A 72,089-nucleotide genomic window follows, 5' to 3' on the forward strand; every position below is an offset into this window, starting at 1 on the left:
ACGTTTGGTATATGTGACTATGCTGGCATGTCATTGTTCACGTAGCATGAACAACGCGCCCATGAGCGGTGTTCACTCACTGGATTGTCTGGTCCAGACCAGTTACTGACGCTCGTGAAATACATTAATGTACTAACATGTGAGTTAGTGAGTTAGCGCCGCTTTTAGCAATATACCTGCAACAAATACGGCGGGGAACACCAGAAATGGGCTCATGCATTGTACCCATATAGGGAATCGAACCCGTGTCTTCAGCTTGACGAGCGAACACTTTAACCACTAGGGCTACCCAGTCGCCCATTTCTACTACCATGAGATAGGAAAGTCATGCCGAATCAGTTACAGATATAACATGATACTACTGAATATTGTGCGTATTGTTTGAATAGCAAAGTAAAAATCACCACTCGCCTGTTTGAAAATAGCTGGTAATGTTGATGTATTTGGTTCAAAATGGATTGCACTCAAGGTCCACGTACAGCCGTGCGTTGTCACTGAGAAGTATTATGTAACCAAGCTGTATAACAATTTAAGATAATAGACAAGAGGGAGGTAAACAAGTATACAGTCGACCTGAAGATAATATACACCTATTTGTATGGTGGCTAAAATTGAAATACAAGAAATGGTCATTTTACATGGATGCATTTATCCTGGTATCATCGCAATGTCTTGGGACCTTACATGCGCAGTGTTTCCGTGACAGTTTCTAGCCCGGTAAAATTTTAATAACGTTTATAATTCGTAATTCTTTGCACCAAACTTTAAAGTGTATACTCTCTTTTGCCCGGCACGTTACTTGTGAGTTGACCTAAGCTCTCGAGCAACGTTGCACAATGTTTCTACATTAAGCGTTGAATGTGAGACGTCTTCAAGACATTTTCAAAGCAAAGGATAACCCCGGTAGAGGTTGTACATTCCCCAAACATGGCGACAGCCTATCTGGGTGTGTGGGACTATGTGGTTTTTGCACTGATGTTGGTACTGTCAGCTGCAATAGGTGTTTACTACGCCATCAAATCAAGGAACCAAAATTCGACCAAAGAATTTCTGTTGGCTTCCGGTGAGATGAGCGTTTTACCTGTGGCGATGTCGCTGCTCCTCTCCTTCATGTCCGCCATCTTCATCCTCGGTTTCCCCGCAGAGATGTACACAGCAGGAACCCAGTTTTATATGCAGGTAGTCGGAAATATGCTGGGCTGTGTGATGGCTGTTCTACTGTTTGTGCCCATGCTGTACCCACTGAAACTGACAAGCACATTCTTGGTAAGTACATCACGTGGATGTTTACAAATGGTTTAGTTTATTGCGTTAAAACTCACCAATTGACTTTAAATGTGTTGTGAATTGATGCCATCATAGCTCGTGTATAACGTCTTGAGATTTCATTACGTTCTTTGATACTTTAAGTTCGTATTCAGTTGTTATATATGTGTTGTATATGGTAGAGTCCTCTACTCACTGTTAACTCATAGTGGCCACTTAGGCAGGAAGCTAGAGTGAGTACCACTGTACAAAAATCCCAGACCATGTTAGCTGAAACAGAAGCGTTAGCTAGAGCGCCTAGCATCTTCAAAACTAAATGCGGAATCTCAGCAAGATTCTCAACGGTGTAACAAACTGAACCAGAGAGGGTTAGGCAGGATGTTCATCCTGTACCAAACAAATGCTGAGAGTGTCAGCTGGAGAGTCCACCCTGTACCAAACAAATGCTGAGAGCGTCAGCTGGGGTGTCCCACCCTGTACCAAACAAATGCTGAGAGGGTAAGCTGGGGTGTCCACCCTGTACCAAACAAATGCTGAGAGTGTAAGCTGGGGTGTCTTCCCTGTACCAAACAAATGCTGAGAGTGTAAGCTGGGGGGTCCACCCTGTACCAAACAAATGCTGAGAGTGTAAGCTGGGGTGTCCACCCTGTACCAAACAAATGCTGAGAGTGTAAGCTGGGGTGTCCACCCTGTAGTACCAAACAAATGCTGAGAGTGTAAGTTGGGGTGTCCATCCTGTACCAATTAAATGCTGAGAGTTTAAGCTGGGGTGTCCACCCTGTACCAAACAAGTGCAGAGAGTGTAAGCTGGGGGTGTCCATCCTGTACCCGACTAATGCAGAGAGCGTTAGTTGGGGCGTCCATCCTGTACAGACGAATGCAGAGAGCGTTAGTTGGGGTGTCCATCCTGTACAGACTAATGCAGAAAGCGTTAGCTGGAGTGTCCATCCTGTACAGACTAATGCAGAGAGCGTTAGTTGTGACGTCCACCCTGTACCAGACTAATGCAGAGAATGTAAGCTGGGGTGTCCACCTGTAGCAGACTAATGCAGAGACCGTTAGTTGTGAAGTCCACCCTGTACCAGACAAATGCAGAGACCGTTAGTTGGGACGTCCACCCTGTACCAGACTAATGCAGAGAACGTTAGTTGGGACGTCCACCCTGTGGGACGTCCAGACTAATGCATGCTGAGAGCGTTAGTTGGGACGTCCACCCTACCAGACTAATGCAGAGAGCGTTAGCTGGTGTCCATCCTGTACCAGACTAATGCAGAGAGAGAGTAGTTGGGGTGTCCACCCTGTACCAGACTAATGCAGAGAGCGTGAGTTGTGACGTCCACCCTGTAACAGACTAATGCAGAGAGCGTTAGTTGGGACGTCCATCCCTGTACAGACTAATGCAGAGAGCGTTAGTTTTGGTGTCCACCCTGTACCAGACTAATGCAGAGAGCGTTAGTTGGGACGTCCACCCTGTACCAGACTAATGCAGAAGAGCGTAAAGTTGGGGTGTCCACCCTGTACCAGACTAATGCAGAGAGCGTTAGTTGGGGTGTCCACCCTGTACCAGACTAATGCAGAGACCGTTAGTTGGGGTGTCCATCCTGTACCAAACTAATGCAGAGAGCGTTAGTTTGGACGTCCACTCTGTACCAGACTAATGCAGAGACCGTTAGCTGGAGTGTCCACCCTGTACAGACTAATGCAGAGAGCGTTAGCTGGGGTCTCCACCCTGTACTAGACTAATGCAGAGAGCGTTAGTTGGGACGTCCACCCTGTACAGACTAATGCAGAGAGCGTTAGCTTGGGGTGTCCACCCTGTACAGACTAATGCAGAGAGCGTTAGTTTGGGGTGTCCATCCTGTAGCAGACTAATGCAGAGAGCGTTAGTTGTGACGTCCACCCTGTACCAGACTAATGCAGAGAGCGTTAGTTGGGACGTCCACCCTGTACAGACTAATGCAGAGAATGTAAGCTGGGGTGTCCCACCCTTTACCCGACTAATGCAGAGAGCGGTAGTTGGGACGTCCACCCTGTACAGACTAATGCAGAGAGCGTTAGTTGGGACGTCCACCCTGTACCAGACAAATGCAGAGAGCGTGAGTTGTGACGTCCACGCAGACCTGTAACAGACTAATGCAGAGAGCGTTAGTTGGGACGTCCACCCTGTACAGACTAATGCAGAGAGCGTTAGTTGTGGTCCACCAGAGGCGTTAGCTGGGACGTCACTGTACCGCAGAGACACCAGCTGTACCAGACTAATGCAGAGACCGTTAGTTGTGAAGTCCACCCTGTACCAGACTAATGCAGAGAGCGTTAGTTGGGACGTCCACCCTGTACCAGACTAATGCAGAGAGCGTTAGTTGTGACGTCCACCCTGTACCAGACTAATGCAGAGAGCGTTAGTTGGGACGTCCACCCTGTACCAGACTAATGCAGAGAGCGTTAGCTGGGATGTCCATCCTGTACCAGACTAATGCAGAGAGAGTTAGTTGGGGTGTCCACCCTGTACCAGACTAATGCAGAGAGCGTTAGTTGGGGTGTCCACCCTGTACCAGACTAATGCAGAGAGCGTTAGTTGGGAAGTCCACCCTGTACCAGACTAATGCAGAGAGCGTTAGTTGGGACGTCCACCCTGTACCAGACTAATGCAGAGAGCGTTAATGTTCTTACATTAGTGCTTTAAACTGTTTTTCACTTTGTACAATTGATGCACTCGAATGCACGTGCAATGATGTTTTGGCACTAATTGCGGGTTGCACGATGTTTGGATTGAACAATGTGCTGTGGTGACTTTTTCTTGAGTCGATACTTGGGGATCACATTATGATGCCCGAAAACTGTTTACTATAACAGTTCATATTTTTATTTAAAAGTATAAATTGTGAAGTTTCTATTTTGACTCAGTATATATCAGGATATATGACTGACAGGATATTGCTGACTTTGTATTGTTGATTAGATGCCTCGCGGTGGTTTCGACAAACGGGACGAAAACTCCCAAGGTACCAGGAGGTGTTCCAAAGCTAACACTTTCTAAATTGGTATAGACCGCTTTCTAAAAAGGCAATGGTGTAGTGATGTTTAGTGTTGAATAAACAAAATCTTGCATGATATGCACATTCATATCCTCGTTTATAGATTGATCCATTCACATAATCTATGGCCAACTAAGTGCTAGTTGACCACGACTGATACATACACATGTAACCGATCTTCACCATAGCATTATGCTTAGTCAACATAATAATTTAATAATAACAATAACATTAATAAGCCCGGACCTCCTCAGCACAGATCCCCAACACCGCTTACTCATCTCCTTTACATGGATGACATCGAGCTCCTTGCTAAAGGAGATACCAATATGAAAGAGCAATTATCTTGGAATGCAAATTTGAGACAAGCTCCAGAATGACCAGATTCAAGACAAACTTTGGGCCGAGTATAGATCTCGCTTAAAGAAAATCGAAACAAGGTCAAAGCCACCACTACTTTTGCTGTGCCAGTCCTTTCCTATTCCTTAGGGGTAGTTGATTGAACAAAACAACACATACAAAGTCTTGACCGCCTGACCAGAAGGATCATGTCTGATAACAGAGCCCACCGGGCTCGTTCCTCTATTAATCGTTTATATACGCCAATCAATTCTGGAGGTGGGGGTTTGATTAATGTGGAGGCTCTTCATGATAGAATTTTATTGTGTACTTTTGCACATATTTATATATCGGATGATCATCTGGTGATGCATGTGAAGACTCTCGATGAAGCAAGGAATTCCAGAGCTATTTAAACGTGCCAAGGGTGTTGGACAAAATCTGAAATTTGAGGTTGATTTTGTTGATGGCGATGTACTGCTGGACGGTACAGCGATGGGAGTAACCCAGGTGAAGTCCTTCTCCAAATCTGCCCAGAGTCGGTCTTTGTGTGGAGAAGCTTTCTGAGAAGCCATTGCATCGTGTGTACATGCAGTGTGTGGAACAGAATAGCAATCCCACTGACTCCTTCGCCTGGATGAAGTCGGCTGGTCTCAAATGTGAAACTGAGGGCTTCAGGACAAGCCACTTCCCACTCGTAATCGCCAAAATGTGATTCTTAAAGAAAAGATTAACATGAAATGTCGACTATGTAATGAATTTACAGAGACTGTCCAACACCTGGTCAGTGGATGCCCTTCTCTGGCACAAACAGCAAATGTTAACCGACATGATGGCATGGCTCGCTGCTTCTATTACCGTCTCCGCCATGTCTGTGGCTTTGACTCCGAGGTCCATCCATGGTATGACCCTGAACATATCCAGGGCGTCATGGAAAAGATGCTTTCCAACTTCTGTGGAATAGGCCCATATACAGCTTCAGAAGAATTCGTGCCAACAAACCTGATCTTGTCCTTTTTGATAAAGCCAATGGATGTATTTATATCATTGAACTTTCTGTCCCTTTTGACAGCAATGAGATTGGCAAGATTCAGGAAAAGCATGACAACTATGCGGACCTCGCCTTTAAATTGTCTCGCTTGCATCCCAAGTACACTGTCGTCAGGTTCCCCATTGTTCTCGGTGCCCTTGGTTTGGTACCTCATGATCTCTTGCCGCAGATCAGAAGAGTGCCCGGGTTCTCCACCGGGAGCACAGCCCTTCTGACAATCTGGGTAATGCAGAAGGCTGCAGTGTTGGGGAGCCTTCATAATCTCAGGAAAGTTCTTGGTGGGTTCGACTAGGCAGTGTTTCCTGGGAGAAGTCCCATTCGCTGTCTGGGCTGCATGTAGAGCGAGCAAGGGCCCTGAGCTGATGATTAGCCTTACCAGCCTGACTGTGCCAGGATCACCCGAACCCTCTCTGCTGCATTTTCATGTTTAATCTGTAATATAATAGAATAGTCACATCACAATATGTCATATCACATCAAAATGTATCACATCATATAACATCGCATTACACATACTTTGTCGTATCACATCATATCATAACACACCATATCATATCATATCATATCACATATCATATCACACCGCACCACATCACACCATATCATATCAAATAACAATATAAGTACATACATTCTATAAATTCTTATGTTTATTTCTTAGAGACAATGCCTGATAGATAAAGGTTGACAACTTACGGATAAGAACATTGTCATCAGTACTCATTAACAAAGAAAATTTCACCCTATCGGGATATACATAATAATATGTTGGGACATTTATTTCTTAACTCACAATAGAATGGGCAAATTAACAGGAAGTGATTTTCATCTTCTACACAATTAAGATCACAAAATGTACAGATTCTATTTTCTCTCTCTATTTTATGATATCTCCCTGTTTTGATTGCCAAGTCATGTGAGAAACACCTAAGCCGAGCAAATACTTTTCGAAATTTCTTGATATTTAGTGAAAACAGATAACTCTCTCTGTATATATGGGATTTAAACATTCTATAATAGAAACATTTACTTGATAATGACAGTGCTACAACCCATTCTTGTGCATGTATATCTTGGAGCCTTTGAGTAACATTATTCACAAAATTTGCATGAAAGTCAACATTTTGCCTTTGCCATACCTCCCCAAAACCTATTGTACGAGGGACAGTCAAAAAGTAGTGAGCCTGACCTAGTAAATGATACAAATGCAGCTGTTTTTATGTTTAATTTTCTACATATTATCTGTCAACCTCAAGCAAATTGGTTTTGCTACGTTCCAGCCTTTACAATCCCATTTTTGTTTGAAATTTTATCTTGGTACCCCCCAAAAGCGCAAAATCTGCAATAAATGCACCACAAACTTCAGGTAACAAAATATGCAAGAAACATTTTGTGTGTTTGAGATAGGTAGACGTCCGCTAGAATCAAACTTAGATATTAAAGTGGATAAAAAAGCAATTTGAAAGTACAATCGCTTGTTAAAGTGATTCCCCTTCATGTTTACTGAAACAGCTTGTTTTGGAGACACTACCCACCCCCGTTCAGACGACGAATTCATAAGGACATAACTTATTCTAATGTTTTCACTTTTTCACACATGATGCTAAAGGTTCAAAGTAAATACTGAATGGTCACACAAGTGTCAACTCTCAGTATATTGTAAACAGGGCCAGCTTGAATATCTGGACACAATGTTTTTGAAAGACTAAAATGGGTGTGTCCTTAAAAAAACAGCCCTGTCTAAACATAAATAAAAGCAATCCAAATCTTTTGAATGTTGATTATGACGGGAAGTCATCCAATACTATACTAACATATTTTATATGACATTATCTGAGGGCATACCATTATCCAAGAGGTACCAAATGACGGATCATTTTTCATTTTCTGCATTGTTTCTAGAAATATTATACCCCAATGTGTTGTGATGACTAATATCTCGTTAATCACATTACCCACATATGTGAAATTTTATATACGACTTTGCTAATGATTCTTACAAACTAAAATGGAAGCTTTACAAACATTGACATCGAGAATATAGTTAGGCTACGTACTTTTTGACCGACCCTCGTATTTAACAATTCTCGAATGTTAGTCACCCAGTTAGTCATCCCGTTGTTATCGTACATTAACATCATATCATAACACTGTCTAAGGTATCTATCAGATTGCATATATAACAGACGTATCCAATATTTTATTATTCTAGCTTTAGCAAAAATGTGTATGGAAACCTTCCACAATCTCCATATACCATGGCATTAGGTGTACTTGCTTTCACTCCTTAAACATTCTTACAAGTATATAAATGTATTTTCTCAATTACGTCAAATGATTGAAACCCCATACCTCTGAACCATACAATAGAATAGGGAGGATTTTTGTATCAAATATTTTGAAAAAGGAATGAAAATCAATATCTACGAGTTTGTGAATGCTTTTGAGAACCCCAAATAAGTACCTTCTTGGCTTTGTGGAAGTTCAATATTTAGCATGTGCTAAATGTCTGAAAATGTCTGCATGTCTGAAAGACGATTTATATGATTGTGCGGGACTTGGAGAGGCTCTCTTTATAATACCATTTTTCCGTTTTAGATAGTTTGCCCCATTTTTAATACAACTGTTCTAGTTTTCTCAATATTAACAGTTAATCCTGCCTCATTGCAATAATGTTCCAACTGAAGTATATGCCTTTGTAATCCAACAACAGTAGTCGCAAACAAAATCATATCATCAGCAAACAACAATAAAAACAAGTGTGTCAAATAGGGATGTAACTGGATACCATGAGTACCATTCTGTTGCATTATCGAAGCAAATTCACTAATGAGCATTGAGAACAGGAATGGACTCAAAATACAGCCTTGCCTAAGCCAACATTGGAATTGAAGGTATCTAATATTTCATGATTATTTCTGATGCAAACTGTCACATTACCACATATCTTCTGTAGCAATCTATTCATCTTAGAGCTAATACCATGTTTTTGCATTAAACCACGGAGTTGCAGGGGCGGTGGGTAGCCTAATGGTTAAAGCGTTAGCTCGTCACGCCGAAGACCCGGGCTCGAATCCCCCACATGGGTACAATGTTTGAAGCCCATTTCTGGTGTCCCCGCCGTGATGTTTGCTGGAATATTGCTAAAAAGCGGCGTAAAACCAAACTCAGTCAGTCAGTCCACGGAGTTGCAAATGAACATATCTCTTAAGCTTATTTACTTGTAATAATAAAGCAACAAAACCCTTCCCACATTCATAAGAAACATTTGCAGAAACCAGAGGCGATTTTACAATTCCGACTATACCGTGAACTTGGTTTTGTGAATCACTATCAAATATTGAGGATACAAGTTGTTAGGGAAAAGGTGTGCGAATCCTGCCACACCTGTGGAGCCCGTCATAAACACATGATAAGCCGACTAGTAGTTAAATTGTTCCCGGAACGTAGGGGTACGAGTTTAAAAAAGGAATACATCAGAAAGGGGTGACCTGCGCTGGTAGTCATGTGAATTTACATTTGTAACTAAGAGTGTGATGTTCATTGTAAAATGCCTCTATATTTTTATTTGGGAAACTATATGTTACTGGTTATAAATCAATATTAGAGTATATTTGCATTGGTTGTCTATTTCAGGAGTTTGTCTTTATTCTTATATAATAGAGGTTTGCGCAAATACTAATCTCACTGAGATCCCAACCATGATAGGAGTAGGAGCTCGTTTTCTGGATTTATTGTAAATGGCGAGGTACGTGTTGAAACATTATGAGCTTTTAAAGTTCATGTGAATGTTTTGAAGACGTTGAGGAGATTCAACAAGGCATGTTAGAAATGAACGATTCGTGTCATCAATGGTATTATATATACATATGGCATATTAAAGGGAAAATTATCAGTGACTTGAGAAGACAGACGTATACTGAGGAAAAATAATAGAAATGACTATCTGACGGTGTTACGAAGATTAGTTCACCCGATATTGACTACAACTGGTATTTTCAAGAGTCTTGTCGACAGTTACATGCCTATCGTAGCATTTGTTTTGAAACCACAGTTTGTCATTGTGCTTTAGAGATGTGGCTATTCAAAATGAGTGGTTGTTAGATGGAGCATCGGCTTAGCAGTTTTGGTATAAAATAAACCCGTCTTAACAACCCAGGTTTAGTTAGTCTTTCCTTGGGAGAACGTATGATCATTACGATCCAGAACATCCGGGATTTTGCTGCCCCTGTTAAATTGTGTGAAGCAGTGAGGATATCTTTATAAAAGGCCACAAGGGCAATTTAGCTTCATTTATCTGTGAACCAGTGTCAGTGACACTTCACCTCAAGCTACCCCCATTTTGGTTTCATGAATCTGGCGATACACACCCCTTCGTACCCAATGCTGATAAATAGACAATGGATATTTACATACTCTGGGCTGAAGGGAAAAAGGAGATCCTTATCATTCAGGTATGCGTGGAGGAGAAAATCTGCCATGGTGTCTGTAGATCGTATTTTGAAAATGTATGACTCCAGAGTGGAAGAAAGACAATAAAAATCGTCAACAACAACAGACATCGTCAGGACAACTCAAGAATCAACACGGACAAGTACAACCACCACCATCACCACCACCACTCCGTCTAAACCAGCTGCAACCACATTCATCAGGAAGGCCTATCCAGTCTCTTTGGAAGAGTTAATGCTACTTCATGTCCTTTCAACTTCACCTCAATCGTCTCCTGTGGAAAACCAAAAGCTTAGTGAAGCAGATTCTAGAAAGGATGGGCATTAAACCTAATCCTGAACATGTACCGTATGGCTCTACAAAGATGGCAGCTACTGTATAGTGTCATTCAAATCTGTGTTTATCTAAATGTTGAATTTCATCAGGGCATTCCTTCCTGACCTCAGAGGGATGAGTTCTCTCGACCCCCAGTTTTGTGAACATTCTTGTTCTTGACGACTTAAATGTTGACAGCAAGCAAAGATCATGCATTACCGATCTGTTTACTGAGGTCATCATAATCTCTCTGTAAGCAGCCTTGAACCAGAATGTATTACAGCAAAGACCCTTCTCCAAGAAGAAACTATCATTTCTCTGATTCAGTTCAATAACCCTATCAATAAACAACCCATCATGACTTTGGCAGAGGCAAATGTATCCAGAAAATTAAAAAATATTTCATGGACCAATTTCAAAGGGCCTACCCAGAAACCTTTGTGGATACACTTGTTGGTAGATTTAAAACCACAAAGCCCAATTGTTACTTTGTCAAAATGAATTCAGTTTAAAAGGAGACTTCAAGCCACAACAATTCAGTCGAGTTAGACAATCAGAGTGAGCAGACGTGGGAAGAAAACCTCCCAACAATGCCATCTTGTGATGACTGTGGACTCATATTCCAAGATATGCACGATTTTGCAAAAAACACAGAAGAAACTGGTGTCTGGAACGGTTCCCATTAGGTCCCACCTGGGATACCCCAAGTGGGACTTATTAGAAGTAAGAAAATTAGAACGTCTCTGCTTTGAAGACACACGCTATCTGGCGGTCTGTGACTTCACAATGGTCAGGTGTTTAGCAATAACCACAATTTACACGATAAACAATGTCCTGAAATGGAAAATGATGACGATGAATCTTTGGGGTGATGTCACAGACATAAAAAAAGAAAAAAGATGGATGAAGTGGAAGAGCAAGGCATAAGACAAACGTATTTATGTACGTGTGAGTTGAATAAAGACTTTTGGATCAGAAACGACAGCTGTACATGAAAAGAGGTTTAAACGAAGACATGATAGAAGACAAACAGGAGAACTTATATATATGGCGCACTTTTAAAGATATGTATGCACGATTTATTGCTTATCTATAGCATATGCAGTTGGGTCCAGAGACACACAAGAAATGTTGAAGACTTGAATAATATGTATCATGACATGTTTTCAAAACTGTACAAAATATATATCTTGGGTGGAAGGCTTGATTTGAAGATGATCATCAGGAAGACATGATATCTGATACAGAGAGTGAAGAATCTGGACAGGAGGAGGAAACGGGAATGTGAGACAATGTAATTCGCAAAAGATGTAAAGGTAGTCTTTGGGAGTGCTCCTATCCTAATGTCTTCTTATTTAAATGGAGCTAATAAAACATATATATGAAATTTCTTTCTTGTTTGTTTATCATATGAAGTATATCTATTGAGGGAGGACTGATATTACACAACTGTTAGTTGCATAATGACTAAAGACAAAGTGGAAAAGCCTGATCAATAGTTCTTTTGTTTTATAACTGATAATTAATCTATTCGTAATTCCTGCCTTAACCATATTTCACTGAGATCCAATGCTTGACAAAATACATTTAACCAGATACGCCCAATTCTTAACACCTCCTCATACAAACTACTCATAAATGCTACTATCTGTCACAGAAGCATACACCAGTATTTAATCATATTATACTGCCTCTGAAATAAAGGGGATAACGACCTAATTCTGCATATACCATCGAATTACATCATCATTTCTAAACCTCAAACAACCTTTTTTTCACAAAAGTCCAAATGTAAACTTTCAATATTTAATCCCTGATCATACCCCCATATCTCAGATGCATAAGATAATATACTGCCGACATAACAATCAAAGACAAGTAAAAAGAGATTCAGAATTGAGAGGGAATGAAATGGGAAAAGGGCTTTCTACCCTGATCAGACAACTGTAACTGAGCCTTGAAAAATCGGCTATAATAATCAAACTGATAAAATTAAAATGTTATTTTAAAGGCTATTCAGTGTTCATACTTCGCCTCACCCTTGATAAAACACTCCATTATTAATTCAGTGACTCTAGGTAATTTCAATAGATGTGAGTTGCCAAGCCCCACAACCAATAAACGTGACGCATGCCTGAACTCTGAAATGAAGTCACACTTCTAGACTGTTCTTTACCAGCATAATGACGGTCAGCCACCTTCTAATGAGGTCACACTTCTAGACTGTTCTTTACCAGCATAATGACGGTCAGCCACCTTCTAATGAGGTCACACTTCCAGATTATTCTTTACCACCGTAATGAGGGTCAGCGACCTCAAAAATGAGAGTCAGACTTCTAGGCTAATCCTTACAATTGTAATGAGGGTTCACTCCCATAATGATAACTCCAAGTTTGACTACCCGTCCAATACACAAGTTCAAGTCGACTGTTTTTAATTACTAGCTTTCTCCCTCCATCAGGTAGACTGATCAACAAACATTTATAAATAACTATAGCTGTACCAAGTTTTTACAACATTTATTCAGCTAATTACATAGGCTCAGATCTAAACACGTCAGAAAAGTCCTCATTCTTTGTGTACTCTGTCACAAGTCCTAGAAGTTTGCGCCCCAAACACTGTGTACTGACAGCCTACCACGGATGTGTTAGGGAACTCAGAGATATAGCCTTGGCTGAGGAACAGGGTACTCAGTGTCTACCTGAATAGTCAATTGATGAAAGAGGTCTGCCAGTTGTTTTAACAGCATCCTTCAGCACACGAAACAGTCTACCGTAAGTTGCTCGCTGACGATCAGACATAAGACAGAAAGCTAAAATGAATCACAGTATTGCCAGTAAGAGAATTAATCACGTTCAACTGATGCCAAAGTCTTTTACGCATCTAGAGAGTTCCATCCACGAAGAGGATATCAGCTTGCCGTAACGCTTAGAGTGTTTCCTCCTTAGAAAACACCAGTTACTTGTCACCGTCTCCATCTTCAACAGCACAAAAGCGATGTCCGTCAGATAAAGTAGTCAATCTTCCTTCTAGGGTGACATCTCTACGATGTTCACGCAATGCATGAGTAGTCTTCCTTCTTTGTCTATTCAATGATGACGTCACACTGTACAGAGGTTGTGCAGCAGCAGCAGCAACAGGCAGTTGGTGGAGCTCTCCATTTGTTGACATGTTGCTTCTACATCTTGGAGCAACACCCTTTCAGTAGTCAGCCACATTATCAGACTTGAGCTTATACCGAAATCCTGCATGCAGCACTTGTCGGCTCCTCTCTATGATACAACAAACTCTACTCTCTGAACACCAGCCATATCTAACACAAAATCTCTGTGACTGGGTCTTATATACTTGTTGATAAATGTGACAGTTAAAAACATTTTCATTTTGTGTGATGATTATCTGTACTTTAATCAGAGTAGAGGGTTATCTTAGCTTAGGTTCTCATTGGATGTCAATTTTTAAAACAAAGAGGCTGTACTTTAAGTAAAAAGGGTTTAATCCCAGTGGAGGAGTTAACTCCAAATATCGAAACAATTATGTCCAGTTTTCAAAACAAATCAGAGTATGATGATTATCTTTACCTGTAATCAGAGTAGAGGGGTTTCTTAGCTTGGCTTCTAATGTGGATGGATTATGTCCAATTTCCAAAACAAACAACCTGTACTATACGTTTACAAAGATTTAATCCGAGAGGAGGAGTTATCTCCAAATACTAAAACAAACAGGGATTGTCACAGGATCCCCGATTCACTTAACTTCTTATCATTATGGGTGGTAGTATGAGTCTAGTATGAGGAAAATTTATGATGTTCTTATTGTTCTTCTGGTAAAACTGAAGACGAACGTGACTTATTATTAGTCTGTTAGGCCTCTTCTGCCTGCCGAACGAAGTTTTAAAATGCCCTAATGAGTGAGTGAGTGAGAGAGCTTTTGTTTCACACCGCACTCAGCAATATTCCAGCTATGTGGCGGCGGAATTATCGTGTCTGGACCAGGCAATCCAGTGATCCACATCATGAGCATCGAACTATGCAGTTGGGATACGATAACATATGTCAACCAAGTCAGCCAGCCCTCACCACCCGATCCCGTTAACCGACAAGCATGGGTTGCTGACGATCAATTCTAACCCAGATCTTCAAAGGGTTGCTCTAATGAAGCCTGAAAACCCAGCAGGCACATCAACGTTGTTTCGGTTGGTCCTCAACGTTAAAATTACATTGAAAATAGGTTATATATGAAAGTTTTTAGACGTAGATATCCGACGTGGAATCAACGTTGAAGTTTGACCTATTATCAACGTTGAAAAAAGGTTGTATATGACAGTTTTTAGACGTAGATATCCGACGTGGAATCAACGTTGAAGTTTTACACATTATTAACGTTGAAAATGGGTTGTTCCATGGTTGTATATGTAAGTTTTTAGACGTAGATATCCGACGTGGAATCAACGTTGAAGTTTTACACATTATTAACGTTGAAAATGGGTTGTTCCATGGTTGTATATGTAAGTTTTTAGACGTAGATATCCGACGTGGAATCAACGTTGAAGTTTGACATATTATTAACGTTGAAAATGGGTTGTTCCGTGGTTGTGTATATGAGGTATTACGCTTTCCTGTAAATAGACTCGCACTTCATCTTTAAACTACACTAAAGTAGCACCAAACTCATGCATCCAGTTAAAATACCCAAAAGCTACCTGCAATAAACAGTGTTCAAACAGAAAATTGCAGTAAAAATATTTACCTGATAAAATACTTTGGTTAAAATTCCACATTCAATATAATGTTCATTTTAAGTTTTATGTCAGTAGGACGTATCATTCCAGTAAGAAGAAAAGAGTATTCCAAATTAAGAAAAACTATTTACTGTTGTATTGTATGAAAAGGTGGAAATTGTCCCGAGAAGACATTTTGTCTGAATTTCAGCTATTAGACAGATCCCTGAATAAACACAATGCAATTACTTTCACCATGAAAGGGATCCAAGATGACCAGGAACTATACCTGAAGACAGCACATAAAACAAGTCACTTTTCATGAAATCTTTATGAACACACACGCACACAAAGAAACGTGGTTTAAAGCATAATGTAAAACATCACACATGACATAGTCTGTAAGTGATCTCTGTTGTGCTAATAACACAATATCATCTGTATGTAGCATTAAACTGACATTTACGCCACCAATTTCAATACCACAATTCAGATTTTTCAACACAATTACAACTCGAAAAACACAATTATCAGCTCCTCTTCTTTCTGCCACTCCTGCCTGGCGGTCAGGCGGATACTTCAGGTGAAATTTGCTTCGGATGCATTCCCATCTCATTCCCATGAGATAGGACACATTCTGAAATTTTATATTTAAATACATGAATAATTTATAAGAACATATATTGTCTTAAATGATTCAAGTATTTGTTTAATCAATCACTTGAAAGGTTCATTTCACTACTGTAACTTGGCATGTGAACATATTTTACATGTATATGAACAGCATCAATATAAAATATGACGAAAAGTGTAAACAATTTATATTTTCAACTAAAGGAATGGAAGTTTTCTTAAACACAAAGAAAATCCTCAATTGCAAGTTGATTATTCAATTAGACTATGAATTAGGATGAATTAGACGATGTTTTATTTTCATATATTATTTGCTACATGGTCATGATGAAAATGCTGCACTTGGTAATTAGCTTACCAGAGATGATTGAATACAACCTTGTATTCTTAAAAGAAAACTTGCCGTTTTGCCCATTAACATTCATTCTTGACATCAAATTGTTTGACATTGTCCTGCAAAACAATGGAATATTGTTGTTATTCTGTCAGATTTAGTTTTCTTTAGAGATTCTCGGAAACGATTATTTCAAATTAAATAGGAGTTGTACTGATGTAGCAATTTTGCTAACAGGAGTCATAAACTGTAACAAAAGCCATTTTACATTAAATGATAAGAAAACAAAATGGAGGGTGGTTCACAGGTCAAAGAACAAGTCTATAGTGGGAGTTCTTCCAACACCATTTATTCCCAAAACACAAGGAAGTAGGGATCATGGAGTTCTGAAAACAATAATGAGCTCTCATAAGTATATAATATATTCTCTATTATCTACTCTCTCTCTTTGTCATTTGTACACTCATAAAACTCAGATAAATAACTTCTTCATAATTCAGAAATTTTTACACTTAATCTCTTATAGGAACGCTTAGAAAATCTCTCATATAATGAATTAAGTGTTCGTATAATATCTGCGACGTCATAACTATGCTTCTCTGAATCATGAACAATAAAATAATGAGATTAAACTCTACACTGCCAGAAATAATCTATCATACCCTGAATATCAAGACATTGAATAACATCTCTTACAACTCCAATCTACACTCAAAAGACTTAACTGTACTCGTAAACAAACATCGCTGTCAGACGCAAATTCTTGGAAACAGTGTATCTCTCTGACTCTCAATTCCAAGAAATGGAAGTCCTACTCTATTTGACCAAACGGGTGACAGGTGGTCAAAACATATTGAAATGTAGGTCATACACTTAAAATAACTCTGATTTAAAACTCTACAAATATACACCTTCTCTCTAATATACTCGATAGATGATCTTGACAAGGAACATGTACATAAAATGCGGATATCTAACAATACCTGTACTCTAAATAATGGACTCTTCCAAATCTCAGCATGTTTCACTGCACACACATTTAAATGCAAAATAATGAAAACCTACACTTTGACAATAATAAAATAAACCAACATATTCACATTCTACAGCTGACCAAATACCTGACGAGTGTCTCCCAGCAATAAACATCTATATATCTCTATAAATTTATAACTTCTGTCCTCTCGCGTGCTATCTCGCATCCAGCTCTTTACGACGAAAACAATATGGCGCCAAGCAAGGGAGTGCTCATTAAACTAAACATCTCCGGGAGAAATCATTGTCAAATTATTCTCTTACATGATCAACCTTAATATATAAATGAAGATAAAGACCAACTATTATCACCAAAAAGACCAAACATTATCACAAATATTCAAAACAGGTGGTAATGAAAGAGCATTATCATCTTTGTGGTGGATATACTGGAAACAAGTGAAATGTTAAAAAATTGTTACCTTAGCATTGCTCCTTTTAGTCCATGGGCTGATATAGGTGACCTCCCCTGGGGAATTTTGAAGACTTTATTTTTGAAAGCTTATCATATGTACATTCAAATTCCAGGTGTTTGCAGGCTAGGTGCGGGGATTTTTCCCGCAGTGACCCCCAAAGAGGGTCAGGGTGGGAAACATTTGGGAAAATTAGTTTTTGCTTTTTTCACAAAAAAATACATTGTAATAACTGCTTTCTATCAGGAACTATAAAAATATTTAAAGTGTATTGATTAGTTACAGGTACAGGAAGACATTTACTTTGAAAATACATTGCGTCTAAGGGAAAATTTCAACTTTATAGCTGTTTTTCTACACTTTCCAGTGGGCAATTGTTTTAAGAATGCAAAGTCTTCTCTATGAAAGGTGAAGAGTGTTTTAGTTAACGGTTGATGACCACAGATGACGAATCAGCATCTGTCACTACAGAGAATGCTTTGTGAATGCTTTCTTCACAGGAAGAAGCGGAAACTAGAATCATTCTTCACGTTTAGCATGTTGATGCTCAGTATCCTTCTGCTGCACAAGTTGTGATATGATCAGATGATACAGATGTGTTGGTTCTGCTTCTGAAGGTTGTTCAAACGGTGAAAACTTCTGTTCCTATTTGACAAAGGCACTGGTGACAAACGAAGATTTCTGGATGTACAAAGTATCATCGATCTGAAAGGGTCCACTCTGTGCAATGTCCAGCCAGCCCTTCATGCATTTATAGGACGTGATACCACCAGTGCCTTTGTCAAATGTGGCAAAGTTCTCCCCATTGAGCTTCTCGAATCTCACCCTGAATTTGTGAATGCTTTATCCAAGATATATGACAAGCTATGATGATGTAGACATGAGACTCCTTCCACCTTGCAAAGACTCCCTACACATGCACATGCAGCGTGTGATCACCAGGCCTTGATCTTGGTCAATGCTGACAAGAATCACCCTAGTGTTGCTCACCCGTGGGCTATGGTGGCTGAAATGGGGAGTAAATGCTCTGAAATGTCAATGGACCATAGGCAACATCCTTCCACAAGAGTTGACAGACATAATATCTAGCAAGAACTTAGATTTGAGTAGAATGGAGGATTCAGACGAAGTTGAGATTGAGAGTCTTCTGGACACAATCTATGATGATTTGGCATAAAGGTACATAAATATAAGGAATGGTAACTCAATGTTATGAAAAGCCAAAGTGAGAATAAACCACCATGCTTTAAGTATAGCTGTAACATTAATTTTGATCATTTTAGAGCAATTGAAGAAATAATACGTTCTTTAACCAACTGCCAACTAGACAGTGTAGAAAAACAGCATTCAAGTCTGATTTTCCCCTTAGACACAATGCATTTTTCAAATTTAAAAGTCTTCCTGTGCCTCTAACTAAATAATAAATGTTAGATATTTTCATTGTTCCTAATAAAGGGCAGTTATTAGAATGTATTTTGTGAAAAAGAAAAAACTCATTTTTCCAAATATTTACCCCTGGCCCCCCGTCTTGGGGGTCAGGGCATGAAAACTCCCAGCACCCAGACTACAATAAACCATCTCAAAGTCTTTCATGCTTTAAGTATAGCTGTAACATTAATTTTGATCATTTTAGAGCTATTGAAGAAATAATACGTTCTTTAACCAACTGCCAACTAGAAAGTGTAGAATGAATGTACATATGATAAAGCTTTCAAAAAAATATAGTCTTCAAAATTTCCAGGGAGGGTCACCTATATCAGCCCATGGACTATTTTATGTGATCCACAAAATTGCTGCCACCCAATCTTCGAAGATGAGATTTCTGCAAATTCCATTAAAATTATGTCTTATTTCATAATTAAATGTTCCTTACTAAATTACTTCTTTTGTAGGTAACATTTTAACCATTAAGAGACAAGAATCATCACATGCCTTCCAAACAAGTGTAAGAATGAAAGTAAGTCTGTGGGTGCAGTTTTGTTAATTGTCCCATCAAAGAATCATTAGTGAAATTACACATTTTGTAAATAAATAAAAGTTCAAATAAATTATATACAATTTCATCCTTAACAAAGACTTGCACAAGACATTTTGATGTGAATTTTCGTTGCAAGATCTGAGAAAGATTTTCTTTCGCCATTCACCCCCACCCTCCGAAATAATATACATATGTTGACAGGGTTCAGAGCGTGCTGAATGCATAATTTACTGATAGATCTATTCAAAACGAACAAATGTTCATAATAATGTGATGCAATATAAATTGTTGATCAATTCTGTTCGATTTTTGTATAGCTGCCCTTAGGGACCGTTCATAATGTATGGCTTGGGGTGATGATGATTTTTATAGAGAAGCATGTACAATGTGAAGTACCCCTCTTCCCCAGCCCCCACCCTAAAGTGTATGTACAAAATAAGTGACGCCCCACCCTGCATGTCATGTAAAATATCTATGACCCCCTCTCCCCTTCCCATAATTTCTAAGCATCATATTAAACATAGTGCGTGTGTACAAGAATGCTGACCCCTTAGCTCTCTCTGAACAAAATGGGTGACCCCCTCTTTAAAATCATCACCACCACCCCACCCCCAGCCATATAATTATGTACGGTCCCTTATATTGATGTACTTCATTGATTATTTGAAAATGTAGCTTTGCAAAATTCAAATCAGGTGATGGGTACGACAAATCTTATTCGATTATATAATAAAATGCCAAATATATGCATGCAAATATATTGAAAAATAACAAAACAAGTTCATGGAAAACACGGGCTTCCACGTAATTTTGAGAAACATGTAGGTGTCATACCGGTAACCTTGTGAGATAAACAAGAGCCCTAATTCGGAGTTTCTTGCTACATTGTCCCTGCTTGATTTAAACAACATTCCTACGTTTTCATTATGCATGAAGGACATACTTACCAAATAAACACCAGCATGCCGTTAAGAGCTTGAAAATAGAACGATATTGCGTTGAACTTCGCCAAAGTAAACTGAAAACGATCAACTGCCTTTGCGAGCGCGATAATTGTGCGTATGTCCGGATATGGCCAAACGAGGCGATCGAAAGGTCAACATCTGGCATGTGTTTGAAAGCAAATTGTCGGGAATTATACAATTGTGACAGTTTTGTGGGAAAATATCAAATGTAATGCAATTCGGATAACTGATGACTTTATACCTAAAATCATTGATCTTTCATTTTCAATTGCGATTTACGTAATATTTCCGTCCGTTGATCGATGCATAATCAAACAATATATAAGATCATATATGTCACTAGCTCGATCTTGATCTTTATGAAATTAGTATTTCGAAATGATAGTTGTAAGTTGGCTACCTATTACTAATATGAATTATGTATCAAATTTGCCAAGGAAACAATTAGTTGACATTTTGTTGGTTCCTTTGCGTTGAAACAACGTTGACAACTAAACGAATCTCGACTTACTTTCTTTGGTCGCATGATAAACGTTGATCGACCAAACAACCAAAATTCAACGTTGATTAAACGTTGACTCAACGTTGTGTGCCCGCTGGGAAACGATACTGAAATCAAAAAGAAACGCATTTTTAAAGGAAATTGTCGAAAAATTAGTCTACGATATTAAGTATGCAATAGACAATGCAAATATATTTCTTGGGCTTAAACGTTTAATTGTGTGAATTGTTCCATTAATATTGACTCATTTAAGGTTACTAATTTTCAACGGTACCGAGAAATCACGGTGAAATGTACATGCACGTGCATTTGCTGACTGAAAAGGCTATTAGATGGGTGCAGGTTGTTGGTCTCTCTCCCTATTCGATGGCTGACTTCAAGATGCCAAGATTAAATGCATGTCAAAGGGATCAAGCTATTGGTAGACTGAATGCAGGCTAAAACGCGGACCCGCCGTGATGTTGCTGGAATATTGCTAAACGCGGCGTAAAACTAAACTCACTCCCTCACCAAAGCGCAGATGACGTTGCCCGTACTTTTAACGTCCATGTTACGACCATTTATCGCCTTAAAAGTCGTTATGCAACCACGCAGACCACTCAGGGACTGCTGCCCGTCCAAGAAGTGGTAGGCCAAAAGTGACCACGCCCACACAGCACCGGTTCATCTGTCGTCACCGTCAAGCAGATCCATTCCTCTGTGCCAGTGAAACAGCCTAAAGTACCATTGAGCTCACCAACACCCAATTAGTGACCGTACCGTACGACATCCACTGAAGGCCAACAGTCTGATATGTCACCGCCCAGCCTCGTCGTCCTATTCTGTCCCCTATGTCAGGTTCGTCTTCAGTAGGCAACACAACATCTAAACTGGCGTCACAAAGAGTGGAACCGTGTAATCTTCTCGGACGAGATTCGATTCGGTATTTCCCATGCTGACGGACGTGTCAACACATGGCGAAGAAGAGGCCAACGTTATGCTGATCAGTGTGTGATGTGAAGGAACGCATGGGGCGACCCGAATGTAATGGCATGGGCAGGTATTGGCTACAACCAGAGACTAGGGCCAGTTGTGTTTTAGAATATTGATCCTGGGAGGGGGAATGGTGTGAATGCTCAGTGGTACATTGATCAGGCTCTCCAACCCCATGTTGTGCCATTTTTTGACAGACATCAGAACCACATTTACCAGCATGATAATGGGAGACCGAATGTTGCAAGGGTAACACAACAACATCTGAACATCACAACACTGCTGTTCTACCCTGGCCATCCATGAGTCCTGACCTAAACCCAATTATACATTTGTTGGTCAAAACTCAAAGACGACTGAACCAAGTTCGTCCAAGGCCAACAAATGCTGTTGAACTTCGAGCAGCCACAGACAGTTACCAACATCCCACTGAACTTTTACCAACAATTTGGTGCATTCCATGTACAGGCGTTGTGCCGCAGTGGTAAATGCAAATGTCGGTCACACAGGGTACTGACTTTTGTGACCTTGTGACCTTAATACCTGATCATCCAAGTCTCCATGAATGTTACAGCCAAACATTTTTGGACCAAATGACCTTTGCAACTGCTAACCTGTATGCATGTATCCGTTCTATATTGACTTCTGAAAATGTTATAGGCTGCACTTGCGTTTCGTTTGCCTTTCAGTATATCATGTACTTAATTCTAATAATGTTGATATTATCAGATCTGTTGCCATTTTCATTAAACATTTGATGTCCATCCGTAAATCACATGTAAAACCATAATTTCATGTCACATGACCAATAGCTGTAATTGAGCAACTTCAGTTGTACTTTGGGCCCCTGGGCCTTAGCTACTAAATACAACCTGTCTGTCTGGGTGCCTACAGTGCACTTACCTGATTAGTGTGTATCATTGGTGGACGCCTACAGCACAGTCACCAGTATGAGTCTCCCTTTTTGGGTCTATAAACCTAAACAGACAAACCGGAAGTGATCAGCTATACAGGTACAGTACAGTGTTAAGTGTAGGTGTGCTCCATTATATGTTCATGTGGGGCGGTGAGGTAGCCTAGTGGTTAAAGCGTTGGCTCGTCACGCCAAAGACCCGGGTTCGATTCCCCACATGGGCACAATGTGTGAAGCCCATTTCTGGTGTGCCCCGCCGTGATGTTGCTGGAATATTGCTAAAAGCGGCGTAAAACCAAACTCAGTCAGTCAGTATACGTTCATGTTCATGAGAAGTCAAACTGGGAGTCGTCATAATGGGAAGATACCGTTATGAGCGGTGATTGACCACCGATATGAGGTCATACTTCTAGACCTATTCCTTACCATTGTAATCAGGTCAATGATCTGTTTTCAACTTACCTGAAGAGGTCACAAGGGTGTTTGAACATTAGACCAGGTGCATCATACCAGGAAACAAAATGGCCGTTTTTTCCTTATTTACACCGGTTTACAACACCCATTTGAACAACTGCTTGGCCTTACAGCTGACGGATAAACAAGCGAACAAGGGACCAGCCCGTGGTAGACGGTGTCCGAGCTGATGGATTTTTCAAAATCTATTTACCCCAAAAAATGTAAATGGAATGGAATGGGAATTTCGCAAACAGAGTCCAATATGATCGTATTATCTGTAATGGAAGTGGATAAAATGTCAAACTTGAATTCGATTAATCACATGTGGGAAGATTAATATAACGTTCATTTTCGTTTTAGATATCAGAAACCAAACACAACCTACCCATATATCAATAAATTCAGAACTCGATCAGTCATGCTAATATTAAGACGATCTCAAGAATCGGAAATGTTCGTTTGGGTTCGAATCCCAGGTCAGCTCAACATCCTATCAGTGTTCACGGCAAATCTTGAATGACGTGCTGATGTCATTGTTGTCGGGTACTACTTGTGTGCGATTTACTCGATGACGTGGCTTTTGTCATTTATATTGCTTGGGTCATACTCGGGACAGTTCGCGATATACTTACACAGCTGTATATCTCCATCGACTGCACTTTCTGCGATTCTGAAGTGTGGCAGAGATTTACAAGATGACAGTATGTGGACAGGCACAGTGATTTATACAAGTATAGTCTACCTTGGGTGCTATGTACGCAAGAGAACTCAAATGGACCTGACCTGGGGCGTTTGTTTCGATTAGATTAGATTACATTATTCACTCAAGGCTACAATGTAGCATCATGAGGTTTACAAGAGACATATAATATTTGCATACGGGTGTATTCATGGTTAAGTACATACATTGATATCATATACATGAATAATACAATGCTGGGAATAAACCTTTTGCTTGTTCGTTAAAATATCGACAGTTAAAAGGTAGTGGTACTCATCTTCTATTACATTAAAGGTGAACAATGTACATTTTCTATAATTATGTCGGATATACACATTTGATAAATTTGCTGTTGCTGTTGTGTATATGTAGGACGGATTGATATACTTATACTGTCTATTAGTCTATCTTTAAGATGTTCAATTCTCTGTTCATTTTCTTTTCAGCTATCAGACACACTTTTCACTCATTTAGGTTAATCCATTCGTGTACTACACACTGAAGTACTAGACGGCATTACATTAGCGTCAGTGGTAACCAGCTGTCATGATCAAACACCTGTAGCAGACACATATCCTGCAGACATACACATGTAGCAGACACAAATCCTGCAGATAGACACCTGTAGCACATATCATGAACACACACATGTAGCAGACACACATGTAGCAGACACACGTCCTGCAGGCAGGCACATGTAGCAGACATATCCTGCAGGCAGACATCTGTAGCAGACACATATACTGCAGGTAGACACATGTAGCAGACACATATCCTGCAGGCAGACACATGTAGCAGACAGAAATCTTGCAGATAGACACCTGTAGCACATATCATGAACACACACATGTAGCAGACACACATGTAGCAGACAGACGTCCTGCAGGGGCAGGACATCTGTAGCAGACACATGTAGCAGACACATATCCTGCAGGCAGACATCTGTAGCAGACACACATATACTGCAGGTAGACACATGACAGCAGACAGAAATCCAGCAGATAGACACGTGTAGTAGACACAATTCCTGCAGTCAGACACCTGTAGCAGACTCAAATCCATGCAGTCAGACACCTGCAGCAGACACATATCTTGCAGTCAGACACATGTAGCAAACACATATCATGCAGGCAGACACATGTTAGCAGGCACATATCCTGCAGATATACACATGCAGGTAGCTGACAGCAATATCCCGCTGATATTTGTGAAGTGAGTGCAGTTCATATTTAACGTCACATAACGGGCAACATTTCAGCCATATCGTGACGAGAACATATGTGACATTGAACAGGAATATATATATATATATTATAAAAACCTGTCAACAAAGGACAGCAAAACAACTAGACTATCACAATTAGAATTAAAACTAGTGTAGAAAGTTAAAACTAATAGCACTATATGGACAATACAATATAGGAGATATTATCCGGAAGGTAGACACCTCTAAAAGACACATATCCTGCAGGCAGAAACATATAATTTATCAGACACATATCCTCCAGGGAAACAGTTGTAGCAGACACATAACCTGCGGACACACACGTATAGAAGAAACATATGCACTCACATATATATATAGGGTATTTATATATAGCGCACATATCCAGGCAACTAGTGCATGCTCAAGGCGCTGGTATTTTCCCCCTCGATCAATGGATGTCAATCTCAACGGCACATCGTATTATCAATCTCAAATCCCTGGGGAGTATACAACTCACATATGCTGTGGACAGACTCCCGAAGCATTTCCTCCAGCACTTTACAGTAAAGTGTTGCAGGAACGAGCACCACGTAGCAGACATATTCTTTCAGTGGCAGGATTTCGCAGCATTATCAGACACACGAATACACACACACTCGCCTTGCCGTTACACTACTCTGCGTTGTTTCAGTGGCAAGATTTCGCAGCATTATCAGACACACGAATACACACCCTCGCCTTGCCGTTACACTACTTGTGTTGTTTCCAGTGGACTTCACAGCATTATCAGACACACGAATACACACACCCTCAACTTGCCGTTACACTACTTGTGTTGTTTCCAGTGGACTTCACAGCATTATCAGACACACGAATACACACACCCTCACCTTGCCGTTACACTACTTGTGCTGTTTCAGTGGCAGGATTCTGCAGCAGCATCAGACGCACGAATACACATACCCTCACCTTGCCGTGACACTACTTGTGTTGTTTCAGTGGTTTTAACAGCAGCATCAGACACACGAATACACATACCCTCAACTTCTTGCCGTTACACTACTTGTGTTGTTTCCAGTGGACTTCAGGCAGCATTATCAGACACACGAATACACACACCCACACCTTTGCCGTGACACTACTTGTGCTGTTTCAGTGGATTTCACAGCATTATCAGACACACGAATACACACCCTCAACATGCCGTTACACTACTTGTGCTGTTTCAGTGGCAGGATTTCGCAGCATTATCAGACACACGAATACCCCTCAACTTGCCGTTACACTACTTGTGTTGTTTCAGTGGACTTCACAGCATTATCAGACACACGAATACACACACCCTCACCCTTGCCGTGACACTACTTGTGTTGTTTCAGTGGTTTTAACAGCAGCATCAGACACACGAATACACACACTTCACCTTGCCGTTACACTACTTGTGTTGTTTCAGTGGCAGGATTTCACAGCATTATCAGACACACGAATACACACACCCTCACCTTGCCGTGACACTACTTGTGTTGTTTCAGTGGCAGGATTTCACAGCATTATCAGACACACGAATACACATCCGACACCTTGTCGTTACAATTCTTGTGTTGTTTCAGTATCTGGAGAAGCGCTTCAACTCCCGTTCCGCAAAGCTGACAGGGACATCTATCATGATAGTGCAGATGGTGAGTGTGTAAGCGGGTCAGTGGGTGAGTGGGAGTGTGTGAGCGTGTGAGTGTGTGATTGGGTGAGTGGGAGTGTGTGAGTGGGTGAGTAGGTGAGTGGGAGTGTGTGAGTGGGTGGGTAAATGGGTGTGTTGGTGTGTGGGTGAGAGGGCGAGGGAGTGAGTTAGTGAGTGAATGGGTGTGTGTTTGTGTGAGCGGGTGAGGGAAGGAGTGCGTGTGTGTGGTTATGTTGAGGTGAGTGGGTGAGTGAGTGAATGGTTATGTTGGTGTGTGGGCGAGTGTGTGAGTGTGTGTGGTTATTTGGGTGAGTGGTTGAGTGAGTGAATGAAAAGGTGTGTTGGTTGGTGAATGGGTGTGTTTGGTGTGTGAGTGAGAGGCCGAGTGAGTGATTAGGTGTGTTGGTGTGTGGCTGAGTTAATGAGCTAGTGAGTAAATTGGTATGTGATTGTGTGGGTGAGAGAGTATGTGAGTAAGTGAATGACTCGGTGTGTGGTTGTGTGAGTGAGTGAGTGAGTTATTATTTAACGTCACATCGGCAATATTTCAGCCATATCGTGACGAGTTGTGTGAGTGAGTGGATGCATGAGTGAGTGAGTGAGTACGTTTTTCCTTGTATATTTATATCCATTTATAACAGCGTTTTTGAAATACATCGTTGATAATTCTGACACTTCCAGGTGCTGTATATGGGAGTTGCATCGTTTGCACCATCAACGGCCTTGGAAGCGGGTATGTAGATCTATTAAGTTAAAACAAAACGCTGCAAATGAAAAGTTCACATTTTATTCGGATAAGACTGCAAAGTCACTCACATTTGTTATTACAGTAAATTAAGGTATAGAAAATCCAATATACATTCTTAAACGAAGGTCCCTGCACAAAGCAAAAGAAATTTGAGGACGCCAGTAAATCAAACGTAACTGAGACTTGTAACGGAATATTTACATATGACACCCGTAGCAAAGTGTATATGCAACTGATACCATGATTACATTTCAACGATATAACCAGTTGTCATACATATGCCGAACATCTGAGACAGAAAGGGGCGACAGTGGCTATACAGTCAGTTAGTCAAGCCGAAGGCCCGGGTTCGATTCCCACATGAGTACAATGTGTAAAGCCCATTTCTTGTGTCCCCTGCCGTGATATTACTGGAAGAATGCTACAATAGACGTAACACCCAAATCACTCAATCTGAGACAAAAACATATCTTTATCACAACTCTTTTCATTAATAACCAGTTGTAGGATACACAGCACGAAGAGAAGGTACGTATGATACCTACATGGCTTCTTAAGAACTCTCTGGATACCTTGCCCCTATATTGAGCTCTGTTGTCAATAAATCGCGTAAGAAGTGTTTGATGCCGGATGCATTGTAACTCCACTCCTGAAGAAGAAAAGTTTAGATCAAGAACACTAAAAAAATTATCGGTCTGTCACAAATTTACAATTCACCTCAAAGTTGATTAAACGTGTGGTCAGAACAAGACTCAAGGAACACTTGACCTTAAATTGGTGTTTCGAAGCTGTGCAATCAGCATACCGGAATTTCCACTCCACGGAAACCGCACTCGTTAAAGTGCACAGTGACATCCTGGGAGCTGTTGACAAAGATATTGCTGCAGTATTGGTTCTACTCGATCTGAGTAGTGCCTTCGATACTATTGACCGTACTATATGATGCCCACACATGAGGCAAGGATGGGTATTAGAGGCACTGCTCTTCAGTGTCCTACATATCAAGTAGACATCAATCTGTGATCATTGATGGTCACGTCTCCAGTCCTAAGAATCTTGTTTACGTCGTGCCCCAAGGATCGGTTCTTGGACCTCTACTTTTAACCATTTACACATCTCCTCTAGGTGATGTCGTCAGATCCTTCAATCTTTGTCTACATTTATATGCTGACTACACTCAGGTGTACATAACTTTCATCCGTTACTTTCCTCATCAGCTGTGTCTTCATTTCTCACCATTGAAGAGTGTGTCAGCTGCATCAAAAACTGGATGACGTCACATCACCTCAAACAAAATGATGATAAAACAGATTTCCACCCTATGCGTCTCCAAACCTGTATCACTCTTCCTGAATTCAGCATCGGTCAGTGTGAGATTCAGCCAAAGCCTGAGGTGCGTAACTTGGGAGTTATTTTTGATCCCTCCCTGTCCATGGAGCCACACTACTTACTGTCCATGGAGCCACACATCAATAACATCTGTAGAGGGTCGTACTACCACATTCGCAACGTCGGCATGATTCGACGATACCTGGACGTCAAGACTACAGCATCTCTTATTCAGGCATGTGTAACATCTCGTCTTGACTGCTGTAATGCTCTTCTTGTGGGTCTTCCAAATGATCTTATACATAAGCTTCAGAAGGTACAGAATACTGCAGCCAGAGTGATCTCTCAGTCAAAGAAATCGGACCATATTACTCCCGTTCTTCACTCACTTCATTGGCTTCCCGTCCATTACCGCATAAAATATAAAAATCTACTCCTTGTTTTCAAAAGTATCCACGGTCAAGCTCCTCAGTACATCTGAGATCTGTTCCACCGTTATACTCCTGCACGTTCCCTCCGATCAAATCATCAGTGTCTTTTGACAATTCCTGTGACTAGGACAAAAACATATGGTGACAGGTCACTAAAGAAGTCTGGCCCTCATCGCTGGAACAATCTCCCATCTCACCTCAGAACACAACACAATTTAGCTGTGTTTAAATCAAATCTAAAGACTTGTCTCTTCACTGAAGCATTTGAACTCTATGTGATATCAATACCATCTTAGAGCCAAAGCGCCCTTGAGCGGTTTACCGATATTGGCGCTGTACAAGTATTTGTATGTATGTATGTATGTATGTATGTGTATGTCTGAACTTATTGCATGGTTTTCAGTCACTGGGTTTCCGACGTGGGCCAGCATCATCATTGTGTGCCTGGTGTCGACCTTCTACACCTCACTGGTGGGTACAGCACACTGCAATAATTGTGGTGAATGAGGCAGTACAAAAATCTCAGATTAAAACTTCAGTGATCATAATTGTAAGGAACGGGTGTTTGTCGCAAGCGTCACATTGTGCTTAGTTACTTCCCTTTGTCATTCCTGGATCAGGTGATATTCGGTTCGAGTTATAGACTTGACGTTTTGCGGTGTATTCACCGGTTTGACACTGCGAGGGGACTTCACTTGCGGCTCTGGAATAATACTGTTCAATGCGAGAACATTGTGACACATTATCCATCTTGTATTATTTTACATGTAAAACACTTGTAATTAAAAGTCTAAAACTGTTATATATTTCCAGGTACCTTCTATAGTGTGTACAATCTCAAGATATGTACTCGCTCATTTCACAGCCATCTTAATGAAAGAGGTTACAAGAACGTTTGATCAGTTTTTCTAATCTGCGATCTATTTGGAAAATAGCAGTTTACTACAGCAGAACTTAACCCAAATTCAGAAGATTAGTCATTCACAAACTGAACATTCTCAAACAGATCTCTATTATATTGCAATAAACAATACCGATATATAACGAAGCATGCCAGTTCAGTGATAAACAGTTCCTGTTTATTGCACAAAGCGGCGTTTCGATGTACATCGTAAAGGATGATTGGATGATGATTGAATAGTTGACTGAGTCAATCATTGGACATTGGAGTGTCACTTTGTCAACATCAAGTTGAATTACAGATAAAATTAGTCAATCAGCTCTTCAGTTACCGTCCAGTTAGCCTGTTTACAATTTGTTGGTATTATTCTCCGGTTGGCCCCATCCCCTCATTACGCAGGGTCATTCTCACTTACCCACCACCCTAAAGTTATGAGTTGAGTTGAGTTGAGTTGGGCTTTACGTCACATCGGCATTATTCCAGCTATATAGTGACGAGAACAAGTCTGCATTAATATACATTGTCTAAAGTTATGATAAGGGACTAAAGAGGATTAGTGTACACGGGTTAGTGATTTTGTGGTGGGTAAACGAGAACACCACGTTACGCAGACAGGCATGTTCGCAGACACCCTAAAGCAACAACATTTTACGGTTCAATGAACAGAGTAGTTACTACCTATCTAATCAGTAGTTACCTACAGATTATAATAAGATAGTTCAAATAAAAGCACAGAAAACACTGGAACTATATCATTTACTCTGAAAGATGGTCGAAAATACATGTCATTAATTTGTATTTTGATTGCTGCACCATAAAAACTTTTGATTTTTGTCAATATTTAGGTTTAACTTTCTCATCATATTGAAAACATTGTCAAAAACATCTAAAATGATTGGAGCATTTCAGAACTTAAAGTTCCTTCTAAACAGACCAACACGAGTTTTTCTTCAGGATTTACTTCCACCTGTAGTAGGCAACCGGACAAGCTATTTGTTAAAAAACTCCAATAATTTCTGGCTAACCATGTACAAGACTGAGGTACTCAACATCATCTTTTATTCCACAAGCAATTAAAACGTAGAATAATATTCCCCTAGGTATTAGAAGTCGAGACTCTGTTGCATCGTGAAAGAAAAATGTACACCTAAATAGTTTCATATGGAATAAGGAAGTTAAGCGTTTTGCACACAAGATTAGGATATAAGATATATGCACTTAATTATGATTTATTTGGAATAAATGGATAGTATGACCAGAAAATATTGAGAATTTTAGGAATATGTTTAGTTGGATTTCTACTATAAACATCCTTGACCAGCTATCAAGTGCTTGGTTTCATTCAAGAGAGACAACTCCGTTAATCTTTTTTCAATAGTTTGTGAAGAGTTACCCCCTTTGTTTACTTGCTAGCAGACGACATTTTCAGTGATCCTCAGTATGGATGATTTAGAGAAGAGGAAGTTGATTTTAGTATTATAACAGGGACATCAGATCAGCTAAAGTGATTTCAAGTAGAACAGGCATCCCTTTGTCCAATGTTTATCGTGTTTTGAAAAATATTGCAAAAGGATATGGCATTGAGCACCAGGGAGGCGTAGGTAGGCCCGGAAAATTGACTGTCGGTGACAGGAGGCGGCTTGGTATTATTGTTTCTAAAAACAAACGAAGGTGTTTAGAAAACTTAAGGCTGGATATGATTGATAGAGGAACTGTGGCTGTCTGTAAGGAGACAATTAGAACTGGGTTGGCAGAAAAGTCGAGGAATTCCATCACCGATCATGAAACCTGAACAAAAAGAGCAAAGGTTGAACTGGTGCTTACAGCAATTAGAAATTTTAACTGGGACAATGTGATTTTCTCAGATGAAAGTTCTGACATTCTGGACCAAACAAACTGAAACACCTTTGTATCAGCGCCCAAAGTATAGTCCGAAATTTAACGTGTGGGGAGGCATATCTGTGTTAGTGGCAACGCCCCTCTGTGTATTTGAAGGGAATATGAACAGTGAGCGGTACACAGATATTCTCGAGGGACATTTACTTCCATCTGCTCACGTGTTCTATGGAAATGTTTGGATTTTCCAGCAGGACAACGACCCAAAACATCGTACAAAGCATTCACAGGCCTGGTTTCGAACCCAAAATACAACATTATTAGATTGGCCAAGCTATAGCCCGGACCTAAATCCAATAGAAAATGTTTGGGGACTTATGAAAGAAAGTGTCAATCAGACAGCATGGACAGCGACTTTCTAACTTCTTTGATCTGTAGTATGCCCCGCCGCATTGACGCCTGCATTTCTGCCCTTGGTGACTAGACAAAATACTAACTGTTCACCCGTCTTTGAATATGGAGTTATGTTCTGCTAATATTCACATATAATACATGAGGAATGAGAGAAAAAAAATAGAATCTTTAAATTCTCAATAATTTCTGGTTGTACTGTAAAAAAGCATCGTGTCAACGTGGATATGGATGTGAGAATGTTTCTCATTACTCCCTTGAATGTCCATTGTATATTATTCAAAGACATAGACTGTTACAATCGTTAGAACGTATTGTTAAAATTATAACACTGGTTTGCATCAATCTTATTTTACATGCCAATGCAGGTTTCTCAATTGCTGAAATCAGAATGTTTTCAAATATGTACATATCTATGTCTCTCAACAACACGTTTTCTCGGTTAACTTCTGTTGTACATATGCTGTTATTGGGAGAGGGCTATTCCAAGTTGGAAAACTTGTGCCCAATCCTTTTCGCGAATGAATAACATATGTTTCAATCAATAAACACAATCAAACCTCTCAGTGACAAACCTGATTTTATATTCGATAATAACTGATCGTAAAAACAGTTTTGAGAAGAGGAGACAGATTATCATTTAATCACAACAAAGTTCTATTAATACACAATCAAACTTCTCAGTAACGAACCTGTTTCAGGCTCACCCTGCTCTATTCACTAGACAGTGGACTGTTCCATTATACGACGTAGGTGTTACCCTAATTAACCTTCTAGTTCAGTGTCTGTCAATCGACTGTCTGTCAAATGGGTGTCTGTCAATTGGGAGATAACTATCCAACTGTGTGCGACTTACTAAATGAATTACCTGTTGTTGTTATTGTTGATCCGCTGCTCGTCACTACATACTATGCACGTATACTTCTATTCACCTGGATCATAGCTGCCGAATGTCTTATTGTAGGGTGGAATGAAAGCAGTTGTGTGGACAGACATGTTTCAATCAGTGGTGATGTTTGCTGGACTACTGGCAATAGTCATTCAGGTATGTCTGGGGAAAAAAAGTATCGCAGAATGAATATCTTTAAAAAAATATTGGTTCAGCATTATTTTATTGGGAATATATTATGTCGATACATAATATACTATAATATAATTGTTTTAGGTCATTTTGAGTTCTTTTTAACACAAGTAGATAAACACTAGTTGAGAGCATAATGGTACACGAAATACCAACTATACGAAATGGTCAATTTTTTATACCTGAAATGAATGATTCGTGGAATTTTAAGCAAATTTCATTCACCCTCTGTACTGTTTAGTAGAGCTTTCAGTATATGCTTTACAAATTGTAAAAGTTTAAATGGGTACATTGGTTGGCCCCTGAATACAGTTTCCACGTGTTCAGGGTAAAACAAAGTTACTGGGTTCTTCGGTTGAATCCTTGGATTTGGAACTTTTATGGCCACCACTGTTATAATACATGGTTCATCATGCTTAAAGTAAACCCAAAATAAGTAGAATGGTTAACATTTTTAGGTAATAGTAAAACACATTATACATCATTTCAGGGATCCATCGTGGTTGGAGGCATCGGAGAAGTCTGGAGAATAAACGAAGAATGGGGAAGAATAACTTTCTTTGAGTACGTATGACATTCCGCTCGTGAACTGTTGGTTTAGTGTGCGTGTATGCGTCTTGAATTTCCAATCGGGAAGAGATATACCTTTTCCGTCAACAAATGACTGACTGAGTTTGGTTTTACGCCGCTTTTGGCAATATTCCAGCAACATCACGGCGGGATTTACCAGAAATGGGCTTCACACATAGTACCCATGTGGGGATTCGAACCCGGGTCTGCGGCGTGACGAGCCAACGCTTTAACCACTAGGCTACCCCACCGCCCCCAGACAATGTGGATATGGTACTGGGAATATAGATTAAACAATTGAAATGCTAGCTAATATTACAGAGAATTGGAAGACTAAAATATAAATTACAGGACTGCATCTAGGACATTCCATTTTCAGTAAAAGTGTTTCATATTCTCGATAGATTTCTCAATCTCATAGACGTCCTTTAATAATGTTCTGTAGATGGTGAGGCTAGGTTTGTGTCCTTTTATATTCATTACGAAAATGTGGCGCGTTGCCAATAGTTAATACCTACAGTTAATACCTAATGTGGTTGAGTAAGTGGTTACCACTGCAACAAAATAGAATATCATGGTCTGACATTTCATACGTTTTACCAAGGGCTTGAGTTATAACATTGTTAAATTCTGACCAGAACATTTTGATGGTTGGACAATCAAGGTATACATGGTAACTATCGTTTATAAATGTTGTCATAAGACAAGTAGTAGCAAGCAATCACGTGATCAAACATGGCAGCGTAATCAAAACATCGTCAGCTCATTTCCATTCATTGCTTAAAAAGCTCAATTTATGTTATTTGGTAAATAACAAGTGTGAAAAGAAAATTAACATCAAAGATTCTGGTTGTCACATTTTATCATCAACACAGATTCCTGAGCTCGCATTAATTTCATGACGCTTTTTACAATAGACCCTCTGACTCGCATTAAATTCGTGACACATTAATCTCCTGATTTACAGCAGGTCACATACAAACTGACCATGATAAGTCATTTGTCACGTGACAAGCTAGAGGGCCCAGAACAAGGTCGATCCGCTCGTAATGTGATGTTTATTTCAAAACTCGAATTTTCGAGTAACTAATAATGGAAGTGAGGAGAAAATAATCGATCTAACGTAAAGAAATTCACTGAAAATATTGAAATACCGAGAAAATGATGGAAGCAGTGAGAAAAATACTTAAAATTTCGAGCTTTAGAAATGAACTTGAAATACCTAACAAAAATACCAGAGATTACGAATTAACAAGAACAAAAGCTGAAATTTCAAAATAGAAGGGGGGAAGTGAAATAACGAAAACTGTTGGCTCAAAAGTATCTTCATGCTACCGAAGTGGTACCATCAGCTTATATAATTAGTAAATGGCCTGCATCACTTTGGACCATTCTGGGGTGGTGGGGTAGCCTAGTGGTTAAACGATCGCTTGTGACGCCGAAGGCCTGAGTTCGATTCCCCACATTTGTACAATGTGTGAAGCCCAGTTCTGATGTCTCCTGCCATAATATTGCTGGAATAGTGCTTTTAGCGCCGTTAAACCATACTCACTCACTCTTCATTAAGCCGTGACATTGCTGGAAACAAATAACAAACAAACAAACCTGTTCAGTGACTCTGACATGTATGCTTGCGTTGAACCTGTTTCAGCTTTGACCCAGATCCAACCGTCCGCCAAACATTCTGGTCATTGGTCGTTGGTGGTATGGTATCCTGGACAGCGACCTTCGGGGTCAACCAGGCCAGTGTCCAGCGCTACTGCTCCCTGCCAACACTGCAGAAGGCCAAAATGTAAGATGCAATGTGACACATTGAGTATATGATTGCTAACGTGTTGTAGACATAACAAGGTTTTTTATTCTTGTACTCGGGACGTTCTTTACATATACACCGCAGGACCCGTGAAGATCCGGGGTAGAATAGGTCAAAGCAACCTATGCTTGCCACAAAAGGCGACTATGTTTGTCGTAAGAGGCGACTATCTGGATCGGGTGGTCAGGTTCGCTGACTTGGTTGACATATGTCATCGGTTCCCAATTGCGCAGATCGATGCTCATGCTGTTGATCACTGGATTGTCTGGTCCAGACTCGATTATTTACAGACCGCCGCCATATAGCTGGAATATTGCTGAGTGCGGCGTAAAACTAAATTCACTCACCATACACCGCAGTGTTATTGCTTGCATTTCTGAATATTGTCGGTTGTCAGTTCCACCTAAAACATGATCGAAAGATTTTCTAATTCACAGTACTAATTACCAACCATAAATATGCCCCAAGTTTACACAGTTTATGCTATTCAGTAACATAAAGTATCCTTAGAGTATGTGTTTGGGATGAAATACATTTACTTTGGCTCAAGTTTCCCAAAACAAACTTTACAAATACTTGTGTAATTTAACATGTTTAACTTGGAGAATTGTGATAAATAAATTCATGTTTTAATTTGTTTCTGCACGAACAACAGAATTTCCTACGTGTCCAAAGACCACATGTCCAAAGACCACATGTCCAAAGACCACATGTCCAAAGACCCCAAATATGAGGATACTAATCACGAATAACAGTCAAGCAAAAATAAACACCATAAAACGTGACACTATTTTAGTCCAACCCACGTGTTCCTAACCTGGACATAACTGCACATTTATGGCTTAACTTAACATGTTTAAGTGTATCTTGTAACTGTAATATATATATGTTGCATACTACATAATATGTAACTAAAAAATTATACTGAAAAACTTTGTAAACCCATAAAACTGTCTACGTTATTCCTTGTCAACCTCATCACAGCGAACGTAAATGGTGTGTATGATAGCTACAGTGTACAAAAGTACCTGCACGCTTTGTGGAACCTAACCCGTGAAGATCCGGGTTAGAATTGGGATTCCGTAACCCATGCTTGTCGTAAGAGGCGACTTACGGGATCAGGTGGTCAGGTTCGCCGACTTTGACATGTGATTTACGGAAGGACATCAAATGTTTTTTGAAAATGGCAACAAATTTGATAATATCAGCATTATTAGAATTAAGTACATTATATACTGAAAGGAAAAAGAAACGCAAGTGCAGTCCAATAAACAATTATAACATTTTCAGAAGTCAATATGGAATGGATACATGCATACAGGTTAGCAGTTGCAAAAATCATTTGGTCCACAAACGTTTGGCCGTAACATTCATGGAGACTTGGATGATCAGGTATCAAGGTCACAAGGTCACAAAAGTCGGTACCCTGTATGACCGACATTTGCATTTACCACTGCGGCACAACGCCTGTACATGGAATGCACCAAATTGTTGGTAAAGTTCAGTGGGATGTTGGTGACTGTCTGTAGCACTGCTCCTCGAAGTTCAACAGCATTTGTTGGCCTTACACGAACTTGGTTCAGTCGTCTTTGAGTTTTGACCCACAAATGTTCAATTGGGTTTAGGTCGGGACTCATGGATGGCCAAGGCAGAACAGCAGTGTTGTGATGTTGCAGATGTTGTTGTGTTACCCTTGCAACATTCGGTCTCCCAGTATCATGCTGGTAAATGTGGTTCTGATGTCTGTCAAAAAATGGCACAACATGGGGTTGGAGAGCCTGATCAATGTACCACTGAGCATTCACACCATCCCCCCTCCCAGGGCCAATATTTTAAAACACAAGTGGCCCTAGTGTCTTGTAGCTAATACCTGCCCATGCCATTACACTCGGGTCGCCCCATTCTTTTCCATCACACACTGATCAGCATAACTTTGGCCTCATCTTCGCCATATTCTGACACGTCCGTCCGCATGTGAAAGGCCGAATCGACTCTCGTCCAAGAAGATTACACGGTACATAGGGACAGAATAGGACGTCGAGCTCGATTATTTACAGACCGCTGCCAACCAACCAACCAAAACTGTGGAACCTTTTGTTAAAGATTAATCAACGAGGGATTCCCGACGATACTAAACATCACAAATATTTGCCATTAAATCACAGTAAAAAGATTAAGCATACGAAATGGGCAAAAAGTAGCCTTTTCCCGAAATATAGGGTGGTGGTACAAGCAAACTCTCATCAATACTTACAAATACGTAATGAAGCATACAACTTTATGGATACCAACGTCTTGTTTATTGCATGGAGCCACGTCTCGCTGTAGATTCGTACACCGTTATCAAGCCGAAATAGCTGTTGAGATTGATAACGGTGAAAGAATCTACACTGAAACGTTGCTCTATAAATAGACAAGACGTTGTTATCAAGCAATATAGCTTGATAGAGGTTTAAGAGTCTACACCGAAGTTTCGCTCTATGCAATTAACGTGAAGATGTTATCCATGAAGTCATTTGCTTCATTATTGCCTCACATACCTCTAGAATGCCAACCAGACAATTACAAATATGCAGACTGGACAACCTTAACCTTTACAAAACGTCATCTGTATAGAACACTTAGTCAGGATTGCCTGCTGAAAGAGATACGTTTAGATATAGAATGGCATTCAGTGATGGCATTGGCAATGAAAAGGTCACTGAACAAGTATAACACCAGGTGTTCACGGAAAGGGTAAGCATGACCCTGGAAACACCTTCCGTTTACACAAGCATACAAAGGGCGTGGGCTCCTCCACCGTTCTGATTGAAGCGAGAAAACCCTTTCCTCACCCACAAGAAACCTCAGCTTGAAAGTGGGGTCGTTTGTGCGATTCTGACAATGTCATGAGTCTGTACTTAACATCAGGATTACAGCTGTACTTAACATCAGGATTACAGCTGTACTTAACATCAGGATTACAGCTGTACTTAACATCGGGATTACAGCTGTACTTAACATCAGGATTACAGCTGTACTTAACATCAGGATTACAGCTGCACGATATGGTTTGTAAACGATCGAGTCCAGTCGAGTCGGACCAGACAATCCAGTGATTATAGCTTGACGCACATCAGCGATATACATGTGTGTACAGTGACTTTTATATCGCGTTTGTTGATTTCATATTTGAAATTGTGGAGTTATTTCTTATCGCTGTTTAAACAATCTCCACTGCAGGTCTGTGATGCTGAATGTACTGGGTGTCTTACTTCTGCTGACCATTGTGTGCCTTGCGGGGATCATTACCTTCGCCCATTACGCAAAACTGGGATGTGATCCACTGTCTGCAAAATACATCAGAAACTCAAACCAGGTGGGAGCTGATAGTATGAGGATCATGTATCAATGGAGGAAATATACAACAAAACTTGTTAGAAATGTTTCATTTGGCTAAAAAATAAAGACACAACCATTAAGCTAACATCTCCATCTCCATTTTCATAGAGTACGTGGATAGGCTTAGGTGCACACTGGGCTAGAATATACCCGTGTGTTTCCGATGCAGATTACAAGAGAACAAGTATGTTATTCCTGTCTGTGATGATCGCCTAGTGGTTCAAACTTTCAAGGATCATACTCGAATTCCTACAAATGTACACTGTATGACATAAAGCTCTGGTGTCCCGCGAAGGGATGTTTTTGTTATACCACTGAAACGGTGTAAAATCTCACTGACATTGTTCATTCCAGCTGATACCCTACTTTGTGATGGACGTGCTGGGATATCCAGGTCTTCCAGGGTTGTTCGTCTCTTGTCTTTTTAGTGGAGCACTCAGGTAAGATCTGTTCATTTCGGATAGAGACTGTTCAGTTTAGTGGAGCATTCGGGTAGGAACTAATCAGTCTAGTCGAGCACTCGGGTAGGAACTAATCACAGTCCAGTCTAGTAGATTGGAGAACTAATCAGTCTAGTGGAGGGTAGGAACTAATCAGTCTAGTGGAGTGGAGAGTCTACTCAGGTAGGAACTGTTCAGTCTAGTGGAGCGTTCAGGTAGGAACTAAGTCAGTCTAGTGGAGCACTCTAGTCAGTCTAGTGGAGCACCAGGTAGATCACTAGTGGAGCACTTCCAGGTAGGAACTAATCAGTCTAGTGGAGCATCTCGGGTAGGAACTAGTCTCAAACAGTCTAGTGGAGCACTCAGGTGGGTAGAACTAATCAGTCTAGTGGAGCACTCGGGTAGGAACTAATCAGTCTAGTGGAGCACTCGGGTAGGAACTGTTCAGTCTAGTGGAGCACTCGGGTAGGAACTAGTCAGTCTAGTGGAGCACTCGGGTAGGAACTAGTCAGTCTAGTGGAGCACTCGGTTAGGAACTAATCAGTCTAGTGGAGCACTCGGGTAGGAACTAATCAGTCTAGTGGAGCATTCGGGTAGGAACTTCACATTTCGGATAGAACTAGTGGAGCACTCGGTAGGAACTAACAGTCTAGTGGAGCACTCAGTGGAGCACTCGGGTAGGGAACTGTTCAGTCTAGTGGAGCACTCGGGTAGGAACTAGTCAGTCTAGTGGAGCACTCGGGTAGGAACTAGTCAGTCTAGTGGAGCACTCGGGTAGGAGCGTTCAGGTAGTCCAGTCTAGTGGAGCACTCAGGTAGGAACTAATCAGTCTAGTGGAGCACTCAGGAGAACTCAGTCAGTACATTAGTGGAGCTAATCAGTCTAGTGAGGTAGGTAGGAACTAAGTTCAGTTTAGTGGAGCACTCAGGTAGGAACTAATCAGTCTAGTGGAGCACTCAGGTAAGAACTGTTCAGTCTAGTGGAGCGTTCAGGTAGAAACTAAACAGTTTAGTGGAGCACTCAGGTAGGAACTAATCAGTTTAGTGGAGCACTGTTCAGGTAAGAACTGTTCAGGTAGTGGAACTAATCAGAGACTCTAGTTTAGAGGACTCAGGTAGGAACTAAACAGTCTAGTGGAGCGCTCAGGTAAGGAACTAATCATTCCGGATAGAGACTGGAGTTTAGTGGAGCGTTCAGGTAGAAACTAATCAGTCTAGGAACAGTCTGTTCAGTCTAGTGGAGCACTCAGGTAGGAACTAGTCAGTCTAGTGGAGCACTCAGGTAAGATCTGTTCAATCAGATAGAGACTGTTAGTAGGGAACTAGTCAGTCTAGTGGAGCACTCCAGGTAGGAACTCAGTCCAGTCTAGTGGAGCACTCGGGTAGGAACTAATCAGTCTAGTGGAGCACTCAGGTAGGAACTAATCAGTCTAGTGGAGCGTTCAGGTAGGAACTAATCAGTCTAGAGCACTCCAGGTAAGAGCGCCTCGGGTAGAGACTAATCAGTCTAGTGGAGCACTCAGGTAGGAACTAATCAGTCTAGTGGAGCACTCGGGTAGGAACTAATCAGTCTAGTGGAGCACTCAGGTAGGAACTAATCAGTCTAGTGGAGCACTCAGGTAGGAACTCATCAGTCTAGTGGAGCACTCAGGTAGGAACTAATCAGTCTAGTGGAGCACTCAGGTAGGAACTAGTCTAGGCATCAGTCTAGTGGAGCACTCAGGTAGGAACTAATCAGTCTAGTGGAGCACTCAGGTAGGAACTAGTCAGTCTAGTGGAGCACTCAGGTAGGAACTAATCAGTCTAGTGGAGCACTCAGGTAGGAACTAATCAGTCTAGTGGAGCACTCGGGTAGGAACTAATCAGTCTAGTGGAGCACTCAGGTAGGAACTAATCAGTCTAGTGGAGCACTCAGGTAGGAACTAATCAGTCTAGTGGAGCACTCGGGTAGGAACTAATCAGTCTAGTGGAGCACTCAGGTAGGAACTAATCAGTCTAGTGGAGCACTCAGGTAGGAAAGTCTAGTCTAATAGTCTAGTGGAGCACTCAGGTAGGAACTAATCAGTCTAGTGGAGCACTCAGGTAGGAACTAATCAGTCTAGTGGAGCACTCGGGTAGGAACTAATCAGTCTAGTGAAGCACTCGGGTAGGAACTAATCAGTCTAGTGGAGCACTCGGGTAGGAACTAATCAGTCTAGTGGAGCACTCAGGTAGGAACTGTTCAGTCTAGTGGAGCACTCAGGTAGGAACTAATCAGTCTAGTGGAGCACTCAGGTAGGAACTAGTCAGTCTAGTGGAGCACTCAGGTAGGAACTAATCAGTCTAGTGGAACACTCGGGTAAGAACTGTTCAGTTTAATGGAACACTCAGGTGAGAACTGTTCACTATAGAGAAGTTTTCAGTTGAGAAATTATTAGTTTTAAGGAACTGTTTAGTATGGATGAACGATCGGGTTCAGTTCATTTCAGGGACAAACATTTTCCCTTTTAAGGATTTCATGCATAAACTAATGACGTACGGTTTGATCTATCAAAGGCTGTACCTCTCTCGTCTGTAATTATTGTGTGTTTCTTCACTCTGGCAGTGTGTACATATTGGAGTCTGTATCTACACTCTAACCCACAAACATCACCATCTACTATGAAGTTATCTTGCGTCTCCTTGCAGTTCCACGTCCTCCGGCTTAAGCGCTCTGGCGGCCGTGACCTGGGAAGACTTCCTGAACCCTGTGATCGGGGAAAAACTGACCGAAGGGCAGAAGACTCTCGTCACAAAACTCCTGGGTAAGCATCAGTTATTCGTATTCGTATCAGTACCCACAATTTAATTGTAATTGCCATGATTAACGATCTGTCAGGTTTTGCCAAATGTCTGAAACAGAAAGTACACATGTTTAAACTTTTATCATGTTTGAGAATACTATCACCTCGTAATGAGTTTATTACCATAAAGGATTGAAATATATATTTTCCAAAGGACTTTGGGATCGAAGTGTCTTTCGAAAGGCACACGTCTGATCCTCACACAGATCGATCGTTGTTATTTTTAGGATTCGCTTGTTGTAACATTTATACCTTAACCTTTGGGGCGGTGGGGTAGCATAATGGTTAAAGGGTTCGTCGCTCGAAGACCCGGTTTGATTCCCCAAATGGGTACAATGTGTGAAATTGCTGGAATATTGCTAAAAGCGGTGTAAAGCTAAACTCACTCACTCACTACACCTTAATTTGAACAAGCTGTCCTATTGGCCTTTGGTTACATATTCGAATGAATTATCTCATGATCATTTCAGGGGGCAGTGGGGAAGCCTAGTGGTTAAGGCGTCCGCTCTTCACGCCGCAGACCCGGGTTTGAATCCCCACATGGGCACAATATGTGAAGCACATTTCTGGTGTCCCCCGCCGTGGTATTGCTGGAATATTGCTAAAAGCGGCGTAAAACCATACTCACTTACTCACTCATAATCATTTCAAGAACGATAACAGATGTACACATCAACTTTCAACTATGGTTGGCACAGAAACGAAAACCATGTAATTGGCACTATAATAGTTTTAGAGAAATAAAATTGCGGTTCTCAGTGTAGGACTTAGTTACCTGTAAAACTAACAGTATTGAAATGAAGGTTTCAAAAGAGTAAATTAGCGCGGTACGTACAGGAAACACTGTAGGTCGATCGCCATTACATCTTAAAAACCGGTACATTGTACTTGTTTCTTTTTAGCGACCATATTCAATACAATGGTAGACTTACGATTACACAGCGGGATGAAGATCTGAAAAGAATGATTGCTCCTGTAGAGCCTGATGACTTTATTGGTGGACAAACAAGCAAGAACATACTATTTACGAAAACAAAAACATACAACAGGCAAAGATGAGCCAGACAGATTTTCTTAACGTATTATTATTCTAGGATATCTATTATAGGACATTTATATAGCGCACATATCCACGCACTGGTGCATGCTCAAGGCGCTGGTATTTTGTTCCCTCGATCATTGGGTGTCAATCTCAACGGCACATCGCATTATCAATCTCAACTCCCTGGGGAGTAAACAACTCTTGCAGCCACTAGGCGCACCGAGTAATTGTGGCTTTCTCATCCTAACGAGGTACAACATATAATTGATAAGACTGAATGACTGAGTTTGGTTTTACGCCGCTTTGAGCAATATTCCAGCAACATCACGGCGGGGGACACCAGAAATGGGCTTCACACATTGTACCCATGTGGGGATTCGAACCCGGGTCTTCGGCGTGACGAGCAAACGCTTTAACCACTAGGCTACCCTACCGCCCCTAATTGATAAGAACTTCCTACATATCTAGTGAATGTTTTTCTAGACTTCCACCTACATTTTCCAGAAGGTGTAACGTAGTATTGCCACTGATCACCGACAAGGTAGTGGACTGGGTGGTAATATGTAGAGAGGAACGTTGTCAATTGACGTATTATCTTACCTTCATGTAAAATACTTTAATTTTATTGGTCAATGACGCGTTAACAAGTTTCCGTGTCACCCCTCCCAGGAAGGGACACCGCTAAGCTCTCCGTCGAGAAGCTGCATCGGTAACAATCGTATGACGTGATAATATGACGCAATATAGAACAAACTTTATGGATAACAACTTCTTTTATTCGTGAGAGCGACGTTTCGATACAGATTCTTGTACCGTTGTCAAGCATGATGCAGCTTCTTGTACCGGTGTCAAGCATTTATGCTCTGACTATATATCCACTATAGTGGCATGATGCATCCCCCCTTCCCACCCCATCATAGTGATAAAATGTCACTCAAAGAAAATATGACGCATGTCCGGAGTTCGAAAACCGTGCGATTAGCTGTTTTTGATTTCACTATGTACAACACTGCTTTATTTAAACTGTTTAATACATTGAGTCGTTTGCACACTCAACCTAATCATAATCAATCGTTTTTATAGCAGTTTTAAGCTTGTCAGAATATGTTTTACTGATGTTAAAATTCCAGTCGAGAGGCAGACGCGATTTGGTTTACATGTCATATTGTCTGTAGCGATCTTTAAAATAAAATAAAATGACAGTTTGTACATTTAACATGGTGGTAAGCTAAATACGTTGTATGCTTCTCTCGAGGGTAATACGGTCTGATGTACGCCTCTTTGTAGGAGTTTCATTCCTCGTCTACCGGCTCGGCGTATATAATAATAATATAATAATAATAACTAGATATTTATATAGCGCTTGTATCCAGTTTACTTACTGCTCAGAAGCGCTTTTCGGAGCCTGCACAAAAACTGCAAATGGTTAACAATATGTTACAGTGAAAAAGTGGGTTTTTAATTTTGACTGAAAAGTAGTCAGTTCTCTGGTGGATCTGATCTCGTCTGGAAGGCTGTTCCAGAGAAGAGGGTCTGCTCTGGAGAAGCTGCGGTCGCCAAAGCGGGTTTTGCTGGGTGTTGGAACACGGAGAAGATATTGTCCGCCTGATCTCAGGGCTCTGCGTGGCTCATATAAGGGTAATGCTATTTTTGAGGGTATTATCATTTGAAGAAGCTCGAGGTCTTCCATTATACTACCCAAATAAACTTCTGACGGGGTTGAAAAAGACCGAGGGCTTCTGCAAATGATAATGCCCTAAAAAATAGCATTACCGTTATTATTGCTAAAATACATGGAATTTGTGTTGAAAAGAAAAAGAAACAATGAAGGAATTTGACTGTAAGTTTACCCAAACCAACTTCTGACGGGGTTGACTGCCCGAATGCAGTTACGTCATCGAACAATTCAAGTGACGTCACAACAGAAAGTGACGATATTCGACCTTGGCCTTTGACAAGACCATAGCCTGCAACATGTCAAACTATGTCAGTGTTCGGTTTTGGTCCATCAACAGCCTTAATAGTGCAATTGTTAAGGTTAGCACCAACAAGAAAGTCAATATTACCGCTATTTAAAGCGGGAATTCGGGTTGCTTTGACTTGTTTGGCCCAGAATATCTGCCTGTCGAAAGCCAATTAATGTCGAATGAACCGTAAGCTCACGCACCCTCTATGACGTCACTTGACAACAGAACTGATAGTGGCCCGTCGTTAAGGTTGAGCGGTCCAATATCATTTGCAGCGGCCCGCAAATTTCTGATAATGGGAGGGCCGTTTCATGATAATTCCATGTATTTTAGCTATAATACTCATTAATGAGATCTTGTAGATAGGGTGGTGCCAGTGCTTGCGTCGCCTTGAACACTAGTTCCAGAATCTTGTACTTGATTATCTCTGCAACCTTGAGCCTGTGTAAGTTCTTTAAGACTGGACTATATGCTGATGCTTTCATGTCTTGGTCACGAGCCCGCGGCTGCATTTTGACATCGCTGAAGCTTGTTGATAAGGTGTTTCGGGATACCGTACAGCAATGCATTGCAGTAATTCAAGTGCGACAGCACACAGGACTGGACTAGAGTGGCAGCAGTCTTTACATTCAATAATCTTCTTATTTGACTGATATTTCTGATGTTATAGAGTGCCGTTTTACAGACTTTTGAAATATGAGATTCTGCACTTAGAGATGAGTCAAAAATAAAGTCGAGGTTGCGTGCTCTGTCACTTGGAGGAATAACACACTCTCCAATCATGAGGTCTGGAAGGGCTAACTTGCTTCTGACAGATTTGGAACAGACAGCGAGAAGGTCAGTCTTCTCACTGTTCAACATGAGAAAGTTTTTGTTCATCCACACCTTGATATTGTCCACACATAGCATCATGCGATTGAAAGCATTCTGGACTGATAAGCACTGTGATGGTTTAAATGCTAGATAAAGCTGAGTGTCATCAGCGTAAAACTTGAATGACAGATGATGTATCCTTGCAATGACTCCAAGAGGGGTTGTGTAATTGGTAAAAAGAATGGGTCCCAGCACAGAGCCTTGAGGGACGCCATACGTTAGAGGAACCTGGCTGGAAATACTATCCTTGATCTTCACTGACTGGAATCTTCCAGACAGATAGGATAGGAGTCAATCGAAGGCATTGTCTTTGACGCCGAATCTATGTTGAAGAGTATTCATGAGAGTGCACTGGTCAATGGTATTGAATGCTACGGAGAGGTTGAGTAGTATTAGGATGGCGGCCCCACCCGAGTCTACTGATTGCAGTATGTCGTTTTGTACACGGACAAGTGCCGTCTCTGTACTGTGGCGACATTGATATGCCGACTGTAAATCCTCTGCATACCTGTTTCTCATAATATGTTCAGTGATCCTGGCTGCGATAATCCTCTCAAGGACCTTTGAAACAGAAGATAAATTTGAGACGGGTCTATAACTTTTGAAAACATCGGAGTCAAGGTGAGGCTTCTTAATCATCGGTGTGATCAGAGCAAACTTGATTGCACTCGGAACAGTTGACTGTCGGAGTGATTCATTGACCATGTATGTAATCATGGGAACAGCTTAATCAACACACTCCTTAATGAACCATGGCATAGGATCCAGTGAGCATGATTTTTTGGGACTCTGCATGAATGTCTAACTCATTGTCAGAGGCAGCTTGAAAGTTCGACATCTCTTCTCGTGCTTCGACATTATCAGTGATGTAGTCGTTTTTGGAGACTGATGCTGCCGATAGTTCAAGATTCTCACGTATAGTGCTGATCTTGTTTGAGAAGAATTCAGAGAAAGAAGTTGCCAGGTTCTCATCTGAGTATTCACTTCGAAGTGTCTGAGATGTTGACTTGAATAAGAGTCGATTTGAAATCCGATAGACGTCTTTTTTACCTTGATCATTCTCGATAATGTTGTCGAAGTAGTTTCAACTAGAGCTATAGATTTCATTACATGCCGAGGAATGCATCTGGTTGTGAATGTTCAAGCCAGCGGATCGCATCTGCCTCTCAGGCTTTCGACGAAATCGCTTGGCTGTTCTAATTTGTTCACTATACCATGCTTCCCTGGTGTGAATGGTTACCGCACGGCTGGATACTGGCGCATGCCTTTCAACAATATCACGAATATTCTTTACGTAATGTTCATAGCAATCGTCAGGTTCTGAACAATGGAGGTTTTCAACAACAGTTTTAAGAAGATCAGATTTGAACTCTGTCAAATCGATGTTTTTCCATTTTCGGAATGATATTTGTCGTCATGGTCTCTTGGGTACACTGAAACTGGCAGTGGCTATGATTGCATAGTGATCAGGCACAACAGAATGATCCATGCGCGTATTTCTGATATCCAGTTCATTGTTTCTCGTGATTACAAGATCCTAGGTGTGATTTTTGACATGGGTTGGTTTACCAACATGCTGAACTAAATCATAGGCTTCAAGGAGTTCCAAGAATCTGGCTGTGTCGCGCTGTCTTCTGTCCTCCATATATGAATGTTAAAATCTCCAATGATAAGAAGCTTCCCTGCTGTCATATTGAATGATTCTAGGAGAGAGCTGAAGTCAGAAATGAAGCATCCGCTTTCTTGTTTGTCTTCAGAGAGTGAGATTCTTCCTGGGGGTCTGTATACACCAGAGATAATCATAGTTTGGTCGTCAGACTGTAACTTTATAGACCGCATTTGAGAGGAGTTGTAGGTATGTTGCGGTTTCATTAGTGAGCCCTTAAATGAGTCACAATAGATTGTGGCTGCACCTCCACCTCTCCGCTTGGTTCTGCATGCATGGGTACATCTGTATCCTGTGGGTGTCATCTTGGAGATAACAAAGTTATCAGTATCCCTTTCCCACAACCACGTATACGTCTCTGTGATTATAAGTACATCAAGTTTCTTGTCCAGAATAAGGTCCATCATGGATTCTGCTTTGTCCATTGTAGCCGTTTGAGTTTTCACCGACCTAGCAATTAAGACACTAAATCTAGTTTGTTTTGTTTTAAACGTTGTTGAGGCTTTGACATAAATTACTTTTGAAGCATTTAATTGTGACTTAGTTCTGAGTCCACCACGGCACCCTCTTCCAGTTTTTTCCACATCACATATGTTGAATGACCTCAATAATTCCAGGGTTGACAGAGGTATTCTGTGATGATTGGTATCCACTTTCTCCAAATCACTGAGTGAATAGACCAACATGATTGCACTCCAGGCCAGTGTTACATCAACACTCATTGTTCTGTATCCAGGGCACCTGGCTGACAATCAAGCAGCTGCTGGAGTAACTGATTGATTAACAATGGTGTACACAAGCTTAGCATGAAACAATAGTTGGGGTAACACAGATTTCAATGTTTGTCAATCGAAAACTACACATTCAATATTCGCAAAAATTACTTTGCCTTGACCACCGCATATTCACACATATTCTTGCATATTTTCACTGTTGTAGATTCTGTCAGTCAATAGATATATCCAATAAAGTGCAGATCTCCACTGAGGTGCAGCCTACTACTAACGCACACTTAACGCGTAACACCGTATTACCCTCGAGAGAAGCATACAACTTGTATCATTCCATATCCAAGATCACAATGAGGAACCTTAGTGAGATGTTTATACCAACCAGATTGCTGATCGACAGTGTACCTTGGTTTGTTTTGGTATATTTGTAACTGCAAGTATTTGCATCGGGACCAGATATTCCAGTGGTTGATATTGCGAGCATGGATTCAATTTTTCGGAGCACAATCAAATGCAATGAATACCAGTCCACCTGATCCAGTCGGTCGTCTCAGACAATTGGTATGAATTCTAGTCGTATTCTAATGAGAAAGAGACTAAAAAGGACAGGGTGGTTATTGCTGCCTGCAATCGTTCCCGACACCATGGGCCATTGCTCCTGTTGATCTGTCTGCCTAGTGGCTGCAAGAGTTGTATGATCCCCAGGGAGTTGAGATTGACAATACGGTGTGCCGTTGAGATTGACATCCAGTGATCGAGGGAAAAACAAAGCGCCTTTGAGCAGCTGAGCTGGATATCGGCGCTATACAAATGGTAGGTACTAATCAGTCTAGTGGAGCGCCCAGGTAGGAACTAATCAGTCTAGTGGAGGGCTCAGGTAGGAACTAATCAGTCTAGTGGAGCACACAGGTAGGAGCTAATCAGTCTAGTGGAGCACTCAGGTAGGAACTCATCAGTCTAGTGGAGCACTCAGGTAGGAACAGTCCATTCTAGTGGAGCACTCAGGGTCCATTCTAGGAGCACTCAGGTCCAGTCTAGTGGAGCACTCAGGCAGGAACTCAGTGTAGTGGAGTAGGAATTAATCAGTCTAGTGGAGCACTCAGGTAGGAACAGTCCATTCAGGAACTAATCAGTCTAGTGAAGCACTCAGGCAGGAACTAATCAGTCTAGTGGAGCACTCAGGCAGGAACTAATCAGTCTAGTGGAGCACTCAGGTAGGAACAGTCCATTCTAGTGAAGCACTCAGGTAGGAACTAATCAGTCTAGTGGAGCACTCAGGTAGGAACAGTCCATTCTAGTGAAGCAAGCAGTCTAGTGGAGCGCTCAGGTAGGAACAGTCCATTCTAGTGAAGCACTCAGGCAGGAACTAATCAGTCTAGTGGAGCGCTCAGGTAGGAACAGTCCAGTCTAGTGGAGCACTCAGGTAGGAACTAATCAGTCTAGTGGAGCACTCAGGCAGGAACTAATCAGTCTAGTGGAGCGCTCAGGTAGGACAAATGTTTGTATGTATGTATGTATGTAAAAACTCGTTTATCTAACAACAATTAAATAATAATTTGTCTTCCAGTGTTGTTTTACGGTGGAGCTAGTGTTGGGATATCTTTCATGGTAATGAATTTAGGAGGAACAGTATTACAGGTGAGATTAACCATTCTGTTCAACCGCGTCTAATATTAACAACTTAGAGTAAACGTATTGATTAGGCATTGCCATTTGACAATTCGTTAAAAATGCTGATATTGCCAAGAATGTAAGGCTTGTGGATCTTTCAACGGTTTGTTGAACGAGTCAGGGAATGAGACATATGTTTTATGTTTTCCTTAAGGCGTCGATGAGCTTCAGTGGGGCTGCCGCGGGGCCTCTGCTCGGAATGTTTGCTCTCGGTGCCTTCTTCCCATGGGCCAACTGGATTGTAAGTTGATAATCAGACATAGCTGACATGTTGAAACTAGCTATTTATAGTCCGTCAACCTAACTTTTGGAACACGTTTTTTTTCAAGTTACGTTTAAGTAACAAATGTATTAAACTTTAATTGGCTCAGCTAACAATGATATCTGACGACCAATTTGGGTGCTGTGTATCAAAACATTATATCACCTATTAAAGATTTTACTTAAGAAACTATCATACAACTTTCCTGACAACAACATTTTCACAAGGGCGTACTGGCAAGTACTGGAAAGGTTATCAACAATTTCGCAATGTATGTAGCACCTGCAGGTTGGGAAACGTCGTGATTGTATAAGGACATGTTGTGAAGGGACTGTATCACCAAACTATTTTTTTTATTTTAGACAGATTTTTAAAATTATTCATTTGTATTAAAAGGTAAAGGCAAGTAATGAATATGATTATCAATGTGATTATCAAACATCATAATATTACAAAGGCGAGAAAGTAAAGACTTGCCATGTTAAGAGGACATATTTATGTTCATAGTCAGATTCCGATGTGCCAGAAGCACAGACTTCAATGTCAGAGTCAGATTCTGAGTTCAAATCTATGATCAGTGGTGTGACCGTTTTGGTTTGTAAACCATCCTTTTGCCAATATTGTTCTTCTACTTGCAAAACGTGATCTACACAGTTTTTTACACAAATCTGTTGGAACCTTACACATGTCGTCAGTAACAATACGTTTTACATCGGTTAGTGAGTGAGTGAGTTTGGTCTACGCCGCTTTGAGCAATATTCCAGCAATATCACGGCGGGGGACACCAGAAATGGGCTTCACACATTGTACCCATGTGGTACATCGGTAAACTTAAATGATTTGTTCTTCGGTGCAACTTGCTTTTTAAGTGGCCCCATACCAGTTCTATCGGATTTAAGTCACAGTGATAGGGTGGGAGACGTACAACTTCATGACCATGTTGTTTAAGCAGATTGTCAATGTGATAAATAGGTGGTTGCTTTGTAGTAAGAATAATCTTGCACAGCTCTATTTTGTTGATTTTGATGGCTGTTCGATGCCATGTTTGTCAAGCCAAGCAACCATATCTCCCTTTCTAAAAGCTGAGGTTGGACACTTATCCTGAGGGTCAACGCAGCCGTGATAAGGTGCATTATCCACATTATCACAGAATGGTCAACCAGTGCTGGAATCAAATGTTCAGTCACATATTCAGTGAAAACTGCAGAGTTCATTTCACTGTGGTAGTCCCGTCCACCCTTCGATTTGGCCCTGAAAACAACATCACATCCAGGAGGAAACCCAAAGTGAGAGCCAACATGAAGAATTATGAGTCTCTCTCCTTTTCCACGAGGCATCCTTCTGTTCTTCTCTGCATCTGGGTGCTGCCATTGGTAAGCACGGTGTACGGTTAGCATTTACCCTTATCTCATCAAGCCACACGATTTCATATCCTTCTTCATTCATCTGACGTATCCTCCCCTGATACCGAGCTCTCATTATTATGATATCGCCCCTCTCACAGAGTGTCAGCAGAGTGTCTCTTGAAGCGGCATCCATATTTAAACAATAACTTGTATATTGTGTACTTGTAGACATAGATATCATGGTCATCTTAAAGTATCTTCTCCAATTTTCTGGAAGACACTATTCGTCTATCAAAATCATCCAGTTTTCCTTTCTTAGGATGTTTTGGAACGCTCCCCGATCCACTCGGGGTTTCAGTGTCAGACCCTGAATTCATCATTGTCAAGGGATACAATGCGATGAAGCGCTGATTGAAAACTTGTGGCATGAAGTTACGTTTCGTATAGCAATTCAGAGAAATTAAGTGTTTTAGTCTCTTGGCTTCTTTCTTGAAAAACGCATGTACACTTTGAACTGTGTCCCGTGCATCTTTACGGAGCATCTTGCCGACACCCGAACATAAGCTGTGACGTCACATGAAATGCTCGTGCATGCATACACATAACATGTTGACACACATTGCAACATTGTTACCAGTACTCCCTTGTGAAAAAGTTGTCAGAAACTTTATATGATAGTTTCTTAAGTAAAATCTTTAATAGTTGACATAAATGTTTGACATTCAACACCCAAATAGGTCGTCAGATATCATTATTAGCTGAGCCAATTAAAGTTTGATACATTCTGTTATTTAAACGTAACTTGCAAAATACGGTGTTCAAAAAGTTAGGTTGACGGAGTATAGTGAGCATGCTATTACAGTATGAAAACAGCGAATACATGGCAGCCTCATTACACATTTAGACAGTTGCTGTAGCATCACTATCCCGTGTCACCTTATTCCGTGTCTACTTTCAAGTGCTTTTCCATTGCTCTCTACACACTATGTTTCTTCCTTGATTAATTTATCACATATCGGTATAGTTTGTAATCTATTCCCCCCTAAGAAGCATGATTTAGCCGTTAAGTTAAAGTTATTGTCTTCCAGAGGGAGCAGTAGTCAGTGGCATTCATATTTATGCTATATTGTCTTCTACAGGATGCTGTGTTAAATGGAATTCTTGTTTATGCTATATTGTCCTCCACAGGGTGAAGTGGTCGGCGGTGTTCTTGTTTATGCTGTGTTGTCTTCCACAGGGTGCAGTGGTCTACGATATTCTTGTGTATGCTATGTATGCTATATTGTCTTCCACAGGGTGCAGTGGTCGGTGCTATTCTTGTCTGTGTTATATTGTCTTCCACAGGGTGCAGTGGTCGACGTTATTCGTGTGTATGCTATGCATGCTACATTGTCTTCCACAGGGTGCAGTGGTCGGTGGAATTGTTGTTTATCCTATATTGTCCTCCACAAGGAGCAGTGGCCGGCGGTGTTCTTGTCTGTGTTGTATTGTCTTCCACAGGGTGCAGTGGTCGGTGGTATCCTTGGGCTGGCGTTCCCCTTATGGATCAGCATAGGAGCCTACACTATTGTGGGAGCCCCAAGTAACCTCGAGTTTCCTACATACAACTGCAGCGTCCCCAACACGACCGTCTCCATGACAACAACAATGTCCTCCACGATGACAGCTGACGCGGGTGTCGAGTAGTGAGTGATTTAGTAGGGTTATTGTGAGCACACCTTTGCCCAAACTGAAACTAAAACTGAAATGGCATATGTTTAATGCGTACTATGTTAGTGAGATTTAACGTCACTTCTTTCCAACCTTATCCATAGCTGACGAGAGAGCAAATTTAGATCGTCCTTGATAAAGAAGGAAACATCTATGCAGGTCGAGACGTTTCACGATAAGGAAACGTATGACCAAGGGTGCTGGTTCGAACGCATTCTAACAGCTGCTCTAGGCCACAACTTACCGCTTAACTTACCTTCACTGAAGACCGCCTCCGCGGTGTAGTGGTTAGAGCGTCCGCCCGAGAGCGGAAGGTCGCGGGTTCAATCCCCGACCGCGTCATGCCAAAAGACGTTAAAATATGGTACTTGTTGGTCCCTGCCTGGCGCTCGGCATTAATGGGTACAACAAGGACTGGTCGGCTCGGAGTCAGTATACTGTGTCTGAGTGGGGTATTCATGCTTCACTGCGGCATGGTATCTCAGTGGGCTAGCACTATAAAACCAGCTTAAGTCTGGGCTAGTACAAGCAGCCGCACATACACACACACACGCATGCACGTCGTCATATGAGCGAAATATTCTCAAGCACGACGCAAAACCCAATTTCACCTCACCTCACTTATATCTAAGCCTTGTACACGGTGACTTCTCCACTTCATCTCTGCTCTATCATGATCCAGTAGTTGTATCTAAGCCTTGTACACAGCGACTTCTCTTTATCTCTGCTCTGTCATGATCCAGTACTAGTATCTAAGTCCTTTACACAATGACTTCTCCTATTCATCTCTGCTCTGTCATGATCCAGTACCTGTATCTTAGCCTTGTACACAGTGAATTCTCCACTTCATCTCTACTTTATCATGATCCATTACTTATATCTATGTCTTGAACACAGTGACGTTTCCACTTCATCTGTGCTCGTGTTTCAGCACTGGTGTGTCCGCCCTGTACACGGTGTCGTATCTATGGTACCCGTCTATCGGTGCAGCCACAGTGATCGTTGTTGGACTGATAGTGAGTGCTATAACAGGTCAGTTACCATGTGCATACATGGAATTCCTCGTTTCTAAACTCAGCTCCAATTGTAGATATCTAATAAGATAAAATACGTCCACTCACGTCATCCAATTCTATTTACGTGTGCTTCATTTCAACGCTTAACCTGGCTCTCTGCGGAAAACCACGGCACCCCAGGTATATCCCACTGAAAGTACGCCATAGGGTATGTATTTTGCACTCTCTTACAGGTATAACGGTAGGAGGTACTAGAATGTTTATGGAAAGGTAATATGGTAAAAAAACAAATGTATATACTGAGGGAAACAAATAAGGGTACACCACTTCAGCGCAGATTTTCAACTTCAGTGTAAATCTTGCGAGAAACCTAGAAACCTACCCTGACTCTGAGGGTGTGGGTTCGAATCCCGGAATGGACTCAACACACAAAAAAGTACTAGAATCTGTACTTTACTAATAAAGTGTAATCCCAAATATAACATATGCTATATTTGACCACTTTCTAAAATGGCATTGTGTATTTCATAGCTTTCGGCCGTTGGAGCCGTGCCAATTAACACTTATCAGAGGGGTACACACAGTTCGCGGTCTAGACTAAAATGGAATTGTGTATTTCAAACCTAGAAGGTAATGAAGGAACACTGCTACGTTGATAAATGTTATTTGATAATTTTCTGTCGGTTTTAGGTGAAGGCCTTCTTATTGGTCTTGATTGAGAATAAAAGGCAGGGAATTGGGACATGGGTTGGGTGTTAGAGATTACAATCTCAGTCATCAGCGTAAAGTAAATCTGCATGCTCCTTTCAACTTACACATATCCTGGAGCTCTTACTGACTCTATAATATTCTTTGTCATTTGAAATTACTTTCACAGATGCTTTTCACATACAATTACATAGACATTATTCCACGAACAAGTGTGTCATACGAAACGAGTGTGAAATATGTGAGTGTAAATTAACTTCTTTATTATCAATTTTATTCATGTACATATGTGCGGCAAAACACGGTAAGTAAGTGTGACTGTCCTGTTCACTGACGTCACGTTCAATTGTGTAATGACGTCACAGATAACGAAATACAGAAACAATGGTTGCTAGGCAAAAGTGACATGTGCACATGCAAACATGTGAGGTGAGGTGAAATTGGGTTTAACGTTGTGCTTGAGAATATTTCGCTCATATGACGACGTGCATGCGTGTGTATGTGTATGTGCGGCTGCTTGTGCTAGCCCAGACTTAAGCTGGTTTTATAGTCCTAGCTCACTGAGATACCATGCCACAGTGAAGCATGAATACCCCACTCAGACACAGTATACTGACTCCGAGCCGACCAGTCCTTTTTGTACCCATTAATGCCGAGCGCCAGGCAGGGACCAACAAGTACCATATTTTAACGTCTTTTGGTATGACGCGGTCGGGGATTGAACCCGCGATCTTCCGCTCTCCGGGCGGACGCTCTAACCATGCAAACATATGATATATATGACACTGGTTATGTTTCACCATATGGGTAATAAACTTGCTTAACTTTTCCTTCAGGTAAATTATTTTTAATCTTGCTATGAATTTTAAATCTACCGTCATATAGTTCAGTAACTGCCGATTTCACTGAAAACCATTCCCTCTCTTCATATACTTCCAGGAATGAATAGCATTGGTGATGTAGACACAAAGTATCTGGTACCTTTCTTCGACCGACTCATCTGCTGCCTTCCCGACCCCGTCAGCCGGTGTCTCCGCTGTAACCAGGAGTTCAGAGACCCAGAGGTACTAGAGAGCTTGGCTGTCTCGCATATTTCTGCAGGGTAATGTGCATTGGTCTTGTGCTGGCATACTGCACTGAGATCTAAGCAGCCCTGTTTTGTCATACAGAGAGGTATCTTGGCCCAAAGTTGTCTACAGCTGCGGCTGAGGTAGTCTTGTAAGTCCGGTGTTACTCACTTTGTGGCACAGGCTGACCAGTTGAGGTCGTGTTGTGAATAGGGTGCACCCAAATTTGTGGCACAGATTGACAGGTTGAGGTCGTATTGTGAAAAGGGTGTACATGAATTTGGGGCACAGATTGACCGGTTAAGGTCGTGTTGTGAAAAGGGTGTATTATTATTATTATTATTATTTTTTTTGGGTGTGACACCATTGTTCCTAAATCTATGGTGACGGTTTACTTACACTCAGGTTCATTTTATAAGCAGGTAACACACACACACACACACACACACACACACACACACACACACACACACACACACACACACACACACACACACACACACACACACACACACACACACACTCACACACACACACACACACACACACACACTCACTCACTCACTCACTCACTCTCACACTCTCACACACTCACTCTCTCACACACTCACTCACTCACTCACACACACACACACACACACACACACTTTTAATTGTATAGTTCAATTCGTAACCACAGTGGACTCGGGTAGTGGCTGCTTTGTCAAAGGTGCAGTTCAATGTTGGTCTAGTGTTGACTTGTTGACGTGTTGACTTCGGATGGTGCTGGAGCTGTTTTTTTTAATTTAAGAAGGAATTCAACTCAGTTTTGTTAGAAGTAGACATTTGCAAAATGTTCCAATCACTTTTTTTCGAACGGATGCAACAAATTAATTTATATAGTTTGAATTGTGCCTCTGTGTCTTTTGTTTTTTAGGGGCTGGCATCCGAAAAGAAAGAGGAAATTGTGACACCAGCGCCTGACGATGAAGACATCAGTTCTAGCAAGGAGAAGTTACCCCTGAGTGGATCGGGTCACATACCTGAGTATGGATCATCTCATCTAGAGAATAACGAAACCAAAACCGGAATTAACAACCCAGCCGCCGATGTCTTCAATGATGAGAAACAACAAAATGGAACAAAGTTCTAAATCTACTGTCTATAACGACCACGCTCATAACGAACTGTTTTTGGGTCCCTGGCAATTACTGCATATTTCTGTCCAAATGCTTATAACGAACTAGAGCTAAAGCGAACTAAACTAGATGTCCTTTGTAATTCGTTATAATCATAGTCTCTCTATTTCACCAAATATCTGCAAGTTAAAGGGCACGTTTAGAGGAAAAAACAACTTTTTTCTTGCACTACATCTTTATAAAATGTTTGTCAAGGAGGTGTATAGCCTAATAATAGATATATTAGAAGTAACTAATTTATTTTTTGCGTTATTTGGATTCCGTTTTTGCACATTTCCCGAGAGTAATTACGTCATAATCAAAGGGCAGCAACTCTGGCCTGTTTAACTCGGCAAACAAATACTTCATGATGGATAACATTTCAGTACTTATATTGAGGGTTGTGCTTTCATTGTAACACAAATCAGTTTATATTTTCAAACACTGATATTAACTAATTCAAAAATTCCATTTGTTTCACATGAGAATAAACGTAATTTATCGTGTATAGTTTATGTTAAACAAATTATACTGTACACAGAGATTGGGGATTTCTTGTTTTTGAGGTGACACTACAAGAACATACTCAATGTCTGTCAATTAGAGCATGTTAGTTATGGAACAAAACCTTTTCCGAAGAGTCGAGTTCCAAAACACAACATATGACAATCATGAAGAACCTGGCCTTGAGGAGACCGTGTAAGGGTTGGCTCAAAAGAGGTATTATATTGTTTTGAGGGAAACAAACGCTCAAACAGAGTTTATCAAACACCCTTCAACACAAGGAAAGTAACAGTCTTGACCATACGAAGATTGTCTTGTGGTGAACGGTTACATACGCATGTCTAAATCAAAATGCTATTGCCCTGTCGTTTCAGTTGTCTCAAACTATCAGGACCTTGGGTCTGAAAACGTAGTAACTAAACGCGTAAGGTTGATAATCGACGCCGCGCTGGACTCCCAACGGCACTAACTCTTGGTGTGTTGGACGTAATAAAGAAAGCTTGTGATTCCGTACCTAACAAATGGTTAAAAGTCACGAGAATGCATTTACCGCCCTGAACGATTAAGTATTTCCCGCAGGTCTTTAATGAATGGTTCGCCAACACAAATTGAGGGGCTGGTGCTGACGCGAGGAACCATTTCTAGGAATATTTCAAAGCGATTCATTCAGTCCTTTAAATTTCTGTCTGCCACTAAACCTCATAGGTTTCTCCTCAGCCACGAGGAATGTTATCAGCCTGGACCTACTCAGCATAGATAACTAACTTCCTCGCTTAAATTATATAGACGACGTTGATCTTTTTGCCAATAAAGAAGCTACACTGAAAATCGATTCCTTTTTTCAATGACGCTGGCATGTCCCTCGGGTTCCTCTGATGCAATATTCTCAAACGCGGCAGAATAGAATGACTCTCAGTCAACATTCTCAAACGCGGCAGTAGAGAAGGACTCTCAGTCAATTTACTTGGAGATGGAGTTATTGAACATATGGAAGATCAGGCCTAAACCAACTTGGAGATTTCCTTTAGAGGCACAATTATGACGTAACACATCTTCCAAAAGACTGTTGATCATCCCTATTGTTCGCCAAAGACACAGATAAATGAAAGAACATTTAGTTTGTTGGCAGTCTGAGGACGCATATCGGCGTGGGGTGGGATCACTGTGACTTCATCCTTGAGCCAAGAACTTGCCAGAATGTAACGGAATGAACGAAGCTGAAACATACGTTTGATTAGGTGTATTCCTCGTTGACTCAGGTATTGGGTAAAGAGGCGGACTCACGCGATAGTAATAAGAATGTCTTTTCATTTCAAATGACATGATGGGCAGTTGGGACAAACATCCATCTAACACAATCTATGGTAGTCAAACTAATGCAAATCTTAATCTGATGTGCCTCTTACCTCGTATTTTATCATGGCACAACATGTATACAAAACAAATAGTTGTGACACCCTTATATTGTCTATTCACAACTTTTTAGAATAGCATTTATAAACAGGCTATAGATTGCCAGCAACTGAAGGTTCAAGATACCATTGGGACTGTGCTACCTGCATGGACCGAATCTGGATTTACACAATCTCTTCATGCATTGGCGAGTTTGACAAGATAATATGAATAGCACGATGCGAAGACGCGTAAGGTTCAAGTAAACTTTGAAAAGCGTGACCTAATATACTCTCCCAGGAAAACAATAATTTTACAATAGGGCCTGTAACGCTCGCGTGGCGCTACTTCCGATACTAAGCTGTTTTCCGACTCCCTTTTAGCGCGCCAACTTGCGTTATGCGAGACGGGGGCAAAGCTTATTTCCGGTACTAGATATCCAGGGACAAGCGTATATTCAAGAACCAGTTCTTCGCTGCAAAGACTATCGGTTCCTTACTGTCAGCTGACAACCATGATGCTATTCGACAAGGTATGAAACGTTTGTGACCGGAAGTACTAAAATCTTGCGAAGTGCCGTGATCTCCTTACGGGCCCTTTACTTTAACCTCCTATTAGGATACAGCCACGAACAAGCTCAGTTGCTCATTCAACCTACCAATTATGAAGTACTTTTTCTCTATTTACGTGAATGAAAACATTCCAAATAATTCTAATTCTTCCAAAGAATTGTGATGAAAATTCAACACAGTGAAGCAGGACATATATGGCCTTGTTGCTGGACGAAATTGACAACCCAAGTAGATATAGGTGATATTTGGTTTAACGTAACTTACTGACACCTATTCTATTGCATTATATCTTTTCTGTAATATCTAATGGCAAGCTTATTGTCAGTGGATCGGTGTACATTTGAATTAGAACTTCAGCAACCCATGTTTGTCGTAAGAGGCCAACAACGGGATTGGGTGGTCAGGCTCGCTGACTTGGTTAACACATGTAATCGTATCCTAATTGTGTAGATTAAAGCTCATGATGTTGAGCACTGGATTGTCTGGTCCCGACACAATTATTTGCAGACTGCTGCCATATAGCTGGAATATTGCTGAGTGCAGCGTTAAACAACAAACAAGAACAAGAACAGCCTGGTTCCATGGGTCTGCTGCGCAACGCTTCGACATGGTGCTTAGATGTTCATCAGTGTATGTACTCTGACCATTTATACGTTAGACATCAATCTACCCCAGTGAATAATCTATGTGAGTGCAACTGAATTCTCCTTTTCCATCAGTCAGTGAGTGACGAGATTGTGCAGCTATTTTCTGTTTTCTAAGGCTTTATTTTTGTATTGCTATAATGTATTATATACAGCTAAAACGCAGGTTTGTTCTGTGCCAAATGAATTGAGTGTTATTGGTGGCTGCAAGGACGTTTTTACAAAGAACTCACATATATGTTACGAGGGACGCGTGCAGAGAAAAGGACAGCCAGGTGTGCGAGAAACGGATGGAGACGGCACAGCACAAGTTAATGAATCAATAACGTTGTTGGCACTTGTGCACGTGCTTCTCTAACACCTGGCTGTCCCTTTCTCTGCACTCCTCCCTCGTAACAAATGGTGAACTGTGTCAAAATTTTAATGATAGTTTGTTAAACAACTTTTTTAATTTTAGAACATAAATTCTGCAAACAAATCACAGAGTATGTCTGATGTTTTGATTATGATCAGCGTTTCATTGAGTATTATACGTTTATTAGTTTTCGAGTTAGATTGCAATTCATCGGTCCGCTTTTGAGCCGAACGGACTATAGCTTTCACTATCCTATCTCGTGTAAGAACCTCGACCTCTGATTGGTCCACGTGACCCTGAACAAATTTCCATATACACCGCCCACCCGGTGCATAAATTTTCCGAAGGTCAGACAATGTTTTATATCCCGCTACATGAATAAAGCGTGCGTCCAAGTCGGTGCATGTCACGTGATATATTCATGGGTTATTCTATGTCAGTTGATCAGCTGTTTTATGAATAAGAGATGTTGGTGCATTTCTGTTTGAGTTTATTGATGATAGCTTAAAACATTCGCTAAGAAAAATGCGTCATCACATTCGTGGAAGTTGATACTGGGAATTATCAGACCCTTGTTAGGTTTTATCGGGTTCGTTGGATAAAACCTAACGCAGGTGTGATAAATCCCAAGTGATTATGCTGATAACCATCTGAACACCTGAACACATCATTATTACCACCATGTTGTACATACTTTTACGACTGTCAGCTGTACAACAAATCACTTACAGTTCGATGTTGAGATTTACACTTAAGTGCTAATTCCTTTGTTAATTCACTATGCCGCACAACTATCTGTACATTGGAACATTATAAAGCAACGCGATACATAATTATAAACATTTACAAATAATTCACAAAATCTACTCACGTCATGAGATAAAACCAGCCACTTCTTCCAACGGCCATACCGCAGCCAACCATACCACAGGTGTGCGCTCTCGTGACTGCACTGATTACACCTGACATTCACCTTATACAGTCAGAGATGTTTATTTACCAAAACATCCGGCCAACATACATTGGAGTTATACATATACATTATTCATATTTTGCAATAGGTTGTAATTAGTGATCCAAACAGCGAATCATGTTACTGTAAATTACCTTACAAATAGTGAATTACGATGGCTCAACAAACCTTTATATCAAATTGTTACGTTTAATAAGAGCATAATTAATATAGCATGACAGCTTTATTATTACATGCCGGTCTGTTGATGAAACACGTATTTTAAAAGCCTACGAAGGTGGCTTTCATAGATAATATTCAGTTATATATTTGGTACGCAAAGCTTCATAAAAAGGACATACAAATAAAAATGAATTTTGTTTTCCACAACTAAATTACACAGAGGGCATCTCTTTCATCTTTCAATATAAAAACAAGCACGTCTTCCTTCGTTTACCATTATGTTGATCAAGCCTAACCTAAAACGTATAAATGGATATTTCAATGTGTTTAATGTTATAAACGATATACATGTCTCTGGCTAGAGTAACGAGTAGTCGTATTGTGAACTATTATCTATTACTAATTGCCATTCTTGATTAAACAAGAGCCACATTTCCCATGCTTCCTCTTGTGCACTCGGCCCACTTTGCATGCTTTACACTGATTCCTACACCACACAACCACACAACCACGACATACAGTTCAACCCCACTATAATGTAACTAATGTCAAATCAAATCACAACGTTATCTTGACAATCTATCCAGAAGAGATGGAGTCCCAGAAGGGACGTTTGCGATAATGGCGCTTCTGTGGACGTTTTTGTTGTGAATCGCAATGAATCTCCCTGAATGGGAAAACTGATACTCACACAATTAGCATTTGCAAGGGCGACAATTATGCGTTCATGCATCGGGTCAGGTTGTTATTGTAACGAACGCGTGTTTTCAGCCTTGTAAAGTCATTTTGAGGACGCAAAGTGAATGTACTGAAAGCACAAAATGACTAAAAGGACAGACTTTTGGATCGTGATAATGGTTTTTCAAAATGTCTTTATAAATATCTTATCATGAGTGGATTTAGAAAGGAGCAGTTCATTTGTCATAAAGTCAATATTATGTTTCCGCTAAGCAGTTCGTTCAGCTGGAACTATTTTGGTTTATTGCGTCTACAGCTTATACATTATACAACTTAGGGGACTTCATACAAAGGAATGATATGGGAAACGTTATTGATTGTTAGCGTACGTACCGTTTCAGCTTGAATGTTTTCAACAACTCCACCAGACGCCCACAGTTATCTATACTACAACATGCACAGCTCATGCTGAGAACTGTAGCACGTCATGCTTCGGTTGATTACTGTGGTTACTTCAGTGTGTGAATTCCAATGCTGATCGCAGTGTTTCTGTTGAAACTAACCTCACCCAAGCAAACTAAGATTTATCTGGCTGGCATGATGCATGGGGACTCCAACTGTATAAATATCACTAATAGTGAATAACTGAATCAACACTGTAAAATAGATTCAAAACCGAGCACTGGATTCAGCTTAAAGAAAATCTTTTGGTACTTTTTCAAGTCTTCAGACGAACAGAAGATACGCATCAAACACATGTTTTAACAACTTTGTTCCTTGTCCTGTGACAGTTAATTTCTTGGATGTCTTACTTGATAAACACATTGTTAGTCCACATGTGAAACCAATCAAGTGTTTAGTCAATCACAAATAATAAAAACAATTTATCTTATTGCGATTCATACAGACATTTATCAAAACATACTTATCTCAAGTATATTGACATTGTTTACTGGGACCCTTTTCATATCCGTTTTCATTGAACACATTACGACCCACACTTGATGAAGATGGAAATTAGCACTGGTATTTCAAATTCCTGCAGGTTATTCCAGAAACTCGCCAACACAATGCAAAACGTATCGAAAAGACAGGAAAGCAGACACAAACAGTTGTGTGATGAAATTTATGCATGCGGCGTAGAAACCTTGTCAGTCTGGTGTTTACCAGAGGAGAAGGAAGAAGAGGAAGAATAGGAGGAAGAAGTGGGGGAAGAAGAAGTAAAATTGGTTTTATGCTGAAAAGGGATGAAAGTTATCAAATCAGACGTCCTCAGAATAGATTCCCAACACCTCTTCCCACCACATTGAACTTCATGCCTCGGGAGAATCCAGTGATAAAATAGATTCTCCGTTTTGTGTTCATATTTCAAATGATATTAGCATGGTCTATGGATTAGAAAAATGCAACATCTAAATATATTCTTGTAAAAGAGGGGGCATAATTCAGGTTACGTTGGGGTGAATATATTCGGCGTCTCGTGGACGGGCAGGCCTGTATGTTCTTTGCGATACGTCTTGGAGACAGAATGTCGACAAAAATGAGTTTATATTCAGTGTTTTGACAAAACGAGCAACCCTGCAGAGTCTAACTGTTTGAATAAAGTCGTCTGACCATAAAATGGAAAAGAAGGCGTTCTCATTGCTGCTTAAGACTATATACATTGTCAGGGAGTGTTTAAGACTATATACGTTGCCAGAGAGTGTTTAAGAGAGAAGTACTGTCTCAGTTTTCACTTCTATCGCGGGGTCAGCTTGTCTTGCTCTGCAGGAACGTGCTGACAGGAATACAGTGACGTTAGAAGACGATATTGGGCATCTGCTGTTTCAGATCTATAAGCGTAAGTATACAGTTTGTGTTTCGTCCAAGTGAGTGAATGTAGTTTTACGACGCATTTATCAATATTCCAACAATTACACTGCGGTGGACACCAGAAATGGGTCAAATGTAAGCATGAAATGTAGGTCACGAAACAAATATAAAGAGACTTCCAACACTACCTCAGTGGGTGATAAGCGTTGGTATTAACACAATACCTTAAACGATATCATGACGTGGTTTGATCCGTTTATTACCGTCTTCAGTATGCTTGAAGTTTTCATTGAGTTGCAGCTATGTTTGGAACAAGAATATGTTGGGGTCATCATGAAACATGATTATATCATTCTTTGGAACAGGCCAGTGGTCAGTCTCAGACAATCTAGGCCAACATCAAAATGCAAAATGCAAAATCAAATGAAATCATCCGTAACTTTGAATTCTGTCACTTTTGACACAAGTTGGCTTGTCAGAAATTCGAAGAAAACATTCAGTTATGGGGACAAAAATGTGGTGTAAAGTGTGGCAACTGTGAAGGTATTTTGTGAGTGGGTGAGTTTAGTTTACAACGCACTCAGCAATATTCCAGCTATATGGACCAGACAATCCAGTGATCAACAGCATGAGCATCGTCCCCGCATTTGGGAACCGATGACAACTGTCAACCATGTCAGCGAGACTGACCATCCGATCCCATTAGTCGCCTCTTACGACAAGCATAGGTTACTGAAGGTTCATTCTAACCCTCACCTTCACAGGTCTGAAGGTATTGTCTGACGACAGGTGAGTGAAGTTGGTGCTGTCAACGATGTCGCTGATGTGGATGGGGATTAGTGACTAAACTTCGGTCAGTCAGTGCACTTGACACTATCCCAATATGTTGTCAATGGATGTTTTGTTCTGTTCAGAGGAAAGAGAACATCTGGTATCGACATTGTTTGATACATATAACATGATCGGGAGATGTCATGCCCTGTAATCATCGTCTGTATCATCAATTTCTTGTGATAATAGAACGTATTTATTCATGTTTACTCTAATGACTACTTACTCCAATATCAAAGTACACTAGGGCAGATCCAAGATCTTTCTTTCATTCTTTTAGTTTGTTGTTTAACGCGGCACTCAGCAATTTTGCAGCAATATTATGTCGGTATGTAAATAATGGAGTCTAGACCAGACAATTCAGTGTTCAACAACATTGAACATCTGAAACTATCCTGGTAGAAGAGGGAGGATCATTCAGGTTACTTTATATCTATTCGGCATCTCGTGGGATTGGGATACGATGACATGTGTTCACCAACTCATCGAGTCTGACAAGCCGATCCCGTTAGTCCCCTTTTAAAAGTATGGGTTGCTGAAGATCAATTCTAACCTGGGACTTCACGGGTCAATCAGAGACTTAGAGAGCATTACGCAAGAATCCAGATTACAAAAGACACCACTTGATGTGTTAAAGAAGACATTCAATGAACATGGTGTTCCAGTGGTTTATTACAGTTACCCAACACTTGATGTGTTAAAGATGACATTCAATGAACATGGTGTTCCAGTGGTTTATTACAGTTACCCAACAATTGATGTGTTAAAGATGACATTCAATGAACATGGTGTTCCAGTGGTTTATTACAGTTACCCAACAATTGATGTGTTAAAGATGACATCAATGAACATGGTGTTCCAGTGGTTTATTACAGTTACCCAACACTTGATGTGTTAAAGAAGACATTCAATGAACATGGTGTTCCAGTGGTTTATTACAGTTACCCAACAATTGATGTGTTAAAGAAGACATTCAATGAACATGGTGTTCCAGTGGTTTATTATAACTTCCAAAAAATGTATGCCTCAACTGCAATACAGTTCATTTTTATATCTTTTAAAACAACATTCATTTATTCAATCACAATTAAATTTATGTCGTTAAAATTGATATTATTATTTATCAGAACATTTAAATTCACTTTTTCTTTTAACAAAATTGTTCACTGTAACCTCTTCACTGGAAAGGCACACCTGACTTTGAAAAGCAATTGAACATGACGTCATGACCCACATTACTGGCGATAGTTGTTTCAAATTTCCTTTTCAGTGTTTGACCCAGTTCCATTCACATGCGTGAGTGAGTTTAGACACCGGAAATGGGCTTTGCACATTGTACCTTGGGGACTTGTATGGGGAATCGAACCTAGGCTTTCGGCGTGACGAGCCACTAGGCTTTCCAACTGCTCCTTTTGATTCACATGACCCGACCTTTACAAAATATGCATTTCAAACAGTTATAGTTGTGTAACGTCTCAAAGAAACCTGTTGACAGTGAATAAAAAAGTAACTATGCTCCTTATGTTTGAGTCCGTGAAGAAGTCGTTTATCCGAGGCCACGTGTATGTTAACAAACACATATCTACCTGCTCTTTGAAAAACTATGGTTATTGAACCTTATGACTTCAACTGCTGAAAAGTAAAGAACCACTGGTAGATACAGCTGAAAACTGATGTTGTTTATTTTGAAGATTACGTTTTCTAGGTGGAACACTGAATTACCTAAAACGTCATGTTCAGTCTAAAGCGCAAATAAAGAGATGACAACCTATAGTTAATTAACGTAATAACTATGAATCATAATAATCACCATAATCATACTAATCAATATGCATTAAGCATTACTCCTGCTTTGATATTAGGTCAGTTGCCTTTGCATTGATGTCCGTTCTAAAAAAATGAATTTTACAGGCTTTTTGTTATTTGTTTCAATCCATAGTAATATATTGATTGTGGTTTGCGCTATGAACAAGTATGTAATATCCAGAAGTTATGCATCCTAATAGGTCAGTTACTCCTTGATGCTTTCTGAAGATGAAACTATAAATGGTTTAAAAACTGACTGATGGACTTGCGTTAGTCATAACGAGGTGAGGAGCATGTCATAAATTAGGAGCTCCATAGGCTAAAGTGGACAAAATCCATAGAGGAACACAGTGTGAAATTCAGCCAAAGTTAATTTCACAAGCGTAAAATCTCTTAGCTGTACAGCGTACGTCATTCCACAAGAAAGCCTCAAACGGAACAATCTCTACACACGGGCCGTCTCCACTGGGTTGGGAAGGCGCCCAAAAGGCCGTATTCACGACCGTACGGTCAGCCCACCTCCACTCCGACTGATCAAGTTGAGCACCAATCCAAATTTTTTCTGTAATAGAAAACAAAACTCAATTCAATATTTCCGTTTGCACTTTGTCTTGAAGATATTTCAGTTTACATGTTGTTTAAAATATGTCCTCACGTCTTTGACACCTTCAAATAAAAACAGTTAACTTTGAACAACATTGATAAAGCTGAACATTTAAGCGTTACCTTTAAATCAAAGTTCAAATAATTGTAAAAAAATAAATAGTACAAAGTGTCGATGAACCATTGAAACAATAACCTTTGGAGAATTTGTCTCCTACCCAGAATTCCATGCGGCAAGCCAGCATAGTACCTCTGCCACAGGCCACAAAAATGTGACGATTCGTCACATCTTGCAATGTCCATTAAATATAATGTACAGATTTCTTTTACTCTTTTTTATTTTTGACGAGTCTACACATCTAACTAAACATCTTTAATAGAATGAATTAGTTTCACTGAAAAAATATCCAAAAACATGTAACACTATTTCGATTTGCGTAGCGATCCTTTGTTTACATAGGTTGTACGGATCCACGGGCTGTCATCGAAGCCGACGGAGAGCGAACGATGCAGTCAGTTGGATATCTAAATATGTAGGCATAGACCTACCTGTCGCAGTTGTGGAAGAATATACATGTAACAATGTAAAACATTATGAAGAGAGCGCCGAAAAGCGTTCGTGAGTCCAGTCTCTTCTTATTATGAATATGCGCGTTTGATTACAAACAAGAGAAAAGTCCGGTCACGTGATATGCAACTTAGTCTGTGACAGTGATGTTATGTTAAGTCATCGCTGTGCCGGAGTGTGGTACACCAGTATCAAAGAGTTGAGGGTGAAAGTTCACCAACTGAAAGATTGTCATGATACACCGACAGTTAAAGTTATCATCGTAAAACGATTAGGTGAAACTTTAGCCAAATATTCTTCAGCATCGAATTATAATTCGACATAAAATGTCTGTTAGAAGGTAAAACTGCATCCCTAAATCGTTCGAAAATTACATCAGATTCCTTATTTATATTTTCGATTATTCTTATGAGCACTTGGGAGAACTGTGGTGATATAAGCACAAAGAAAGTGCAGTCGTCATGAGAGACAGAACATATTGATCTTACATTGAAAACAAGACCCGAGTTAAAACTGGTCTTCAGCAAGCCATGCTTGTCGTAAAAGGCGACTTACGGGATCGGGTGGTCAGGACCGCTGATTGGGTTGACACATGTCATCGTATCTTAATTGCGTAGATCGATGCTCATACTGTTGATTTAAGGATTGTCCAGTCAAGGCTCGATTATTTACAGACCTCCGCCATATAGCTGAAATGTTGCTGCGTGTGGCATTAATCAACAAACAAACAAATAAACTAAACCAAATCATCACTGAACCCCCACAATAGAGATTCCTCTCCATGACACAACCTTCATGTAAACAATAACCTTTGAAGAAATTGTGTGCGCATGCGTAAGGTGTGACCGGCTGTGTTGATGTCGAGCTCACAAAAATGACATGTACATAGTTATCACTGATTTGACTGCTACATCGCCTTCCTAACAACGTTGCAGGTACATACGTAAACTTAGATTTGACATCAAAAGTGATTTTATGACTTTTAGGACCAAAAGTTGTGTTCATTGTCAAAGGTCGATGCGTTGTCAATATCTGTCACTCACCCTTCAAGCGTGAAGATTGTAAATTTCACGTGCAACATTGGTGATTCGCTTGAATGCTGGCAAGGTTGGATTGGCTGTTTCTTCGCTTGTGGACCTAACTCAAGGCGAATATTCAGAAAACTTCACATCAGAGGAGGTTTGTTGTCGAGACAATTCCAACTATTTCTCATTTTGAACTTACTCATTCACTTGAGTGGAAAGAATTTGTGTGATCGTCGTCCCAACACCTTGAATAACTTGACTTGAAAATGTGCAAGTGTGCATGTGAAGAAGGTAAATTAAGTACATCAAAGTCATGCATATATATCCAATTGTCCGACGTCATCTCGAAGTGTGTTGCAACGTGCTCCCAGTGTGGGGACCAGGCAGTCTACACTCGCCTTTGCTAGTGACGGACTTTCGGACAACGGCGAATCAGACAACTATGATGACGATATGGCACAAGTCTTGAGATCGATAAGATCTGACATGAGTAAACTAAACAAGAAGTTTGATACAGTAAGGAAAGAAATATCAGATGAGTTTTCTAAGTTGAAAGCAGAAAATGTTGAACACAAAGATAGACTTGCTAGACTTGAAAATCAGGTTGATAAAGAAGAGGCCCAGAGCAGGAGGAACAACGTAATCATTCACGGGATAGAGAGTGTATTCGGAGAGAAATGGTCAGAGACAGCGACGCTAGTGAGAGATTTCCTCCGTGACCATCTTCGAATGGACAATGCAGACACTGTCCCCAACGAGCGAGCCCATCGTCTCAAGAAAAAAGGAAAACGCAAGCCCATTATCGCAAAACTCGTGTCATACAAAGACAAGGTAAGCGTCTTTGAGCTCGCAAAAACTAAACTTAAAGGAAATGAACTGATTCATGTAGCAAATGATTACACTGAGAAAGTAAGAAAGATCAGAACTTCTCTTATACCATACAGGTAGAGGCTCGTGAAACCACCTTTCTTCTCTTATGATAAGGTCGTGGTAGAGGGCGACGTTTATGTCCTTGACAAAGATGCCATAAGAAAGACCAGTAATCGATCCTCTACCGCCCGCCGGGGCACACCGGATCTTGGGCCTTGAGTGGATGGCATCGGGGGTACCCAAGGGGCGTCAGTTTCTTCGTAGGAAGACGGCCGTGGCCAACCTCTGGAACCGGATGCATCGCCAACGTTAGAAGATAAAGCCACAACGTCCAACCTAATCCAGAACATTTGTGTCTGGAATGTTCAGGGGATCCATTCATCAATTCATTCATGCAGTTTTGTGAACCATTTGACAATTTTGTCTTGGTAGAAACCATGAAACATGATATGAGCGAACTTGAATCACTCTTTACTGGATATGTTTGTCATAGCTCTGCTGCGAGAAGATTGGGCAATTACGGACGATATTCTGGCGGAGTTGCCGTCTATATAAGAAGCACTTTCAGCCATTTATACATGATAATCTTTTCTACCTGACAAAATTGTGTATTTTTCTATATTTATGATATTGGCATTATTGGTTTCCTCTATACATGATGGTTCCCCGCTCTACAATGACACTGGTTCAAACGATATTGATGAACTATAATCAAAACTGACATCCATTAGAGCAAATTATAGTGAAGACATACCAATAGGACTCTTCGGAGATTTTAACGCTCCGGTTGGTTCAAATGACGATTATTTGTATAAATAAATTGACATCCATAAAACTCTTGCCTTTATGTGTATTCACTTCTAAATGCCATTTAAAGACACGACGATTATTTGATTGAAAATGATAATGGCACTGATTATCTCCCTTTATCAGATTTCTATTTACCCGACTATTTCAACGAACCTAGAACTGAACTGAAGACAGTGTAACTAATACGTTTGGTCTCGCTCTCCTAGAACTGTGCAAGCTGTGGGGCATAGACATTGTAAATGGTAGAAAGCAAGAGGACGAGAGGGGGTCCGTTACTTGTATTACTCATAATCGATCGTGACTACATATTGGCTTCAACAAATTGTTTTAGTGCTATTCCAGACATGACTGTGCATTCTCGACCAGACTCAGATAACCTACCATTATCATGCACTATAAACCTCGGTGTTGTTGCAGGGATAGAAGCCGATAGCAACGATAATGAAGGAAGCATAGAGTGTTATCAAATTGACACATTCAAGGCAGGTAAGAACAAAGACTATCAATTTGGTGTCAACATAACG

At 40.7% G+C, this 72,089-nt stretch overlaps 2 protein-coding genes across 2 annotated transcripts in view; one reads left to right on the top strand and one right to left on the bottom strand.

Annotated features, from left to right (window-relative positions):
• Nucleotides 1–864: 864 nt before the first annotated feature.
• LOC124289187 (sodium-coupled monocarboxylate transporter 1-like) lies at nucleotides 865–58,466 on the top strand. Its single transcript, XM_046725787.1, has 17 exons — nucleotides 865–1,266; nucleotides 26,918–26,986; nucleotides 27,664–27,715; nucleotides 29,894–29,961; nucleotides 33,603–33,683; nucleotides 34,210–34,283; nucleotides 35,941–36,081; nucleotides 39,325–39,460; nucleotides 39,838–39,923; nucleotides 42,590–42,705; nucleotides 50,591–50,661; nucleotides 50,849–50,935; nucleotides 53,803–53,987; nucleotides 54,944–55,044; nucleotides 56,676–56,800; nucleotides 57,720–57,983; nucleotides 58,042–58,466. The coding sequence occupies exons 1-16, from the start codon at nucleotides 928–930 to the stop codon at nucleotides 57,933–57,935; spliced, it is 1,947 nt and encodes a 648-aa protein (XP_046581743.1). The 5' UTR covers nucleotides 865–927; the 3' UTR covers nucleotides 57,936–57,983; nucleotides 58,042–58,466.
• An 8,929-nt stretch (nucleotides 58,467–67,395) lies between these two features.
• Nucleotides 67,396–72,089, bottom strand: part of LOC124289163 (C-type lectin domain family 18 member A-like) — a 16,445-nt gene continuing 11,751 nt past the window's right edge. The window contains exon 4 of the mRNA XM_046725775.1: nucleotides 67,396–68,251. Coding sequence (XP_046581731.1) covers nucleotides 68,049–68,251 — 203 coding nt within the window. The 3' untranslated portion in view covers nucleotides 67,396–68,048. The remainder of the gene's footprint in view (nucleotides 68,252–72,089) is intronic.

This window comes from Haliotis rubra, unplaced genomic scaffold, assembly GCF_003918875.1.
Source record: "Haliotis rubra isolate DU_JTF1 unplaced genomic scaffold, ASM391887v1 Scf435, whole genome shotgun sequence".
NCBI lineage: Eukaryota > Metazoa > Mollusca > Gastropoda > Lepetellida > Haliotidae > Haliotis > Haliotis rubra.

Excerpts from the sequence above, each read along its gene's own strand:
- LOC124289187 (XM_046725787.1), top strand. The coding sequence starts at position 928 with ATGGCGACAGCCTATCTGGGTGTGTGGGACTATGTGGTTTTTGCACTG. Across the intron at positions 33,684-34,209 it reads TACTGGCAATAGTCATTCAG|GGATCCATCGTGGTTGGAGG; the intron begins GTATGTCTGGGG and ends ACATCATTTCAG. Across the intron at positions 53,988-54,943 it reads GCTGACGCGGGTGTCGAGTA|CACTGGTGTGTCCGCCCTGT; the intron begins GTGAGTGATTTA and ends CTCGTGTTTCAG.